The sequence below is a fragment of the Camellia sinensis genome, chromosome 4, assembly GCF_055761805.1.
Source record: "Camellia sinensis isolate YWXY chromosome 4, ASM5576180v1, whole genome shotgun sequence".
In the NCBI taxonomy this organism is placed as follows: Eukaryota; Viridiplantae; Streptophyta; class Magnoliopsida; order Ericales; family Theaceae; genus Camellia; species Camellia sinensis.
The window spans coordinates 46,393,220-46,465,308 of NC_138964.1; the positions used below are offsets into that span (position 1 = coordinate 46,393,220).

At 39.8% G+C, this 72,089-nt stretch overlaps 1 pseudogene; it reads right to left on the reverse strand.

The window, feature by feature from the left end:
- Positions 1-6,609: 6,609 nt before the first annotated feature.
- LOC114321871 (DNA replication licensing factor MCM2-like) lies at positions 6,610-54,557 on the reverse strand (annotated as a pseudogene).
- Between the last annotated feature and the right edge of the window lie 17,532 nt (positions 54,558-72,089).

A 72,089-nucleotide genomic window follows, 5' to 3' on the forward strand; every position in this document is an offset into this window, starting at 1 on the left:
AGCGATCGTCAAGCATCTGTCGAACGTGAAAACAACCAGTACTTTTGCAGAAGTTTATAGACTGCTCGAGCAGCAGAAGTTACACTCAAGCGACCACTCATATTTTGCATGTCCTCTCGAGTGAAGGAAGTTGCGCTCGAGCGGGACCCCTATTTCCAGCAAATTTTATTAAGTGTTTTCGAGTACATTTTAGCATCCTCATTGCATCCTAGGCGTTCCTAGGCTAAGAATAAGACATAATAATGAAGATAAAGGTTATAAACACACTAGAACGAAATGAGATAAGTCATGTACGATCCAAACGTGTATTTCAATATATGCATTTGTTATGTTTATGTAGATCGCGCGCCATAAGCTATTGATCCATTGGTTGGCTAGCGAACTGGATGACAATCAGTGAGTAATAACTTAGTAAAGCTATGTGTGATATGAAATACTTTCTGAACATTATGATATGATATGAATTGTTTTTGAATGATACAAAGGGCTATTTTATGATTACATAAATGATGATCCAATTCTTTGAATTGTCTTTGTAGTATCCTTAGCGGAGGCCCTTGCCCAGGGGAATAATACTGTGGCTTATGGTCATGAGGCCTCGCCCAGGAGAATAATACCGCGGCCAGGCCCTTGCCCGGGCGAATAATACTTTGGCCTATGTATGAGATATGTTACTTGGTACCGGAGGTTCCATTATGGAACTTGATATGCTTAACCAACATGATATGTTACGCTAAAAGAACTACCACACATAATTTGAATGTGAATATGAATATGAATATGACACTGTTTCTGATACAAATACGAACATGACTATGTTTCCGATATGATTAGAGACTTGAAATCTGTTTCGGACATCGTTTACTAAAACCTTTACCTTGTTATTATTCACTGGGCTTTCACTCACTATTTATATTATGTATGTAGGTGAGCAGGCACATGACCAAGCCTAAGTTGTTGCTTGGAATTTTGAGTCAGCCAGCCATGGTGCCTCCCAGGGAGGTTCCCTTTTTAAGATGTCAAGTTTTGTAACTTTGCTACATAAGTTTTTTTTTTTTTTTTTTTTTTTTTGCTTAGCTGTACAGTGGGCTAAGCCCCTTTTTCACTTTACCTATGTAAATGGGTGACGTAAGACGAAGGTATTTATGACATCACATGTATATGTAAGTTGTTTTGAAAATTTCTGTCTCATATATGTCAACATAGCTCTATGGACTATGAACATTTTGTGTATTTGCTTTCACAACCCCTAATCATATGTTACTCTGTTAAAAGAGCTTTGGTAATCTAAGATTACTGGCTAGTTACGACGCTAAACCTATAAGGACAAGTTTAGGTCGTGACATATAGTTTCTCTCTTGCCAGTGCATGTTACTGTAGACACCCCATTTTTGACCGACCTTAAGACTCAGACGTCATCGATTGAGCGCTCGGTGATGGTGCATGTTATGCTTGTCCTCAGGTTTCGGAGTTCTCAGCTGAGAGCCTTGCCTCCGGGCTTTGGAACTTTTTGTGCTTTGACTCGGTTTGCGGACCAGGTCTTGTTTTCTCTTCCCGAAGGGAGGGAGAGGTCTTGTAGACCATCGCTTAGTGGTCGTAGACTACTTTTCGTGGTCGTAGGCCACTATTCCCGTTTGGAGACTAGTTTTCAATTTTTGGGGCCGTCGGCCGTGCGCCTCAGCTCGGGAGCGCTTAACATTCTCTGTTTGCCCTGGTTTTTGGAACACACCTTGTTTCCTTTGCTTAGAGGGACACTGTGGCCCAAGAGATCACTTTTGTGGTCGCACGCCACTTTCGGTGCTCAACAGCCAATTTTCGAGGCACCCGACCGCGCGCTTTGCCCCCCGAACTCTCGTTTTGCATCCGTGTTGGTTCATTTTTAGCATGAACCTTCTTTTTCTTGTTTGAGAGGCGGTACAAGGGTGGGAGACCACCATTTCTCCTTGGAGACCACTTCTCTCTCCGCCAGTCGGTTTTCTGCTCAGGAAACTGGTTTTCTTGGTCTTTGGGCCACATTTACTGGTCTCCCACCATACCACTGACTTGCTTTCAGTGTGGAGACCACCTTTTGTGCCTTCCGACCACCTTGTTTTTTGGGAGACCGCTTGCCCTGGTCGGCTGACCAGGAAAAGTGGTCGGCCGACCACCTCTTCTAGTCGGCCAGCTTTCTCTTATTTTGTCTGTCTGAGTGCATGCCAGTTGTTCCAGCTGAATAGCACAGACTGGATCCTCCATACACGTGTATGGAGGATTTGTAACCAAGTTTTTAGTTTCTTGGAGAAGCTTTGGCTTTGAACCTCTATAAGAGAAGCCCTCCCTCTCCTTTGCACAGGTTCTGAAATTGCTTAAGGCAAAAATACATACCTCCCTCTATATCTCTCTATATTTTGGCTCAAAGTGTATTGTTCTTGCCTATTGCACCACACCTCATAACCATACACTTCTACCATTGATCTAAGGTTCTTGGAGGACATTTCCAGAGGGTAAGGAGTTGGTTTTTGGTCCCAAAACCTGCTGGTTTTTGCTGAGCTTCAAGGGTAACTCATTTTCCCTTTTTTAAGCTCTATTCTTGATCATCCACTTAGCCATACTTGCATGCATATTTAGGCTTTGTTGTCAAAGGAAAAAAACTTTATATTTAAGTTCTTTTCATGTTTGTTTAAGGCTCTTTTGGTGTTGAGGGTCATCTACCCTCTTGTATGCTTTATTTAGCCTTGTTTTGTGCCATACCATGAGACCTTTACGTTGATCTTTGCTTGGCCTTTTAGCCACTAAAATCCAGTGGATTTTTAGTGGTTAGCATATGGTTTTGAGGGCCTAAATTAGAGAGGGGTGACCCTCTCTCTTGTTGTCTTGTTTACTAGCATTTTCGGCCTACCAAAGGAGCATATGTTTATACCATTTGGAGGCCTAGTTCAGGCACTTTTTTGTGACTTCTAGGGCCTTCCTAGGCTCTGACCATGGCTGGTTTGGTTCCCTTTTACTTGCTTTTTACATGTGTAGAGTAATCCCTTTCATGGCTTATCAAAGGAGCACCTCATTCTTGCATGTATTGGTCATGTTTCAGTGGATTTTTGGCCATCATTTGGCATTCCATGACTCTTTTTTTGGCTGGTTTAGTAGCCTCTCATATGCTTCATATGCTTGTAGTGTAAATCGTATTCACTAGCTTATAATGCATGTTGTTTTGGCCCTCTATGCTAGCATATTTTGGCCATGCTCCAAACTGATTTTGTTCATATTTTGAGCTGCCTTAACTCTGTTTTGAGGCCTCTTGGTCGAATGATACTTGCCATGCATGCTTGTAGTGTAATAGCCTTGACTAGTTTTGAATTTTGGGGTCTCTTGCATGCTTAACTTGAGGTATTTGCATGTTTTGGTATCGTGGGGAATATTATTTCAGAGCTTATAAGGGTGCTACACTTCCATATTTTTCATGCTTTAAGTGCTCTTTAGAGTTGTATCATTATACCCTATTTATGAGCCTTTGCATTGAGCTCCATTCTTATGCCTTCAAGCCCCCATCTTAGCTCATTTTGCCACTGTTTTGGGCCTGCTTAAGGTCTGTTTGGAGTTGGTTTTGTCATTTGAGCATCGCCTTGCATGCCTCTAGTGTAATGTGCTTCACTAGCTTCGGTACTTGAGCCTTTCAACATGCATTGTGTAAGTTGTTTGCATGATTCAAAGCCATTTTGTATGTCATTTCAGAGCTGGAACATGTGTCATCGTATGCCATATTTCATCATTGCAATGCTTTTGTAGAGTTGCATTTTGTGCCCTTGGGCTTAGGTCCTTGCATTGTGTATGCTAGCATGAGTTTTGGAGTCTCGTTTTCATCATGTTTGGCCACTAATTTGGGTGTAACTGAGGTCCATCCATTTTGGTTTAAGTCCATCTTGCATTGAGTACGCCATAATGTCCTTAACATTGCGCATGCCATGTAGTTCGTCGCATTGTGTATGCTAGTCGCATTGTGTCATATTGTTGCATGCCTTTAGCATTAATAGGTTGTTTATGTTGCTTTGCATCGAGTATGCATGCTGTTGGCATTGTTGGTTTGACCATGTTGTTGCATGCTTGTTCCTTGCATTACATGTTTGCATACTTATGTCGCATTCCATCATGTTTACATGCATTGCATTGTAGTTAATCATAGTGCATTGCATAGTGTATGCCATGTTCTTTTTTGCATAATCGCATTGTGCATGCCATTGTTTGTTGCATTGTGTTCGGAATAGGAGTTAGTCCAAACATGGGAAACGAGGGACGTTTCGTACTCAAAGCGACGAAATGCGCCTCGATTCCCGGTCGCCGACACTCTTGACTACACATGATGGAGTTTAGGCATTTATATGTTCATATGTGCATTCATTCTATATTATGTTGTGCAATTCGATTCTTCGGCCATCATGCATCGAGATGCGTGATTGGTGGCCCGATGATCGAGGACCACACTCCCTTGAGCTCATGCAATGAGGGAGAGAGTGGTCGTGCACACATGTGTTGCAAATACTTTGTCGTGTTTCTCTCTTTCCCTTTGTTGCAGAAAATCAGAAACCAGGAGAGGAAACTGGTCGGCCGACCAGATTTTGTGGCTGGCTGACCACTTTTTCTAGTTTTTCACCACAAAAGTGGTTGGCAGGTGGTCTCCAAGCCCAATAGCTGGTTGGCACCCCTCCCATAGATTCCCAGGGTGGAGTTTTATCTCTCTAGAGCTTTGTGCAACTTTCTGAGATCAATTGCAAACAAAGACAAGCCGAGGCACCACGATGGATTTCCCGACAAGGCGACTCGAGCTCGCATGCATCCTTTATCATTCAAGGCAGAGCTGAGGCAGTCCACATTCATATAGTTTGCATGCTAATTTAATTGCTTACTTATTTAGTTTGTTAATTAATTAGAGTTGTGTAATAATTAGCTGTAATTGATTATTCATTTTGGTCGTGTAATAACTAGCTTAATTAGATTAGCTTAGATTAGCTAGTTGGTTTTGTATTATTTATTTGGACCCTCCGTCGAAAGGGCCAACTGTTGTAATAAGTGTGCGTGTGTGTGATGCATGTCTTCCAATCCCACGTCTTTCTCCCTTTTATTTACCAGCTTACGATGGTTAGTTTTAGGGCACGTTTCAATTAGCATCCTTATGCTCGTATGTTTGCATCCATTCATCTGTCTTGCACGCACCGGGTTCGGCGCATCATACTAATTGCATTATATTTCAATTCTTGTTTGAATACATGTTATCTAAAGCATTTCATATGCCATCTTAGAATAGCCGAGCCTACATTAGTTGCATTTTGCATGTGTTGCATTAGCCATCATAACATGAACTAGGGTCATGCATTGATTACTAACTAGTTTCTGTTTTGGCTTGGAGTACTCGGTAAGTATTTATGCTTTAGCATCATTGCATGCGTGTGAGTGACTGCCATGATAGCATACTTACCATAAGACTAACTGCTTATGTGATATACCTGCTTGAATGCCTATGGGTGATGGTTGGATTACCTGAATTAGGACAATTCATTAAATGCGAGTTTTAAGCCCACTTGAGAGTGGCAAAATCATGTTTTCTAAGCCCACCCGAGGGTGGCAAATCCATGTCTTGGCCTACTTGTGAGTAGCACCTTCAAACCATTTTCAAACAAACAAACACGAAATGTTTTTGTTCCAACTTAGGCGATCCAATCTATACTTGTATACTGTGCACATCACATAGAGATTCTAAGCTAATAAATCGGAATAAAAACGCATGTGTTTTCAAAAACAAGATATCATGTTAGTAAAGGCCGATCTTTGATCGGGCGAGCGGGGGTGCTTATTGCATGACCTTTCCCTTTCGTACCTAAGTTCCTGAGCCGAGGCAACTTTGGTGATGATGGATACGTAGCCTTAGGCACGAGTCAAGGTTTCCTAAATTCCCCCAAAATAAAATATTTAGGTGGCGACTCTGTATCTAGCAAAGCAGTCCATGTTTGGCACTTCTTTCTAAAAATCAAAATTTCAAAACGATTTGCCGAATTTGAACTCTTTGGTAATTTATCAACCTTGCATTGCACTTTGCGAGATTAGATTCAGAACCGTGACATTGAGTTCAAACTATAGTGAGCCCATTGAACAAAACGGGATTTTTCCCGGGACGTTCGAGCGCGTCTACAATTACATTTAGTTAACAGAGGACCCAACACACTAGAAGAATAAGGACAACTAAAAAATAAATGGTCATGATCCTCATCTTAATGGTTACACATAACACACTGAGCAGCACTCATAATTCCATACACAACCAACTTCTCAAGAGTATTCAATCTACCTAAGAACTCTAAACAAGTCCATGGCTGTAACATGCATATAATACTGATAAATAAATAAATAAATACACGTCTAGAGCTTGATATTTAAGCCTTAGCCTAACAAAGAGAGTAATTTTTTCACACAATAAGCAAAAACTTGAGCATATTCGAGCAACAAAGTGCAATAAACACCTATGCAACACTATTATTTGAAGCCTTATCACAAACAATGCTATAACTTCAAAGACAAGAGTTTCTCAATGATTACTACCAAGTGTTAGATCATCGGCTCCTTATTAGTAGCATTCACCCTCTTTCACCTACGAACGCTCAGGTTTGGTAACTGCATTCGAACCTCTATACCAATCTTGAAGGCCAACTTAGAGGCGTTGTCTCCTATTGGTGCACGAAACTGTTCAAGTATAAAAACTAACATCTTCCCATCCTTATCAACAATGCGATGGGCCTGTATGTTGTGTGTCAGGCCATGACCACGTCTGTCATGTGATGTTGTAAGGACATATAATATTAATTGAGTTAGTAAGTAAACAAATGCGAGTTAAACCTTAAAAACAACTTTGCAAACTTACCAACGCTGTTAGATGCAGTCACCTCTGCTCAGGTTGCACATTATGAGGTGGTAAGGGTTGGGTACCGACTTCTTGACTTGGGGGGATCCATCCCTTCCTCTAAGATGGGAGTTAATGGCCTTGAATGAGACCATAAATGGAGCCCTGGTGGCACCTCTTGTTCCTGAAATAACATAATCAAATAGTAAAAAATATATTTTAAAAAAGATATGATGTTTAAGATGTGTGAAAAAGATATATAAATAGTAAAAAACATGTTCACATACAAATATAAAATAATGTATACAATACCTCGCAGTCAAAGGAACCCAATCACTACAATAAGTTGGGTCTTGAATGATGAAATTTTTTTGTCTCCAAAGAGCTAATTTCATCACTATAGATATTTGTGAGGAAATATTTTCCTCACCGGTTTTGTCATTGAATGTTTGTCACTAAAAACCACCGTGATGAAATTTTTTTTTGTCACCAATGAAATTACTTCAGTGACGAAATTTTTTGTCACCAATAAAACAAAATTCTGTCGCAAAAATCCTCATTTTCGTCACCAAATAGTTATTTAGTACCATATTTATAACTTTAGTTAACGAATAAATTTGTCACACATGTTGATCATTGATGAAGGAATAATTTCGTCAAAGTAAGATGTAAAGTTGACCATACATGGGTGACGAAATATATTTCGTCGCAAATATATATATATATATATACATGACGAAATTATTAGTCACCAAACAACAAAATCAATGCAAACTTTCATATATAAGCTGCAATAAATTTTGTCACAAAAAATGTTTATTAGTGACGAATAATCAATTTGTCATAATAACAAATACAAATGATGAAACAAATTCGTCACTAAACTTGTATCATATTTTATATTTTAATTTAAATTATTATTTTACAAATATCCCTGCTCATATTCCAATAGCCTTTTAATTCTACTAAGAAACCCACTAGCTATTATACACCACTCCACAAAAAATATCACTAAACAATTTATATTATAAATCAAAATATATTCATCAAACAAGTTTAATAATAATCCATTAAGTATAACAAAAAAAAAAAAAAAAAACCATCAAAGCAAATCCCAAAATGAACTAACGTAGAGTCCACAAAAAAAATAACACTCGATCTTGATTTGCAACTACAACTAAGTATCAGTTTAGGAAAAAAAAAATTCAACACTTGGTCTTGATTTGCAAGTATGCTTTCAAATGTCATCAAAAATCAATCTGCAAAAAAAAAATAAATAAGAAAAACATTAACATATTATTAATTACATTGTATAGACCTCTCTATCCATGTTAATACAAATTGTGTACACAATGAGTCTAACTTAACAACCAGAAGTTCCTTTGTACATGACAAGCTCCTATTAATTACATCACTAACTTAGAGCAACTCCAACACTGCCTAGCAAAATAACACAAAAAAGCAAACACATAGTTTTGTCTCTACTTTGGTTAGTGTGTATTTTAACAAGGGTCATGCTAAGTAAGAAGTAACTAATGAATCTATTTTCATTAAATACATTTTGAAACTTGTTAAATCTTAGTTAATAATTAGTGAAACTATTGTGTCTTACCTTGTTTACACTCTATTTTACTAGGAAGATAAAAAGATGTGTATTATTGCTAAGCCTGTATTGGCTGTCTTGGTTTTATCCAAAAAATTGATTGACACTATCTTTTTTGTTTACCTGATTTAATCTCTATCTCCCCCCCCCCCCCGGAGATTGGAGTGGGTGTTGGTGTAGAAATGTGTACTTTTATTCCTTAAATGCTCCTTTGAAATAAAATATGGCTTTTATGACTTTGAAATTTAAAGAAAGTGGGGAAGCTCCAATGCTACGTGTGGAGTAATTGATTAATAGTCAAATTTGATATTTTCTATGACCAAAGTGCAAAGATGACTTATAATTGCAGCATTTGCAACTAGTGGGATATTCTTATGTTTTCCAAGGATAAAAGTGCCTAATAGATGTAGGTTTAGGTAATGAGAAAAGACATGGAATAATATGTTTTACTTTATACTATGTCCTAAACAGAATGGACTTGTTGCGTCATGAGATTCATCTTAGTGCCACAAATAATTAGGACAATGTTTCATTGCATTGAGTTGTACTATTATTGTTTATTGAGACAACTGACTTGTTATCTCAATGTTCTTCTCACAGCTCATGGTCTGTTATGCCCCACATTTCTATCTATAAGTATAGGGAAAGTAAATATTCTTGTTGTCTAAAGTCACTTTTTGTGGCGCTTAGTGTTTAGTGTATACGTTATTAATTTTTTTTGCAACACTATTCACATACTATCCCAGGTAAAGACTGGGAGAACCGAATACCCTAATGAATCTATTTTCATTAAATACATTTTGAAACTTGTTATATCTTAATTATTAGTGAAACTGTTGTGCTTTAACTAGTATATACTAACCAACATGAGAAAAATAAAAACATAAAACAAGTGAAACTTACCAAAATGGCAATCTACGAGTTCATAGGATACCACCTCTTCTAAATTGTCCTTTGAAACCTTGCTTCTTAAGAAACTCCATGATGCTTGATGTCATCTCCAAAATGCTCCTCAAGCGACTCATTCATCTTTCCTATAAACAAGTAATGCACCCTTGGCACAATTTTTTATCTTTAATAACTTGCATTAATCGAAAAAGTATAATTATTCAAAAAGTAAACAAGGTGAATGCAAATTTATAGTACCTTGCTTTGTAGCTCCTCCACTTTCATATCAATATGAGTTAAATTTGAAGTAGAGCCAGACACAATTTCTTCAAAGTACAGTGCATCCTTCACAAGCCCTCTAAGGAAAAAAAAATTAAGAATAACCAAAATAAAAATAATCCAAAATTTATGTCAATGCATTATCTCCAAAATTAACTATAGGAGAATTTCCAAGGTTTGGATAACCTTCAGATTTAATTTCGACCATCACAACTCCCAAGAATCAGGAAAAGAAATCTTTTACCACCAAATAGTTAGTAGTTGAACAAAGTATCCAAATTCTTCAAGTAACCTAAGATAACAATTGCCTCTAAATTTATGTTGGAAGCTAGGTAGAGTGCCTAATTTGGTTATACTTGAATCTCTTGGCACAAATGTCATGTGAGGAAACTGCAAACAAAGTACAAAAATTTTACATTTTTTTAAGAAGAAAAAGCCCTATAGCACAAACCCTCAAAGTGGGATTTAACACGAGTGTGACCACTGAGGAACTCGAAGCTTTGGAAAAATACATAAGATTAATGTGGCCCCTGCACAATGACTGTTTCTTTATAACAATATGGATTTAACAGCATTCATTGCTAACAGTCTCAGTAACAATATTGACCCCTGCATAAGGATTGTTTTACATTGGGAACAGTATTGTTTCTTAGAATCTATTATACAAAATCAGAGAACAAAATAAACGTAGCAAGTAAGCATCACATGTTGGAAAATGACACTATTCACAATGAATTAGTTTGGTAAATATGCACAAGAGACGCAACATGGTTTATGAGGAAAAATATTCAAGTGCTAGATCTACTAGTACTTTTTGCAAAGCTTTCTAAACACCAAATTTTTGTGTTGAAATGAACGAATCAAGTAGGACACAAATTGCCATGTCCACATCTACTTGAGTAACATGCTGTCTGAGGTGCATTCTTGCATGTGCTTCAGACATCTGAATCATTGATTTGATGTGCCTCACTACAATGGGAACTTCTTGTCCATGCTACAAATGCATAAAATCAAGGCATGCATCATGAGATAACATGTATGAAATCACCAATAGATTGAACCGTTAGGAAGAACAAGAAAGAGAATCTAATCGAAGATTCTCTCCATAGTTCAGTATAAACTTGCGAGAGCTTGTTAAGGTCAGTATCATGCAAACTTGGGAATACATTTAACTTGGCCAAAGCTAAGTACTTTTTTAGCAAATCTTGAGGGAGTATCCGAGGAGATAAACATAGATCAAGACATTGAAATTCAAGCATTTTCAAAGGAACAAGACTAGATAAGATAGCTCTAGTATGGACCTCACAATCAGTTGGCATGGAAGATGTTTCAATTTCGTCCTGTGAATTGCTTATGGACTTCTCATGCATGTTAACACCTTTGGGTTGAGACATGAAATTGTTAGAAATGGTTTTGGAAAAATCAGTTTTTTCCTCAACTTTGGTCTAATTTTTAGGTAGGTGTAGACCGCCCGAACTCGCTCCGCGCGCGAGGGTGCGAATTGGGTTCTAACTACTACAGTTCGGACTCCTGTCATGGTTCTGAATCTAATTTCACAAAGTGCAATGTAAGACTGATAAATCACCAAAGAGTCCAAATCTGACAAATTGTTTTGGAAAATCGATTTTAATCAAAAAGTGCCAAAAATGGACTACTTTGCCAGATTTCAGAGGCGCCACCTAAATATTTTGTTTTTGGAAAATTTAGGAAACCCTGACTCATGCCTAAGGCCACGTGTCCGTCATCACAAAAGTTGCTTAGGCTCAAGAACTTGGGTACGAGAGGGAAAGGTCTTGAAATGAGCACCCCCGCTCGCCCGATCAAAGATCGGCCTTTACTAACATGATACGTTGTTTTTGAAAACACATGTGTTCTTATTCCGATTATTTAATCTAGAATTACTATGTGATGCATACAACATACAAGTATAAACTAAATCACTCAATTTGGAACAAAACATCTCATGTTTGTTTTTCGAAAATGGTTTGAAGTTACTACCCTAAAGTAGGCTAAAGCGGTAAAATGGCCTCGCGGACGAGGGAGGCATGCATGCTCGGTCACGTCCTCCCGAAAATCCACTGCCTTGCCTCAAAATGCCTCTGTTTGCACACCTTTAGACCTCTGAAAATTATGCCAACTTCCAGATTGCTTCTGACTGATCTCAGGAACCTATTGAGGGATGATCGGCCATGATTGGTGGTAATCGGCCAAAGTTGATGGCCATCGGCCAATTCTGATAGCTGATCGGTAGCCTTGGTGGCCGGTCGGCAGCTTTGATGGCCAGTCGGCCATTGTTTCCTACAATTTCTCCTTTTGCTGCAACAGAGCACAAACAGGGGCATGGCAGTGTATTTGCAAGGGAATGTGTGTGCAACCACACTCCTTATCATGTCTCAAGCCCAAATGAGTGTAGTGCTCAGCTCTCAAGCCACCAATCACGCATCTCGATGCATGATGGCCAAAGAGTCAAGTTTGCACAATGTTGATGAATGCATAAACAAGACTCGATGAACTGCCACCTTATCATGCATGATCAAAGGTGTCGGCGACCTAAGAAAATAAGGCACGTTTCATCACTTTGAGTATGAAACGTCCCTTGTTCCTCGTGTTTGGATTAACATCCGATCCAAACACATGCAATGCAACACACATGCAAACAACGTGCTTATCTATCAATGCAAAAGTGGCATGCACAAGGCTCTATCGTGTAAGCAATGCATGCAAAACATGTTAAGGAGCTAAGGCATCAAAGCTAGTGAAGTATATTACACATGAGGCATGCACTATCAATCTTGAATGGTCAAACCACACATGGACAGCCCTAAGATACTTCAAAACAGTGGCCAAAACTCAACAAAACTTAGGCACAAAAAGCAAGGAAGGCATACTCAACTCATGGCCCGCAAGCAAAGCATAAAGGCATAACTATTAAACACAATTAAAGAGTGATAAATATGAGAGTATGACATGGTTACATGCTCTGAAATCATATGCAAAAAGATGATGTATCATGCAAATAGCCCAAGCAAAGCATGTTAAGAGGCTTGAAACACAAAGCTAGTCACTACAACTATGTAAGGCAAGGCATATATGCTCAAGACCACTCAAAGCAGACCTAAAGCATGCTAAAATAGTGGCAAAAATGTACTGGGGCAAAGCTAACACATGCTAGAATGATGAACTAAAGCATGAAGCATGTTAGGCCAAAGAGCATGATTGCACTACAAGTACCAAAAGCAAGCAACCAATGACCAAATCAATCAAAAACAGAGTTATGGCAAGTCCAAAAAGTCACAAAAACATGCTTGGACTCAGCTTAAAAGAAGTAGAAAAGCATGCTCAAGTATGAAGGCAACAAGGCAAGGAAGCAAGACAAGAAGAGAGGGGACCACCCCATCTCATTTTGGACCTCAAAAACACCTTTCCACCACTTAAATTCCTCTGAGTTTCAGTGGTAGAAAGGCCATGCAAAGGCCACTACAAAAGCTTCAAGGAATGGCTCCAAAGCTTAACAAATAAGGCATACAAGAGGGTGAAACACCCCCAACTCCCACAAGGCCTCAAACAATCATTTTAAACACTTAAAAATAAAGCTTTTTGTAGTTGAAAGCCAAGCCTAAAACAGCATGCAAAGGTGACTAAGATGACATACAAAGATAGGCTTAAAAGGGGAATACACTCACCCTTGAAGAATAACAGCAAAACAAGCCTTCCGCTGAGCCAAAACTAGCCTTTTGAGTCCAAACAAGACCCTCAAGTACCTCAGCAACAAAGTGATGGTGCTTTACTAGGTGTTTGTGTGCAATAGTATGAGAAAACACACTTTAAGGCTTAATATAGCCCAAATATAGAGAGAGAGAGAGAGAGAGAGAGAGAGAGAGAGGGAGAATTCTAGTGAGAGAAGGATATTTTCTTCCTCTTAATTTTCTGAACCTCTAGAAGGGGAGAGGAGCCTCCCTTTATATAGAATTACAAGCCTCAAGCTTGTTTGACAAGCCAGAAGCTTGTTACAATCCCTCCATACACGTGTATGGAGGATGCCTTCTGTGCCCAACAACTGGCACCAAAAATATCTGCAAAAGCAAAAGAAAAGGCCTCGGCCAAAAAACATAGCCGACCGGCCACCACTGATGGCCGATGGGTAAAAGGCATGGCCGATGGGCACGGGGCCTGGCCGATGGGTTATAGGGCTGGCCAGCAGGCTACCCTCTTCCCTCAGAAACAAAGCCACAAGCTCTTAGTCCATAACCAAGCACAAAACAGACAAATTGAAAGGCTCCCAGGCAAGGCGCACAATCGAGAACTTCAGGCACTCAAAATGAAAACGAGCATGGATGATCATCGAGTGTTCAAACGATGACGTCCAAGTCTTGAGGACGATCAAAAATAGGGTGTCTACAGTTGCCCCTCTTTGACAGAACTCGAAGGTCATGAGATGACGAGAATGAATGTCAAAGCCCATTTTTGACAAGGCCGAAGACTTAGACAAACATACAAAATAACAATACAGAGATGCGCCCGCGGGCTGGGGCAAAATGCAAATGACATGTACAATGCAAAACATAACTTATGATTTTGCAAAGAGGGCTGTAAAGAAATAACATGCAAATGTTATGCAAAGAAATACTACAGCAAACTCATACATAAGCAAGTAAGTGAACACGCCACGCGTGGGAATTACAGACCAAACTACATTTCATGCAGAAAGGATGTAAGAAAATTATGCAATCTTCACTGTGCTCACACAGAAAAGACTAGAAACAACTATCGGGAACACCCAAAGTCTCAAACGAAACAACTCAAACGCGTATCACATGCAAGAGAGGGAAGGGAAACACCTCTTAGCGTATCACACCCGAGAGAGGGAAAAAAAGCACCTCTCAGCGTATCACATGCAAGAGAGGGAAAAGAAACATCTCTCAGCGTATCACACGCAAGAGAGGGAAGGGAAACACCTCTCAGGGTATCACACGCGAGAGATGGAAGGGAAACACCTCTCAGTGTATCACACGCAAGAGAGGGAAGGGAAATGCCTCTTAGCATATCACACGCAAGAGAGGGAAGAGAAACACCTCTCAGCGTATCACACGCAAGAGAGGAAAGGCAAACACCTCTCAGTGTATCACACGCGAGAGAGGGAAGAGAAGCATCTCTCAGCGTATCACACGCCAGAGAGGGAAGAGAAACACGTCTCAGCGTATCACACACGAGAGAGGAAAAGGCAACGCCTCTCAGCGTATCACACGCGAGAGAGGCCAAGGAAAACACCTAAGAGTGGTATAAATATCAAAAGATGTTCCAATGTTTTTAACCAAAGCAAAGAGGTATAAGCGTCGGGCACACAGTCCAAACGCTTCTAACAGGGTGTTAGTGTAAACACCGGGCGCACCAGGGTGTTTCTAACCAACGGGGTAAGGGAGAGGAATGGTGTTACCCGAAATTCCTCTGAATGAATCGTACATACAATATCGTGCATGTATAAGAAAGAAACCTTATGGGTACGATGCAATACAATGCATGTCTCATGCGAGACGAATGATTGTAACATGATGCCAAGGCATGCTCAATGCCCAATATGCAAGAAATGAAACCGAAGCATGTTCCATACAAGATAATCAACGATGCATATTCAATGCAAGAGTGAAAAAGGTACATGGCAAAAGCCAACCTTGCATACATGACAAAATGCACTAACACAGCACATTCAAAGGTGATTCATCGATCTTGTGGTATACAAAAGGATACGGAAAAGGATACACTTTGTTCGTACTGAGTGCCACGCACTGGAAACACGGTTCGGAGCTTCCATGAAGACTGCTTGAGCTCAAAGGTGTATTTTCTTGAACTTTCTTGAAAGATGAGGGTACAAATCAATAGAAATACCCCCAAAAAAGAGCATGGGAGGTCCATCGGCCACAAGAGGGAGCCATCGGCTACCAGATAAGTTAATCGGCCAATAATGTGGCCGGCCGGCCAACAATTTGGCCGATTGGCCAAACATGGCAGATTCAGGGCAGTTTGGTCCATTTGCCTCGGGTCTTTAAGTATGGGGTTTGAAACCCCATTTCTTCACTTTCTCAAGGCCAAAAAACATTTCTCCTCTCATTCCAGACCATTTCCCCCTTCCGATCCGTGCTTTCTACGTGTTTCCAAACCTCCCACAAACATTCGAATCGCAAAACCCTTATTGTTCTCAACATTTTGGACCATTGAAAAGTGGTTTCGGTGCCTCTTCCTTGATTTCCTCATTTGGAGTTTGTTTCCCTCGAATCACCCTTGATTTCTGTGCCCTCTTCCGAGCTTTGACCTTTTTTTTCCATTTTTCACCCCTTAGAGTTGACTTTTTGTTGACTTTTGGCATTCTCACCTATTTTCTACATCTTCGACTATTTTCTCATTCTTCTTGAGATGGGGGATGACATTCCACATGATGGGGGTCCTCTGGGGATGCAGATGGATCCCGAGTTTGACCTTTTGTCGCTCGGTATTCAACCCTTTGATCCAGCGTCTTATGACCCTGACGTACACGTGTTGCCCCCCGACGGCATCCGCCAGTTCAGGAGATTCGCGCGAGGTGCACCAGAAGACCTCCTGCTACGCGGGCCAGAGTTACACGTATCCTATGGTGCTGCTGAGGTATACTCTTCCTCTTTATTTTCTGCAATGTAGATCGTATGTCTTGGATAGCCAATATTGCTCTTCATCTGATTAGTCCAAACACACTTGTACATCACATGCCTAGTTCATTCTGAGCACATTCATACATGATACTTCTGTTAACTTGAACATATGTACACACTGCATTTCTATCAATTCTGAACACATACATAGACTGTATTCCTAACACTGCTTTGCATCTATTTATCTTGGACACAAAGAGATTCTCATGCCTTCCGAGGCTATGGGAACACCATCGCACGAGACTGGTACATGGAGCTACCTGATGATGTTTGCCACATCGTCGATGAGGCTGGTTTTGGTGTATTCTGCATGGGACTCTCGCGTCTCACTGCGAGTTGGCCTCTTCTAGGCGCCTTAGTGGAGAGATGGTGGGACACTACCGATTCTTTCCACCTTTCTATAGGGGAGATGACAATGACTCCCTTCGACTTCTCTATGCTCACCGACATAGGACTAGGGGGTGATCTGATCCCTTACGACACTGATATGGGTGAGTGAGATGCTGCTCAAATCTTTTTGCTAGGGACTCGCCCACCTTTCTTCCGACCAGGGATGGTGCGATATTCATGGTTCGCCGACCACTTCAGGGGGGAGACGTCGACGACCCGCGAGGAGGTCGAGCACTACGCCCGAGGGTTCCTCATGTTCTTGCTTGGCACTACTCTATTCCTCGACTGGGCGAACACCGTTGGCCTCTACCTCTTGAGTGCACTAGTAGACTTGTCTCGCATCTGGCGCTATGACTGGGGCGGCGCAAGCTTGGCCACATTGTATGGATACATGAGTTCTTCATCTCGCTGGAGCAGGCACCTACTAGGAGGCTACTGGAGAGCCTGGGAGGTACATCTTTCCCTTCTGCTTTATAGTCCTACTTTACATTATCTGTACACCGCACACACTGCATAACACGCAATTTACTTTACACCAGTTGTACACTGCACACACTACACAAGACACTGCACATCATTCTCTGATTTCTATTTTATCTGTATATTGCTTTACTGATAAACATACTCATTATTACCCTTTCACATTCTGTAGTTGTGGGTATATGCCTACTTCCCGAGGCTTGCCCCAGAGCCGGAGGTAGAGACGCCTCACATGGTTCTGTATTCACATAGGTACGATGTGAGGTGCGAGCGGAGGCCGCGAGAGTCTTTCTCATTCTTCCGCCGATATTTTGACACTGTAGCCATAGCGGAGGTATTTCAAACCTTACAGTTCATCTGAGCTTTGCTTTATATTGCACTTTCAATAGCAGATAACAACCTGTATATCTATCATTTGCAGATAACAACCTGTATATCTATCATTTACAGATCACCTGGCAGCCCTGGGTAGTGCTGCCTGATGCAGTTAGAGACCAGTTTATGGGCGCTCAAGAGATTTCCCGATTTCGGATTTTGCTTGAGGGTCCGGTCTGTCGAGCGTGGTACTTGGATGAACGCTTCCTACGATAGAGCCTTGGTTTACTCGAGCCGGTGGTTCCGATGCCGCCTCCTTCGCACATGAGGTTTACAGAGAGGTACACCCCGCAGGAGATGACCGATTTCACGATAGATTGGGATGCTGACTTCTTCAGACTTGACGGCAACTACACCGTCTTCATCCAGACATATCTCATGCAACCTTTGGCCAGTGTTCACCGAGGTGAGAGAGAGAGACCTGTAGCCACATCAGGAGGAGTGAGAGGATCTAGAGCGACCCAGGCCCATGGTAGGAGGGGTTCCCGGAGGGGACAGAGGGTGGAGTGGCCAGACCTGCCCACTACTATGACATGTCGAGGACGGGCTGGAGAGACTTATCAGATTCCCATCGCTCCTCCCCCAGCTGATCACGAGCTCATCGGAGTTTGAGGCCCGACCCCGATATATGCTATACTTTACATTCTGTACATTCATTTCATTTCAGTTGATATTCTGCAGATTACTAATTACCTCAACACTTTTCCAGGCTTCCATAGAGTACACCGAGCAAGCTCTGGAGCTGGCGGCTTCTGTGATGGGAATGATGCAGACGAGCATGGACCTGCTCAGTATTAACGGTATTCCAGTAAGTTCTCTCAACCTCTGGTCCAAAACCATCTATAATCTGCTACATATTGGTCTGAGGCATCACATTATCAATACTACATTTGATACACCGCACTCATATACCACTCACGGCACCGATACACTGTATCCCATTACTAGCCACGGCCTTCATACACTACAATCATTCACCGCTCACGGCGTTCATATACTGCTCACAGCATTCATACACTGATGCATATACTGCTTTTGATACCATACTCAGCTTCGCATAGCATAATTGATGCATTTTCCAAATTGTCCTTTTCAGGTCCCATTCCAGATACCAGCCATAGCGGGCGCCTCAGTGGGACCTTTAGTGCCTCCCCGAGTAGCAGGGGGAGCGGGACAAGGGACTCCGATGCACAGCCGAAGTAGAGCTAGGCGTGCTCACACTAGCAGTAGTTCGCAGGAGCCTATCCCAGATGATGATGAGTTTGACGAGGAGGCAGTGAGTCCACAGTCAGGGTCGTCTCAGGATGGAGATGAGGTTGGAGATGGCTCGGGTTTAGACTCAGGTAGCAGAGCTGACGGCGGTAGTTCTGGGCTTTCGTTAAGGAAGAGGACGAGGAGGACTTCCCACTCTTAAGGCGACTGGAGCCGATTTAGATGTTTTGTTTTTGCTTTATTTCTCTTTTTGCTAGTAGTTTTTGCACATTGTACAGCCTTAGGCAGTTTTCTTTTCTTTAAAACTTGTACTCTTGCAAAAAAGAAACCATGATGGAATGAAAACAGCTTTTTGATTGAAAAAGTGTTACATTTTACATTCTAAGCATTGCATTGCATCGCACAACATGTAAATGGGATTGAACTTTGTTTGAAAACTACACACTCGAATTGCATTGTCTTAATCAGGTAGCGAACCAACTGACAACTGAAAGAACAAAACAACTCGATAAACAAAACCAAGGCTTGACATGCTAACCAAATGTGAATACAACTCGATAAGCAAGACAAGAACTTAACAATCAGCGCAAAATACAACTTGATAAACAAAATTGCAATTACTCGATAAACAAATTGAAATAACACAAGCACGACTTCACAAAATTGTCACAAAAATGCATTCAAAGTGGAACAAGAAACAAGTTCTCAACACTTCCAACACATGGACAGCTCAGAGAACAAAGGAAGGGCCATTGGCCAAGGTGGGAGGCCACCATAAAGAGCTATCGGCCACAAGAACTAGCCGATTGGCTATAAAGACGGTCAGTCAGCCATCATATTTGGCCGGTCGGCCATTAATGCAAAAGTGCCCAGATTGTTGCCACTTGTCTTCCACTCAACACCTTATCTTCTACAAAAGCCAGCTTTGTAGTTTCTCTATTTCAACTCTGTTTTTGCCCCAAATGGAAGCATTTCTTGCCCAAAACCTCACAAATTGGATTGCAAACTTGGATAGCTTGGAAAAGTTAAATTTCCAGGATTTTAGAATAAATGCACTATTTATGCTGAGCCGCACCCCGCTGCGTTTTCCGCTCCTCTATGCCGCGGCTAGGTGTTGGAATCCGGTAACTCATGTTTTTAGCTTTGGCAGACAAGAGATGTGTCCCACTTTTGAAGATTTCCAAGCCTTGATGGAATCTCGACGAGATAAAGAGATCTTACCCCAATTCCATTTTGGCCACATCCAAGCCTTAGGACGGATGTGTGGGCTTACTTTTCTTGATGCTCGGTCTTTGATTCGTGACGGAGAATTAGACATCCCCAGCTTGATTTATCGATTTTCTAATGCCGGTGACCGCGGCGACCATCTTTGGCAGAGTTTTCGGCGACACGCCCTTTGTCTGTGCTGGTTATCTCATTTCTTGCTTGCCCAAGGCTTCGGTGGGTCTAGCGTCCATTTGATTGAGGTTGCCCAAGGTTTAAAAAAGGGCAAGAGCTGCATTGCCATGACACTAGCTGAGACACTGATGGATTTGGATGCCTTCCATCGCCGGGAGACAACTAGATTTGCGGGGAGTCCACTACTGTTGAAGGTAATGTTTCCCGCCCTTCTCATATGTGTATTCCTCACATCACTCGACCCTCAGGCTCTGTTTTTCTCTCAAGACCCTTTCTCACTTTTCTCTCCACGTACTTCTCTCTATTCTTTAATTTCTCATTTTTTTATCCCTCCCCAGATATGGTTGATGGACAAGTTGAGGGTTGTGGACTCATGCCCAGCATATTCAGCACGCGGCTATTTCTTCCGGCAACGCCTAGTTGATGTCCCAAACGAGGGATGGTGGTGCGAATGGATGTGCAGTTTGTCCGTTGTCAACATTGCTTGGCGCTGCCCCTAGTTTAATCTGCTGGCGATGAGTTACAGCATGTCTCGCCAGCCGAGCATTCAGCTAATTGGCCTAACACACTATGTCTTTTACTTCCCATTCCGATTCTGGCACCAATTTGGGCATGATCAGACTTGTCCAAAAGATGGGATAAAGTACCCTACTGTATTTCTAGTCCGAGGCGCACATCTGGCTCGGTATGCCATAGCATGGAGGATGAGAGAGCTTCTGCCAGCCGCTCCTACTTTCAGTTGTACCCTCTCTGATGAGTGCATAGCTTGGCTCGATGGAGAGGCGCAGGTTGGGCCTACTTTGGCATCGAGGCTTCAACCAGCTCTGGGAGGGGACGCAGGAACACCTGACTATGTCCCGAATTTATTTGCTTTTATCAGTACTTTCAAGTTTTTTTTATGAATGTAATAAAAAGCAACTTCAATTTGTATTCAAGAGCAGGAGAACATTGTACTGAAATCAATGTAATTGAAGGTTGTGGGTACTGAAAATTTTTCGTTTGGTCTAAAAATTGTCTAAGTTGTAAAAAGATTAATTTGAGCAAAATCAACTTTTATTAAAACTTTTCAAAACCATTTTCGATATGGATCACAACTGGACACGCCCGAGATCTATCACTGAGATGTACAATCCCGAATCAACTGGAAAGTTGCCCCTAGTCTAAATAGCACTGCACTAGAGATCACAACCGAGCTCTTGAATGCAGAATAGACAAAGATGACCAACATGATCACACGGACAAAGTTGACTTGGAAGTGTTTATGGCTGGACTTCAAAATGAAGTTGCCTACGTATCCCAAAGATAGGAATCAAGCCTTACGTAGTTCGGTTCTGGTTTACTCGTGTATTAACACTTTCCTTTTGCGGTCTAACTTTTGCCAAGGTCGCCCTTTCTGAGTTTTCAACCTTGCGAGCTCAGTTTTTATTATTTCAAATTTTTTGTGCTCTAACTTTTACCTAGGTCGCCCTTTCGGGTTTTCGGCCTAGCGAGCCACTCAGGGATAGTATTTCTTCAACTTGTCCATGTTGATCGGCTAGGAGAACTCTAGGCCATCTAAATCCATTAGAGTGACAGCTCCACCCGACCAGATTGACTGACGTAGGGACCAGTCCAATTCGGTTTGAGCTTGCCCCTAAAGTCGTAGATGGGAGCTCGGTTGTCTTTAAGCACCAAATCCCCCTCTTTCAAATTCCTGGACTTAACCTTCTTGTTGAAAGCCCTGGCAATTCTTTGTTGATAACCCTGGACGTGATACAGTGCTTTTAGCTTTCTTTCATGAAAGAGCATGAGTTCTTCGAACCTACTTTGCTGCCAATCTGCCTTAACTATCTGGCACTCAGCCATAACCCGTAATGACGGAACCTCAACTTCGATAGGCAGAACAACCTCCTTCCCATAGACCAAGGAATACGGAGTTGCCCCAGTAGAAGTTCGAATTGAAGTCCGGTAGCCCCAAAGAGCGAATGGCAGCTTATCTGGCCACTCCCTGTAGGTTTCCACCATCTTCTACAGAATAGGCTTGATGTTCTTGTTGGTGGCCTCAACAGCTCCGTTGGTTTGCAGCCAGTATGTAGATGACTTATGAAAAGTCACGTTGTATTTATCCAACAAGTCGATCACTTCCTTCTTGAAGTGGGTACCATTATCCGAAATAATCTCATTTGGGACCCCATAGTGATAGATGATGTTGTTCCTGATGAACTTTGCGACGTGCAAAGCCTTCAACACCGCGTAAGATTGGGCGTCAACCCACTTCGTGAAGTAGTCTATTGCTACCAGAATGTACTCATGCCCGTTGGACCCCTTCGGAGTGACAACCCTAATTACATCAATTCCTCAAACTAAACACGGCCATGGCGAAGTCATGTTGTACAGCTTCGATGGCGAAATATTCATGCGGTTAGCATGGATCTGACATTTATGATATCGCCAGACAAAGCCAATACAATCCTCCTCCATGGTTGACCAGTAATAACCCTATCTAAGGATCTTCCGGGCTAGCATCACCCCACTCATGTGTGCTCTGCACTCTCCGCTATGGATGGCCTCCATCAGGCGCTTGGACTCCTCAGTATCAACACACAACTTATGTATCCCGAGATGACCCCGCTTGTACAGTTTACCCCCGTAGACGATGAACTGAGCAGTTATTCTTCGAACTGCCCTTTTATCTTTGGCATTTGCCCCTGGTGGATATGCCTCATTTTCCAAGAAGTTCCAAATGTCGTAATACCAACGGTTTTGATCTTGTACCTCATCTATGGCAGCAATCAACTCGTAGGCCGGCACGAATTTCTGTCCAATGATGATCGGACGCATCCAGACTCCTAAAGGGATGTCTATCATAGAAGATAAAGTTGCTAATGAATCGGCGAACTTGTTGTTCTCTCTTAACAGATGGGCGAAATTCAGTTTCTCAAACCAAGGAATCAGAACATCCAAGGTCTGGTGATAGATTCTCATTTTTTCTTCTTTAACTTTCCACTCTCCTTTAGCTTGAGATACAACAAGGTTCGAGTCCCCGATGACATCCAACCGTTTTGCCCCTAGTTCTAGGGCGGCTTCTAATCCAGCAATACATGCCTCATACTCTGCCTCATTGTTCGATACTTTGAATCGGAGTTTGAAAGCTATGGGTATACGGGAATTGTCAGGTGCTATCAGCAACACCCATATCCCATACCCGTATTGGTTTGACGCTCCGTCAAAGTACATCGTCCAAGTCTCTTCTTCGACATGCAGAATGGCCTCGTTTGGGAACAGATATTCTACTGCTTCATCCCCTTCAACTGGGTGGTCGACTAGGAATTCTGCTACCGCTCTCCCTTCACTAACTTGCGCGTCATGTACTTCAGATCAAATTCGAAAAGCAGAAGCAACCAACGAGCTAGCCTACCCGTAAGTGCTAGTTTCTAGAAGAGATATTTGATGGGATCTAATCTCAAAACCAGTATTACAGAGTAAGCTAACAGGTAGTGCCTCAACTTCCTAGTAGCCCATACCAAGGCCAGACAAGCCTTCTCTAGCGAAGTGTAGCGGGTCTCGTAATCCAGCATTTTCTTGCTCAAGTAGTAGATAGCCTTCTCCACTTTGTCCTCAGACTCCTATGCAAGCATGCAGCCCATTGTCGTTTCGGTCACTGACAGGCACAAAATCAACAGTTTCCTCGGCTCAAGTGGTGACAACACATGTGGGTTCTGTAGATATTGCTTGATCTGCTAGAAAGCAACTTGGCATCGATCGTCCCATTAGAACTTCTTTCTTTTCTTCAGGAGACCAAACAGTGGTTCACAAGTCAAGGTTAATTTTGTAATAAACCGTTTTATGAATTTCACTATACCCAGAAAGCCTCGCACCTCCTTTTTAGTCCTCGGTGGTGGCATTTCTAAGATGGCCTTGGTTTTAAAAGGATCGACCTCGATACCCCTTTGTGTGATCAAGAACCCTAGCATTTTTCCTGCTGTAACACCGAATGTACATTTCTAAGGATTCAGCCACAACCGATACTCCCTGATCCGTTGGAAGAATTTCTGTAAGGCAGTGTAGTGGCCCTCTCTTTCCTTGGACTTGACAATCATGTCGTCCATGCACACCTCAACCTCTTTATGGATCATATCGTGCAAAATCATGGTCGCAGCCTGTTGATATGTAACCCCAGCATTCTTCAGCCCAAATGGCATCACCCTATAACAATAGGTTTCCCACGAGGTAGTGAAAGCAGTCTTCTCCCTGTCTTCGGGTGCCATCAAAATCTGATTGTAGCCTGAAAACCCATCCATGAATGAGAGCAACGCATGCCCAGCAGTGCAGTCCACTAATTCGTCGATATGCCGCAGAGGAAAGTCATCCTTTGGACTGGCTTTGTTCAAATCACTGAAGTCCACACTTACCCGAATTCTGCCGCCTTTCTTCGGCACCGGAACTGTATTGGCCAACCAAGTTGGATACTCAGATACTAACAGGAACCCTGCGTCGATCTGCTTGGTGACCTCTTCTTTGATTTTCAGAGCCTAGTCCTGGTGGATCCTTCGGAGCTCCTGTTCAACAGGTCAGGCCTCTGGATCAGGAGGGATCTGGTGCTGTACAATCTCAGGATCGATTTCAGGTATGTCTTCGTAGGACCATGCGAGAACATCTTTGAAATCTTTCAATAAAGCGACTAAGCACTCGCGTTCCTTAGAAGACAACGTGGATCCGATTTGGACCAACCGCAGATCTTTTTCAGTACCAACGTTAATTGAGGTGATTTCATTAACCAAAGGTTTTACAAACCTCTCCTGCTCTTGATCAATCAAATGCTTTAAAACCAGAGAAATTTCTTTCTCGTCATTTTCATCAAAATTTTGAAAATCCTAATTAATGCAATAAATTAAAGGCACAGAAAAGTACTCGGAAGCCACAGCCGTACAATTCTCATTAATAACATCCAGTCCGTCTAATCCTTCGATTACAACAGACTCAAAGGAAAAAGAAAAAGATGTCCTGGACAAGACAGTGGCATCTGGGTTATCACTCCCAAGAATACTGGGCTCAGACTCAAAAGAGCTGGAGTCTGATTCTGACTCCACAGACTCTGTGGAATCAAATTCCGGCTCACTACCTGATCCGGAACTACTCGATAAAAAGCCCTCCTCGTATTGCCAAACGAGGGAGGGTGCAATGGATGCATCGAGAATGCCTGAAAATGGGCCCACAGCCGCTTTATCCCCGATCATGGAAATTGATAAGTTATCCCCCAAGCACTCTGGTACGATCTGAGGATCTGAGAGGAGACAAGTCAGCGCTACCCCCATTTCAATTTCTGTGCTCTCAGAATCTTCCTCCTTGCACTGCTCAGCCTCAGCTGGTGGGTCTGTCTACTCTGCAGTAACTTCATCTCCGGACAACTAAAGATCAAAAAGATTTCAAAATCGGGCAAGCGCCACCTCTCTACATTCAACCATGGCTCCGAAAAGTCGCAAAACGGGAAATCTTCTCCCTCCCGGACAAAGCGTTCGTTCATGGTCCCCTGGATAGGTCGGTGCACCAACTCATAGTGCTTCCTGACTTACCTTGCCCTGGCTCTCCCGGGCATCTCTCTTCCTTTCCTTGCCCAATCCTCTATGGTAGGCAGATAACCTAGTCCAAAGGTATATGGGTTATGCGACACTTCGGCCAACGCTGCGACAGCCTTCCGGCCACTTTGCCCTAATCCCATCCCGAGGATGTGTTGAAGCTTGTTCATAAGGTAGACAGACTATGTACTGACGTATAGCCCCTCATCAATAGCTAGTATATCTTGTACAACCCAGGCCTCAACTAGGGTGAATCCTGACAAAAATACATCCTCCGCGCCATGCTCAATTTCCAGAACTGGTGTAGAAACCTCTGGCAGTGGATGTATTGAAGAATTCCCAAAAATGATTGCCATCCCCTTCCCGTGGGGGTACTTCAGCATTTGGTGTAAGGTGGAAGAGACGACCTTCACTTGGTGCAGCCACAACTGCCCAAGGAGTAGATTGAAGGGTGCGGGAACATCCAAGACATGAAACTCAATGTCCTGTTGCCTTGGGCCAACCTGAGTCTTAATCCGTACGGTCTCTATCACCTCTTGGTTGGTATTATCATAAGCCGTATCACCAGGACTGTAGGCACAAAGTTCGCGGGCTTCAACCCGATAGCATACGCCGTTCTCGACGGACATACATTGATTGTAGACCCCGTGTCCACCAGGACCACCGATATCCATTTCTCCCTACACTCCATAGAGATGTAGAGTGGTTTGTTATGATCTGAGCCCTCGGGCAGTAATTCTTTGTCGGTGAAGGTCAAGGTCGGGGAAGCTCCTCCTAGGAAAACCAGTCCTACCAACTGCTCCAGAGTTGTATCGATTGAAAGCTTGGCCCTATCTATGGCTATAAGGACGGCCTGTCTGTGAACCCTCAAGGCCATAAGCAGTCCTCAGATGGAGATGTCTACTTGGATTTTCTTAAGCTGTTTCAGTACAGCCTCCTCCTTCAGCAATTTTTCCTTTTGCCTCTTCGCTTCTTTGTCCTTCCCAAGTGTAGGGGCTTGAAATACCGTCCACTCCTGGTCATATGATCAACCTCTTCGATGTACCAGGTGTCATCTGGTTGGTTATGCCCCCAGTCTTCGTCTGTGTGGGCAAGGCATAAGTCGTCGTCTTCCCACCACATCCTATCAGCAACCGACAGACAACTGTCCGGCTCCGTTGTAACTGTTTCTATGCTCACAGCACACTCTGTCCCTGTAGGGACTTTGGCCTTCCTAGCCCTCTCAAGATCTTTGATCTTTTCTTGCTCGAGCTGCTTCAATGCAGCCTCCTGTTTAGTGTTTATTGTACTCAAACTACCCGGATCTCGAGCAAAATTCTTCGCACCGGTGCTCTCCAGGGATCCCTCCTGATTCTCGGCCATTCCTGCCACTACTGATATCCCGGCTTCTGATTGCTCATGTTCTGGCTGAGGCGCCTCAACAACATTTGGCTCGTCGCTGAGCTACCTAGTATTCTTTGCTGATTTCACATCCCCTGAGTCCTACTCGTTGAAGAACTGCAGATTGGCAATATCCTCTTCCAGCTCTGCTAGGTCATCTAACCCTTGACTTGGTCCATCTTTCCAAACCACATTGATCTCTGCCCCAACCGATAACTCTACCATCGGCTTAGCCTGGTCTGTTGATGTGATATAACCACTCGGGTTGTACGTAAAGCTCCCAGACCCCTCAGGCTCTGAATCAACATTCCCGTCTGCCTTGAAAGTCATCCCAGTTCTGTGTTCGACAGTCACCACCACCGGTTCGGGTTGGGTTTGGGAGATGCTCAACATGCACAAGTCCATGCTGTTTGGGATGAACACCTTAGGCTTGGGTAGGTGGAAGGGTGTGATGTCTATGCTTGGGTTATATGGAATGGTCGTGGTTTAGATCAGGTTGATGTGCTTGGGTAGTAGAGCTTGGTTATGTGGTGGGAGTAGGTTGGTGGTGACGTTTGGTTTGTCTGGAAGCGCAATCACCTTATTGTCAATGAGATCCTAGATCTCATGACGCAATCTAAAGCACTGGTCGGTGTTGTGACCATACTGTTAGTGAAAGGCACAATATTTGGCTGGGTTATGGGTTGGTGGGAGGTTGTTTGGTAGTGGGCGCGGTTCTAGAGGCTTTAGATACCCCTTTCTAATTAAAACCCCGAGGGCTTTGGACAAAGGCATATACAGCGGGGTAAAAGTCCTCTGGCCCCGCGGTGGGTATTTGGCTGTTTGTGAGCTAGTACCGGACGCACCGGTGAAGGGTGCAGCTGTAGCTATTTTTGGAGTGGTAGTGGTAGCCATGCCCATATCAGAAGTTCTGGCAACTGCAGTACTACTCGTGCCTGCATTCGAACTGCGTGTAAATGCCTTATTGGGCTGTTCCCTGTCTTGGTCGATCAGACCCTGCTTCATAGCATCCTCAATCTGTACCCTAATCTCGTGTAAGTCTGTAAAGGTCGGAAGAGGTAAGACAATCATTCTTTGCATCAGCTTGGGTTGGAGGTTGTGTACAACTATCTTTATCTGATCCTTATCAAGTGGCTTGAGTTATCATCATGGAAGCCTTAGCCCTCCATCGAGTGACAAAGTCAGAAAAGCCTTCCTTCGACTTTTGCCTGGTCGTTTCAAGATCACGGGTTGTGACCTCAATCTGGGTGTTGTATGAATATTGTGTGACAAAGGCCTCAGCCATTTCCTTCTAGCTCATTTTCACTGAGTCCTCCAGCTTGGCATACCAAATGGCCGCAATACCCGACAGGGCCCGACCGAAGAGTGATAGTTTCTGGAGTCTCGTCAAGCCCATCAGGTGCAAAATATCTGAGAATAACCTCAGATGAACCATAGGGTCGCCCGAACCGTCAAAACGGTCTATGTAGGGCATTTTGAACCTGTCCGGCAAGGTCACCGCCGAGTCAGTGTAACCATCCTCTATATCTGGAATGGAGTTCACACCTTGAGCCTTCTTGAATAGCTTTTCAAGTTTACTGACCTTCAGCGCGGTTGGATCCACCTCAAATTCAAACGGTGTATCCATTGGATTAATTGGTGCTTTAGACAGCTTAGGTAGGATTGCTGGTGGAACTGGCCCCGTTGGAACGTCCGTATTCTCCTGGACGTGAGCAGTTTTCCCGAGTGTTAGAACCCTAAGCGAGGGTGGGGGTGGATGCGAAACAGATGCTCTGGCTTGTTGTGATGGCTGCTGTTGTTGGAACCTAGCAATCAGTTCTGCCTGTTGAGTTACCACTTCTGCCTGACGTGTAGTAACCTCGACCTGGCGGGCAGCATCTTGTTGCATGGCTTGCATGGTCTCTTGGAGCTAACGTATCATGTCCTCCATATCTGTCATAAGGTGCTAATCTAACTGAACAGGTGTATCTCTCTCTGCAATAGAAACGGAAACCTCAGTCCGACTACTCACTGGTGGGGTGGACAATGATCGCTGAACCAACGACTGTTGTACTAATATTCCCTGCCTAACTACCCTCTGCCTTGTAACCGAGGGTAATGAAAAGAACACTGCTTGTCTGCCAACTAGATCCTCAGATCGATGAAGCCTTCTACCTCTAACCCAGAGTGCTTTGGGGGAAACTGCCTCCTCGGAAGCAATGATGCTATACTACCTGGCAAAAAGATAAATAAAGCAAAAACAAGGAAACCACAATCAAAAAAACGGACAGCATTTCGACTTAAATAGACACAACACACAGTTGATATTATATGTTGAAAGAACTGTTCTCAAACACTAATCGCTGCCACCAAATCACTGCCTCAAATCTGATACCCCCAAATACTAATGTCCTCAGACTGATACTCAGACTCGTAAACTGATACATGCTGTAGACATCCCATTTTTGACCGACCTTGAGACTCAGACGTCACCAGTTGAGCGCTCGGTGATATTGCATATTGTGCTCGTTCAGAAGTTTCAGAGTCTCGGCTGCGAGCCTTGCCTCCGGACTTCCGAACTCTTTTGTGCTTTGCCTCGGTTTGCGAACCAGGCTCCGTTTTCTCTGTTTTCTCTTCCCGAAGGGAGGGAGAGGTCTCGTAGATCATCTCTCAGTGGCGTGTAAGTCCAATAGATCATCTCTCGTAGATCATCTCTAAGTCCAATTATCAAACCGGCTTCGCGTAGCGTGTAAGTCCAATTTTCAAACCGGCTTCGCGTAGCGTATAAGTCCAATCTTCAAACCGGCTTCGCGTAGCGTATAAGTCCAATTATCAAACCGGCTTCGCGTAGCGTATAAGTCCAATCTTCAAACCGGCTTCGCGTAGCGTATAAGTCCAATTATCAAACCGGCTTCGCGTAGCGTATAAGTCCAATTATCAAACCGGCTTCGCGTAGCGTGTAAGTCCACTTTTCAAACCGGCTTCGCGTAGCGTATAAGTCCAATTATCAAACCGGCTTCGCGTAGCGTGTAAGTCCAATTTTCAAACCGGCTTCGCGTAGCGTATAAATCCAATCTTCAAACCGGCTTCGCGTAGCGTATAAGTCCAATTATCAAACCGGCTTCGCGTAGCGTATAAGTCCAATCTTCAAACCGGCTTCGCGTAGCGTATAAGTCCAATTATCAAACCGGCTTCGCGTAGCGTATAAGTCCAATCTTCAAACCGACTTCGCGTAGCGTATAAGTCCAATTTTCAAACCGGCTTCGCGTAGCGTATAAGTCTAATTATCAAAATCTTCCTGCATATCATTTTGCATCTTGCCCCATGCCTGCGGGCATGCCTACGGGCACATCTTTGTTATCTTGCATGTTTGTCTAAGTCTTCGGTCTTGTCAAAAATGGGTCGTCTCTGGGCTTTGACATTCACTCCCGTCACTTATGACTTTCGAGTTCTATCAAAGAGGGGCAACTGTAGACACCCCATTTTTGACCAACCTTGAGACTCAGACGTCACCAGTTGAGCGCTCGGTGATATTGCATATTGTGCTCGTTCAGAAGTTTCAGAGTCTCGGCTGCGAGCCTTGCCTCCGGACTTCCGGACTCTTTTGTGCTTTGCCTCGAATTGCGAATCAGGCTTCGTTTTCTCTGTTTTCTCTGTTTTCTCTTCCCGAAGGGAGGGAGAGGTCTCGTAGATCATCTCTCAGTGGCCGTAGGCCATTTTGTCCATTTGGAGTCCAGTTTTCGGTTTTTCAGAGCCGTTGGCCGTGTGCCTCGGTTCGGGACCGCTTAACCATCTCCGTTTGCTCTGGTTTTTAGCATACTTCTTATTTGCTCTCTTTTGAGGGACACTGTGGTCCGAGAGACCGACTTTGTGGTCGAACACCACTTCCGGTGCCTAACAGTCAATTTTCGGGGCCTTAGGCTGCGCGTTTCGGCCCCCGAACCTTCATTTTGCATCGGTTTGGGCTCATTTTTGGTGGAGACCTTATTTTCACTGTTAGAAAGCTTGTAGGAGGGTGGGAGGCCAGAAATTTTTCTGAAAAGCCAACTTCTTTTTGGTCAAAAGTGGTTCAGCATGAATCCGGGAAGGAGAAAAATCTGCGCGGCTTCACCGAAACGGGCGTAACTCTTTGCACAAGAGGAATTAAGATATGAGGCCACCACCATTGGAAATCTTACTTCCGGGGCTTCATTTTGCACTCAAGAATCTCCTAAGTCCAAGTCCGGGGGGGAGGAGATGTGGTTGGTTGAAGTCCGGTTGGACCGAATCTGCGCGGCTTCACGGAAAAGGGCATAACTTTTTCTACAGGAGGAATTTTAATGCAAGGTTTACGCCATTGGAAAGATAACTTCTGGGGCTTCATCCAAGGGGGTGGCCGGCCACTTTTTCCCTTTTGACCTGGCCGGCCGGCCACTTACCTGGTGGATGACTTTTTTTTCCCCTTTTAAACTGGCCGGCCATTTTTGCCCCTGTGAGTGCATTCCAGCCATGTATTTTTTTTTACACTTCACCCATGTCCGAGGGTTTGGCACTTTTGGAGGGAAACTTGACTCATTTTTCCCTCCATTTTTCCCCCCCTTTTTCCCCCTCTTTGGCTTATATATCAGCAGCTTTAGCTGCTGGTTTAGGGTTGCAAAAAATCCCCTCTAAGCTCCATTGTTGTATCTCTCTTTCTCCCTCTCTTCCAAGCTCTAATCCTTTAAGTCCTATCCCATTTTCACACCACTACCTAGCATCACCACCACTACTCCATTTCCAGCAGCTTGGGGAGCTTTTCAGCAGCTAGGAGGCATCACTTCTCATGCCAAGAAACAACCAAGGGTTGGTCTCCAAGGGTAAGTGTCAATTCCCTCTTTTTGAGCTTAATTTTGCAATATTTTTTTAGCTATTTTGCTTGCTGTTTTGAGCTCCGACCAAAATTGAAAGTACCCTTTATTTGAGCTCTATTTCATGTTTCATTAAGGGAATTTTGGCATTTGAGGTCCCCATCTTGCACTTCCTTCTTTATCTCTTCTTTAGGCCCTAATCTTGCATGTTATTTTTGGCCTATATGTGATCTGTTTTAGGGCATGTTATAAACTGTAAGTGAGCTTATTTTGAGCCCTTATTCAACATTGAAGAAGGGCTCATTACTGTTTGGGACCTCCATGTGCCACTTGTCATTATACCCCTCTTTGGTCCCCATTTTTGCATGATTTATTAGCCTATTGTTTCTCTATTTTTGGACCTTGGTACGAACTGAAAGTGACCATATTTTGACCCCCTTGTCATGTTTCATTAAGGGTCTTTGGCTTTTTGATGAATGCTTTGTATACTTTCTGTTTTGACCTCTTTTGGGCCCTACCTTGCATGGCATTTTGAGCATACTTGTATATTGTTTTGGGGGTTGCCATAAACTGTAAGTAGTCATATTTTTTGTCCCTCTTCAGTGTTTTAGAAGAGTCTTTTTCTGTTTGGGCTTTACATCTACCACTTGCTTCATTGCCTCCCTTGCGGAGCCATTTTTGTATGATAATTTAGTCCCATTTGTGCTTACTGTTTGGCCATGCTTTGAACTGTAAAAATGCTTATTTTGGGGCTGCCTTGCTTCTGTCTTTTCATTCCATGTACCAATTATGCATGCTTTGTATAGCTGTAAGCCATTTCATGTACCTGGTTTTGCATTTCGGGAGAAATTCCGTGCATCGGGTGTCATTTCGCCTTGATTCGGGGCTGTTTTGCATCTCATTTTGCCTCTGATTTTTGCATGCTTGCATACCATATTCTATGTCTTTGCCATGTCTCATTAGAGTGGCATTTCGGTGCCTGAGGGTCGGTCCTCGGTTTGCGTGCCCGCGTGCACGCATTTCGAGTTGTCTTGTTTTCATCTAATGGCCTCCTATGTGAGTGTGACTGAGGTCCACTTGTGTTGGTGTAAGTCCATATTGCATTGTGTATGTCATTCCATTTCATAGCATTGTGTATGCTAGGTTGTATATTAGTGCATTGTGTATGCCATGTTACCTCGTGCATCGTGTATGCCATTTCATAACATTGTGTATGTTAGGTTGTATCTTAGTTTGCATTCATGCATGTCATGCACATTGCATTGTGCTTGGAATAGGAGTTAGCCCGAGCACGGGAAACGAGGTACGTTCCGTACTCCGAGTGACGGAACGTGTCTCAATTCCCTAGTCACCGACACTCCGGATCATCCATGATGGAGTTAGGTCTTGTTGTGTTTTCATGTGCATTCATTTCATATTAAATTGTGCAATTCGACTCCTCGGCCATCATGCATCGAGATGCGTGATTGGTGGCACGAGGATCGAGACATACATACATTTGTGAAAATACATTGCTATGCCCCTTTCCTGCTCTCTGTTGCAGCAAATCAAGAATCAGCGGTCTTCCGAAGCTTGGCACGTATTTCAAAAAATAGGTGCAAACAGAGGCTAATTGGGGCATCGTCATGGATTTCCGCACGAAGGCAACCCGAGCATACATCATTCATCAGAATCAAGGCAGCCCCTGGCTTGCACGCCAGTTTTACAGCTTTCTTAGTTAATTTGTAAATTAATTAGGAATTTATACATTATTTGGACTGTATTATTTGGACTGTAATATTCTTTTATTCGGGACTGTATATTTATTCGGACCCTCTGTGCGAGGGCACAACTGTAATAAGTGTGCGTGTGTGTGTTGTATGTCTTCCAACCCCACGTCTTTCTCCCTTTTATTTATCTGCTTATGATGGTTAGATTAGGGCATATTTTAATTAGCATACAGTATGATAGCATGTTTGCATTCATTCATCTGTCTTGCATGCACCGGGCTCGGCGCATCATACTAACTGCATTGTATTTTCAATTCCAAATTGAATACATGTTAGCTGTAGCATTTCATATGCCATGTTTAGAATAGCCGAGCCTGCTATAGTTGCATTTTGCATGTGTTGCATTAGGCATTTCTGTATAATTAGGATCATGCATGATTTCTAACCTAGCTTCTGTTTTGGCTTGGAGTACTCGGTGAGTTTTATGCTTTAGCATCCTTGCATGCGTGTGAGTGACTGCCATGAATAGCATGCTTACCATGAGGCTATGTGCTTATGTGATATAAACTGCCTGAATGCCTGTGGGTGAAGGTTGGGTTATTTGGATTGGAACAATTCATCAAATGTTTGTTTTAAGCCCACTAGATAGTGGCAAAACCATTGTTTTCTAAGCCCACCCGAGGGTGGCAAATCCACGTCTTAGCCTACTTGCGGGTAGCACCATCAAACCATTTTCAAACAAACAAACATGAAATGTTTTGTTCCAATTCAGGCGACTCAGTCTATACTTGTATGCTGTGCGCATCACATAGTAACCTAGGCTAATAACCGAAATAAGAACGCATAATGTTTTCAAAAATAGATATCATGGTTAGTAGAGGCCGATCTTTGATCGGGCGAGTGGGGGTGCTCATGAAGTAACCTTCCCCAATCGTACCCAAGTTCCCGAGCCGAGGCAACTTTGGTGATGACGGACACGTGGCCTTTGGCACCGAGTCAGGGTTTCCTAAATTTCCCCAAAAATAAAATATTTAGGTGGCGACTCTGTATCTGGCAAAGCAGTCCATGATTGGCACTTCTTTCAAAAATTTGTTTTCTCAAAACGATTTGCCAGATTTGGACTCTTTGATTCAGATTAAGAACCGTGACAATTTTAGAGTCCTGAGCTATAGTGGGCCCAATATCGAACGGAACGGCGGGGGACTCGTTCCTTCCCCGGGGCGTTCGGGGGATGTCTACACATGCATTCCTGTAGAGACACACTCTAAAAGCACATAGCAAACAAGTGAGAGCCAAAACACCCCTATGGAGGGGTAGGGTTTCCCTGTCCTATCTTGTCAGGAGCTAGGGTTTCATTATGCACGTAGCAGTTTCAAACAACCTACAATCGGGTAAGCAATCTGTCCTAGTTTGGAATGGTCTTTACGGCTTTCGATATGCAACTAGGTCGAATGGTCAAAAAAGGTGTCTCGGCAAAAACCAAGGTTTGTGTTCCCATCGTGGCAAAGCCCGTAACCGGTCAGCCTTATGGCACGTTTTTCCACGCAAGCCTCCGGCAAACCGTTTAGAAATAGTAGATGGCAAACACTGTGACTTAAGCGTACCAATGCAAATGCAATGCAAAGAAACACATAAGTGTAGACAAAACAATATATCATGAGTTCGAGTCAAGTTCTCTAAATCCCCAGCAAAGTCACCAGAAACTGTAGATTGCCCGAACTCACTCCGCGCACGAGGGCGCGAATTGGTTTCTAGCTACTACAGTTCAGACTCTTGTCACAGTTCTGAATCTAACCTCACAAAGTGCAATGTAAGACTGATAAATCGCCAAAGAGTCCAAATCTGGCAAATCGTTTTGGAAAATCGATTTTAACCAAAAAGCGCCAAACATGGACTACTTTGCCAGATTTCAGAGTCGCCACCTAAATATTTTGTTTTTGGAAAATTTAGGAAACCCTGACTCATGCCTAAGGCCACATGTCCATCATCACCAAAGTTGCTTCTGTTCGGAAACTTGGGTACGAGAGGGGAAGGTCCTGAAATGAGCACCTTCGCTTACCCAATCAAAGATCGGCCTTTACTAACATGATACGTTGTTTCTGAAAACACATGTGTTCTTATTCTGGTTATTTAATCTAGAATTACTATGTGATGCGCACAGCATACAAGTATAGACTAAATCACTCAATTTGGAACAAAACATCTCATGTTTATTTTTCGAAAATGGTTTGAAGTTGCTACCCTCAAGTAGGCTAAAGCGCAGATTTGCCACCCTCAAGTGGGCTTTAAAACATGATTTGCCACTCTCAAGTGGGCTTAAAACGCACATTTTGAAGAATTGTTCTAATTTAAGCAATGATGCCTTCATCCACAGGCATTCATGCAGTTAAACACTTAAGCAAATAGCCTCATGGCAAACATGCTGTCATGGCAATCACTTACATGCATGCAAGGATGCTAAAGCATAAGCACTCACAGTGCACTCCAAGCCAAAACAGAAGTTAGTTAGTAATCAATGTATAATCCTAACTATGTCAACAATGCCCAATGCAACACATGCAAAATGCAACTAAGTAGGCTGGCTATCCAAGATGGCATATGAATGCAACACTTGATAACATGCTTTGAAACACGTATTCAAGAAAGTGTATTGAAATACAATGTAGTTTGTATGATGCGCCGAGCCCGGTGCATGCGAGACAAATGAATGATGCACGCATGCGAAGCATAAGTATGTTAATTGAAACATGCCCTAAAACTAACCACTGAAAGCGGATAAATAAAAGGGAGAAAGACGTGGGGTTGGAAGACATTCATACACACACGCACACTTATTACAACATTTGCCCTCTCGATGGAGGGTCTGAATAATTAAGCTAAGCTAACTGGCTAAGCTAATCAAACCAACTAATTAACTAACTTAGCTAATTAATTATTACAAACCAAATTGAATTGAATAACCAGGTAATCTAAGCTAATTAAATATTACAACGCAGATTAAACTAATTAATTACAACACGTGTAATTAACTACAACTAGCTAGTAAAGTGGTAAAATGGCCTCGCAGACGAGGGAGGCATGCATGCTAGGTTGCGTCCTCCTGGAAATCCACTGCCTTGCCTCAAGATGCCTCTGTTTGCACACCTTTAGACCTCTAAAAATTGTGCCAACTTCCAGATTGCTTCTGACTGATCTCAGGAACCTACTGAGGGATGATTGGCCATGATTGGTGGTAATCGGCCAAAGTTGATGGCCATCGGCCAATTCTGATAGCCAATCGGCAGCCTTGGTTGCCGGTCGGCAGCTTTGATGGCCGGTCGGCCACTGCTTCCTACAATTTCTCCTTTTGCTGTAACAGAGCATAAACAGGGACATGACAGTGTATTTGCAAGGGAATGTGTGTGCAACCACACTCCTTATCATGTCTTAAGCCCAAAGGAGTGTAGTGCTCAGCTCTCAAGCCACCAATCACACATCTCGATGCATGATGGCCAAAGAGTCAAGTTTGCGCAATGTTGATGAATGCATAAACAAGACTCAATGAACCTCCACCTTATCATGCATGATCAAAGGTGTCGGTGACCTAAGGAAATGAGGCACGCTTCATCACTTTGAGTATGAAACGTCCCTCATTCCTCGTGTTTGGATTAACGTCCGATCCAAACACATGTAATGCAACACACATGCAAACAACGTGCTTATCTATCAATGCAAAAGTGGCATGCACAAGGCTCTATCATGTAAGCAATGCATGCAAGACATGTTAAGGAGCTAAGGCATCAAAGCTAGTGAAGTATATTACACATGAGGCATGCACTATCAATCTTGAATGGTCAAACCACACATGGACAACCCTAAGATACTTCAAAATAATGGCCAAAACTCAACAAAACTTAGACACAAAAAACAAGGAATGCATACTCAACTCATAGCTCGCAAGCAAAGCATAAAGGCACAACTCTTAAACACAATTAAAGAGTGATAAACATGAGAGTATGACAAGGTTATATTCTATGAAATCATATTCCAAATGATGATGTATCATGCAAATAGCCCAAGCAAAGCATGTTAAGAGGCTTGAAACACAAAGCTAGTCAAGGGATTTTACACTACAACTATGCAAGGCAAGGCATATATGATCAAGACCACTCAAATTAGACCTAAAGCATGATAAAACAGTGGCAAAAATGTACTGGGGCAAATCTAACACATGCTAGAATAATGAACTAAGGCATGAAGCATGTTAGACCAAAGAGCATGATTGCACTACAAGTACCAAAAGCAAGTAACCAATGACCAAATCAACCAAAAACAGAGTTATGGCAAGTCCAAAAAGTCACAAAAACATGCTTGGACTTAGCTTAAAAGAAGTAGAAAAGCATGCTCAAGTATGAAGCCAACAAGGCAGGAAACAAGACAAGAAGAGGGGTGACCACCCCATCTCATTTTGGACCTTAAAAACACCTTTCCACCACTGAAATTCCTCTGAGTTTCAATGGTAGAAAGGCCATGCAAAGGCCACTACAAAAGCTTCAAGGAATGGCTCCAAAGCTTAACAAATAAGGCATACAAGGGGGTGAAACACCCCCAACTCCCACAAGGCCTCAAATAATCATTTTAAACACTTAAAAATAAAGCTTTTTGTAGTTGAAAGCCAAGCCTAAAACAGCATGCAAAGGTGACTAAGATGACATACAAAGATAAGCTTAAAAGGGGAATACACTCACCCTTGAAGAACAACAGCAAAATAAGCCTTCCGCTGAGTCAAAACCAGCCTTTTGAGTCCCAACAATACCCTTAAGTACCTCAGCAACAAAGTGATGGTGCTTTACTAGGTGTTTGTGTGCAATAGTATAAGAAAACACACTTTAAGGCTCAATATAGCACAAATATAGAGAGAGGGAGAATTCTAGTGAGAGAAGGATATTTTTTTTCCTCTAAATTTTCTGAACCTCTGGAAGGGGAGAGGAGCCTCCCCTTATATAGAATTACAAGCCTCAAGCTTGTTTGACAAGCTAGAAGCTTGTTACAATCCCTCCATACATGTGTATGGAGGATGCCTTCTGTGCCCAATAGCTGGCACCAAAAATATCTGCAAAAGCAAAAGAAAAGGCCTCAGCCAAAAAACATGGCCGACCGGCCATTAAAAAGGTCGACCGACCATCAGTGAGGCCGACCGGATGGCCAATGGATAAAAGGCATGGCCGATGGGCACGGGGCCTGGCCGATAGGTTGTAGGGCTAGCCAGCAAGCTACCCTCTTCCCTCAGAAACAAAGCCACAAGCTCTTGGTCCATAACCAAGCACAAAACAGACAAATTGAGAGGCTCCCAGGCAAGGCGCACAGCCGAGAACTTCAGGACTCAAAACGAACACGAGCATGGATGATCACAGTAGGTCCTATGCACCAAATTTGGCAGGTCTAAGTAGTAACGCGTTCTATGCTGTTTTGTGATTCACGTAGTATATTTGGTTACTCAAAACCATTATCGGGTAAATAGAAAATTGAAGCCAAAGTGAGCTCCATGGAAATAGAGTTTTTTGTAAAAATTTCCTAAAGGTTTAAATTAAAGGCTTATCCCACGTTGGTTTGGTGGAAAAACTTTTATGGGCTTATAAGGCTTGAGTTTGCAACTTGCGGAGGGCTCTAAGGGGCACCCCAAGTTTGTAAAAGGAAGAGATTATGGGCAAAGTGGGCTAGACCCATTAGACCCAAAAATAAACACTCACGCGTAAGCCGCCACCGCCATTCGTCCGGTCGGGCGAGCTAGGCTTGGGTGCGGGTGCGTGGTGTGAGGTTGGGTTGGGCTTGTCCGGCCCAATGCTTATCTTTTTGGGCCAAAAACATTTGAATTTAATTTTATTTTTTGGTAAAATAAAATATGACCAGTTTTAAATTTCAAATTTTGATTAGAAAAATTCAAATTTTGCTTGCACCTCTTCAAACCTTCTGTAGAGATTCATATCTGTCTGAACAGGTTCAAGTTCAAACCCATATCTATTTAAATTCAAATCAAACAGGTTCATACGTATTGAGTTCAAAACTGAACAGATTTTCTATCTGTTCAACACTGTCCGAACAGGTACCATACCTGTTGGATTCAAATTTGAACAACCACATTTTCTCTTATAAATAAATAAACCCTCATTTGGATTTTTCATTTAGAAAATTCATTCTTTCCTCTGCTATCACTCTCTGCATTTTGCTACATTAATTTTTCCTGTGAGAAAGAGTGTAAACACAAAGTGTGTTCGTTGTGTGAATAGTTTATAGTGCTACTACTATTCACTGTTGATCTTTTTATCCTGAGACATAGACATCCACAATCTAAATGCACTATGGAGAGGACGAATCTGTCTTAAGGACACAGTGTTAAACATTGGACTTGATCAAAAATTTGTTTGAGAAAATAATAAGATAAGTTCCTTGATTACTTTTCTGGTTAATTATTTTTCCTGTTCCAGATTTTGATTTTGTTTTTGTAACAAAATAAAAATCTATTTTTATTTATTTATTTTTATACACTATTTTGATATTTGTAATCAAACAGTCTCTCTCTCTCTCTCTCTCTCTAAAATTCATATTTCGAATACAGTAAAGATTGTCCAACAAAAATGACTACCAACTACAAACTTTACAAGCATCTCATTCTTGACTGGGTCCACCACATCCTGGAACAAACAATATTTCCTTTCCTATTAGACGTGTCTCATGGAGTTGCAGAATAAATTTATTGGATAAGAAAAATAACCTTAACAACACAAAGGATATCAAAACGTGAAATGATTGGATCTGTCAATTCAACATTTTGTGAGAAAGTCTTTGAGGAATCATATCTGGAGGGGGAAAAAAAAGAGAAAAAAGAAGAAAGAAAGGAATTTCCATTAGATCCATGAGTAAGAATTTAAAAAAGAAAAAATAAAAGACAACAAAACCAAAGACAGAAAATATAGCAAAGGGCAACATTGCAAGGTTGGTAGAACAAGATCCCATGTCTAATCAAGCAAATATTTAATAAAGTACAAAGAAGTGGGATCAATTTATGAATGGCAGGAATGAAATTGGGAAGAGATATAGCTGCCATCTAATCTCTCTCTCTCTCTCTCTCTCTCTCTCTCCATGCAATGAGTTGGCATTTACAAGCATGATCTTCATTAAACAAGCCTAAATACTAAGCCACAGAGGATATTGCCAAGCTTATAATAACTCTTGCCTCATCAAAATAAATTTATTATCTTGCGTATTTTTCATACCTTCCACCAACAGGATTTGCAGCAGCAATAACAAAGCACCGAGCCTGGAGAGAAGTGACAATCCCAGCCTTTGATATGCTAATACTCTGCTGCCCTATTGCTTCATGGATACTTACCCTGATCAAAAGTTAACATTTCCAAAATCAACTAAAAATGTTTTAGAAGACTAAATACATGGGCATAGGCATATGCATTTACTTACATGTCCTGTTCATTTATCTTGTCAAACTCATCAATAAGGCATATCCCTTTATCGGCAAGTACAAGGGCTCCTCCATCAAGCATCCACTCTCGTGTGACTGGGTCCTTGTGTACTGCCGCTGTTAGCCCTACAGCAGAAGCTCCTTTTCCAGTTGTATAAACAGCCCTATGGGTAGTCTTTTCAACATACCTTAGAAGAAAATATCAAACAAACGAAAGCCTGGGAAGTGAACACCATTAAAGAATTAAGACACTTTAGATATGAACTGGGGTATCTCTTACTTGAGAAACTGAGATTTTGCTATCCCTGGGTCACCTAGCTGGAGCACATTTATGTCCCCTCGCAACCAATGTTTCCCAACGTTTTTCTCTTAACCTCCAAACATTGCAAGAGCTATTACAGTTTTTATGTCGTCGTGGCCATAGATTTGATGAAGCAATTGACTTGATAATCTGAGATACACTTACAAAAACTATTCACTGAAAAATTATATCTGAAGTTTTATAGATCTAATCATTTAGAAAAAAAATTACTCAAAATGGATATCATTGCAATACAACAATGACATGGTCTCAGAAGATATTCACTAAGATACTTTTTCTCCAATATTTGGATCCTTAGCCAACTTCTCAATTTCTTCTTTGTCCTCCTCTGTAAGGCTGTAAGCTGAAAATAGGTCTTGCTTCTTCGTGACGTAGTTTGCCTCGACTATTGTGGAAAATACTGGAAATCCATTCTTTGTGTTTAATGACAAGTCACAATTGTTCGTGTAAATTCCAGTGACCTCCTAAAAATAATAGACGGAGTAAGGGACCAAATCAAGAAGAAAAAAAATCACAGATCCAAAGAAATTGGAGAAACAATCAATATTACTCTATATATCAAATGAAGTCATTTTTAGTCAAATTTGAGTAACAAAAGCATTACAAGGAAAATGCAGAATGCAGATTAATTAAAAATCTGCATCTATGGGATGTGTTCTACACTTAAATGGAACACATTGTAATTAAAAATTTACATCTATTGACGAAAATAAATTTGTCACCTATTATTTTTATTTCTTTATTATACGTGACAAAATTTATAATTCCTCATAGATTATTCTTATTTAGTAATGAAATTTGTTTTCTTCACTAATTTTCATCACCACATATATATATATATATATATATATATTCACAATAAAAAGATTTACAAGAGAAATTCCGGAGAAAAAAAAAAAAAAAAAACAACAATAACAACAACAACAACAACTAATGCACTAATACACTAACAAACAATTCCCCAAATCACGTAACAAACACTAAAGATAAAAACATCAACAAAGCACATATCTAACAGGGTTGTTAATCTTCATAATTGATATCCAACAACAACAACAACTAACAATCATAAACCACCTAAACAGATATATATTCAGAGAGCAAGAAAGATTCAAACTTGCTTGTGATAGATATAGACATAAGTAAGACCACACTTTTACCACAATAGTGACAGTCAAAGTGAAAGTTCCAACACCCACACAGGATAAAATATGTCTTCTTCTTCAAAGAACATAATGAAACCAGAGCAAAATTCAACTTTATTTCTCTCTCTCTCGTTTCTCTTCCTCAAATCTTCATCATTTTCTTTCATTTTCATTTCATTGTACTCACAAGATCAATGTCTTTCACTTTCTTAACTCAAATAAAGTAAACCTAAATATATTTACGAAATTTCTGTTCACATAAAATAGCAAAATTTTTTATTCTAGATTTTTTTTTTTCAAATATTTGTTCAATATGAGGAAATGAAGCACAAATCACCAGAATCAAATCCCTATTTATAAATCTAATCCCTGAGCAGAGCATTAATGGCTAACAATTAACTAGCAACAAAAACCCAAAAAATACATATAAACTTGAAATCCCAAATGATAAATCAAACCTTTTAAATCGCTCAATAAAGAAAACAATTCCAAATTTACCAAATCAACAATAAAACCAGATTATAAGCTAAAAATTTTGTAAATATTGAAAACCCATAAAATCAGAAATGTTTGAAAACAACACTAGTTGTACCCATTTGTTTTACTCAGACTGCATTGCCAAACATGTTGTAGTGAAATTTCAAGAGAATATATCGATGGTGAAGTGTCCAGAATTGAATTGTAAAGGGGTTTTGTAGGCCCGAGTCCTGTTGTCTCATTATATCCAAATTAGTGTTTGATCGGTGGGAAAATGTGTTGTGTGAATAGATTATTCTTGCTTCTCAGAAATTTTAGTGTCCTTTTAAGGACTGTTCAGTTGTGTTGGTTGATGATGGTGGTGAGGTTGTGACTGTCTGAGTGCCCTAATTGTAACTCAATTAAATCGATGCAATACAAGAAAAAAAAATAGAGATAAAAGTACTTGGGTTTGATGTAGAGAGTGAATCCCTGTTTATACAAGAAAGGCGTAGGCGTTGAACGTGGAGTAGCGAGGGCAAAGAGCAATGGAGAGATATTACGGGCGTCTGGTTTGATAGAGAGAGAGAGAGAGAGAAAGAAAGAGAAAGAGAGAGGGTTGATTAATAGAAAAGAGGCAAAATAGAAAATAGGCAAAACAAAAATTAAAACCCTATTTTGAGAGAGAGATGGTAAACATAAAAGGGGTAAAAAAAAAAAATTAATACCCTATTTTTTTTCATTGCCGCTTAATACATCAAAATTTTCCTACGAAAAGATCTCAAAAATATTAAAAATTATTGGTGACAAAAATATATTCTTCACAAATAATTTTATGATTAGTGACAAATTTTTTTCTCACCAAAAATCCCAAAATTTTGGCGCCACCCAAAAAAATTAACGGGAAAATTTTTGGTAACGAAACTTAATTTTTTCTCACCTAAAAGGAAGTATTTATTGACGAAAATAAATTTCGTCACCTATTTTTTTTTATTAATTTTTTCGTCAACTATTTATTAATTAATTTTTTTTTTTTATATTATATGTGATAAAATTTATAAATTCCTCACGAATCATTCTTATTTAGTGATAAATTATTTTTTCTTCATTAGTTACCATAGGTTACTTTTTGCTATAGTTTGAAATTACCCCGCATAGTATTATTAAAATTAAGAACTTTAACCCATGGGTGAGTGGCAACCTGGTAAGGGCCTGGGGTTTAAGCCCCTAGGTCCTGGGTTCAACTCCCCTCTGGGCCAATCTCTTGGGCATAGCACAGTTGGTTAGGAGGTTGACCTCAAGGATGCCTTATCAGCTCCTTGGTGTGGGTTTAATTCTCCCCCGCTGTGCGAGTCCTGACTTAAGCGGAGTTTGCCTTGGGAGGTCGGGACAAGCTTCCAGGTTATAGTCTCTTACTCGGAACGGACAACAGGACACCCTGGTGATCTCCTCAAGGGGCGCTGCCTTGGACCTGCGGGAGAGTGGGAGGATTTTCCTGTAACAAAAAAATTAAGAACTTTGTTATCATTAGTAATTTAATTGTACACAATACTCACCTGAGTGTGAGTCTCATATAATGTGAATCATACCCCTTTATGAATATTATGTAAAAATTTTAATTATTTTTTAAAGGAAAATGCTAAAAACAAGTTTAAAAATTGTTATTAGTGTTAAAAAAAAATGTGTAAAAAATATGAATGTGTATTAAATTGCGTAAAAATATTTTGAGATATGTGAAAAATATAGTGAAATTATAATTTTTTTGACATATTACAATGTTTATTGACAACTCTTAAAACTATCATTTGAAAGCGGGAGAGGTTACAATGTCCACTTGCACATTGTAGGAAAAGTTGCAATTTTTGTGAAAGAAGTTACACATTTTATGAGATAAAAATTACAATTTTGGGATAAAAATTATGAATTTTAAAGTTATAATGTGTATCTAAAAATCATGTATAACTAAAGATATATTTTTTTATGAGAGAAGTTACATATTTTGTGAGAAGCAAAAAATTATATTTTTTGTGAAGAAAAAAAGTTATATTTTTGTGATAAAACTTATATATTTTATGAGGAAAATTATAGGTTGCGTTTAGTTTGGTTTTGGAATTATGATTCTTTTTTTTGGAGTTGTGATTTGAGTGTGTAATTGTGAGTTAAGTTTTGAAAATGAAAATTTTGTTTGGTTATGAGTTTTGAAAAGTGTTTTTGATAAGAGTTTTTAAATTTTGAAAAGAGTTTTGAGTTTTGAAAATAGTTTTGAGTTGTATTTTGAGTTTTGAGTTTTTGAATTTTAAGTTGTATTTTGAATTTTTTGGATTTATTTTTTTAAAATAAATGTTTAAGAAAATTTTATTTTTTTATTTTAAATATATAATTTTTATTTAAATATTTTATTTTATTTTGTAAATATTTTAATTTTTAATTTTAATATTTTAAACTCAAAACACAATTCCACACTCAAATCGTAACCAAATACATAACTCAAAACTTAATTCAAAAATTATTTTCAAAAATCATAACTAAACACATAACTCGAAACTCCACACTGCTTTCAAAATTCTACACTCAAATCATAACAAACACATAACAAAAAAATTAAAATATTTAAAAATAAATTTATAAAATAAAATAAAATATTTAAAATGAAAAAATAATTTTTTTAATATTAAAAAAAATACAACACATAAATGTATGAAATATAGTGCACATTAAAATAAATAAATAAATATTTAAAATATAAAATATTTACCCTAAAAAAATTAAATTAAATTTTTTAAAAAATATTTAAAAAATAAATCCAAAAAATTTTAGAATACAACTCAAAACTTAAAATATAATTCAAAACTCTTTTCAAAACTTATAACCAAATAAATTTTCTTTTTTCAAAACTCAATTCAAAACTCATAACTCAAAACAAGACTTCACGCTTAAATCATGATTCTAAAAATAATTTTAAAAAATAAAATAAAAAAAATATTTTTTTGAATATTTTTTTTAAATAAAATTTTGAAAAGAGTTTGATTTTGAGTTTTAAGTTGTATGTTTAGTTATGAATTTTAAAATTAATTTTTAAATTAAATTTTGAATTATATATTTAGTTATAAATTTCCAAAAGGCAAACTAAACACAGTCAAACTTTTTCCATAAGGTTCTTCACTTGCGCATCATAACATTCTCCTTTTATTAAAATGGACTTGAACTAAAAAGCATCAAATTACGAATTTTACAGATTCTTTATTCAATCCTAATAAGATTCTCCTTTTACCATTGTTCAAATTAATAAGATCTTGACACGTATACTCACAAGGGAAATAGGACGTGCACGTTGCTAATTGGATAGCCGGATTAAAATATTACACATTTCAGGCTTTGGCAAAGTACATAAATAAAAGAGCAATTTGAAATTTGTTTAAAATATAAATTACTTTATATAATTTAAAAAATTATAAATATTTTTTGTTAAAAATTTTTATTTAATAGAATTAATTAAAAAAATAAAATTCATAATTGCTCTCCTATATAATAATAAAATTACCCAAATTGTTAATTGAAACATATTTTTAACATAATAAAAAACTCTTAATTGATTTTATGATTTATTAATAAAAGGGCGATTTATTATGAAATTAAAAACCTTAGGGAGTGGGAAGCAATTTTCAAAACTACAGAGGGTAATTTGTATTTTAATCAACCCTCAAGGAGTGTATTTATAGTTTAAGCCTTAATAAAATGAATTGCATTATGTTTAGTTTCAGTTTTCAGAATTCACTTTTCAAAAAATTATAATTTTTCTTTTTTCGTTTTTTTTTCATTGAATTTTTTTCATATTTTAAGCAAATTGTTAAAAAGATTTTAGACTCACCTAACATAAATACACTTAAAAGGTATAGTATTTGTGAATTTTTTCTAAATACCAAAAAAATAAAAAAATACAAAAATTCAGCACATTTTTTATTTTTTTGTGTATTTATTAATTTTTTAAAATATTTTTTCAAAAATATTTTATTATTTAGATACATCTAAATAAGGTGCATTTAAAAAAGTAAAAAAAATTACTTAAATTTTTTAAAATATTCACTAAAAACAAAAAATAAAATACAATATATTTTTTTTAGTAAATTATACTTTATCCCTTTAAATTTAAATATATTTTTTTATTATTTTAGCTCTTTACATGTATATTTTTTTTATTTTGATTATAAATGTTTACAATTTTTTTCAAATTAACTTTCATTCAATTTTGGATGAAAAAAGTCACATGAATGTGGCGCCACATGGCTTAAAATATATAAATTACACTTTACTCTTTTTAAGTTTTACAATTTCTTATTTTGATTCTTAAAATTATTTTTTTCTAACTTTAACCTTTAATATTTATAATTTTTTTTCTTCTAATTTTCGAACCCCCAAACCCAAATTCCAACCCCTTCTCTTTCTCATCTTCAAATTCACTCACAAATTTTCACTGTTCCTTTACCATCCCCATCTACCTCAACCTTGACTACTTCTCTTTATTTCCATTGCGCTTCTCTATCTCTTTTCTTCAATTTCTCACCTATGTATCACGACTATCATTCATATACACCCAAACATCTTTCTGTATGGTTGAGTTTTTGTAACATCTTGAATTCTGCAAGTTCACTCAAGCGATGGAGTTACCGCTCGAGTAGTGAATCAAGGCTCCCTATATTCTTTTTGCAAGTCGTGTGTTAAGGGAAACCGCTCGAGCAGTTAATTGATTGCTCGAGCGTAGAAGTGTGGCCACTAGTACTTTTCATTCCAAACCTGCAGTTTTTTGGAAGCTCGCATTTACCACTCAAGCAGTGGAAAGACCATTGGAGCGGTCTGTTCAGAGCGACCAACTTAAAAATAACTTTTTCTCATTTCTTTCTTACGTTTTCATATCCTCTCTCTCTCTCTCTCTCTCTCTCTCTCTCTCACACACACACACACACACACACACACACACACACCTATTTCTGAAAACCCTAGCCTCAAACACTTGATTTCCTCTAGTTTTACCAAAGATCTCTTCAAAACCTTGCATTAGAAGTGAAGAACTCGTGAGGATCAAAGCTTTCACCGATTGAATTGTGTTTTTATCAAGTTTTCCTGTTGGGTCTTCAACTCCTAGTTTCCATTTTCAAAGTAGGGGTACTTTTAATTTAGTATATCTATAATTTGAGGTATAGATGTGGTATTTTCTTGGTTATGGTGATGTATGAAATGATTTTTTCATATAAAATAGGTTTGATAAACCAAAAGGGGGGCTTATACCTAATTTTTGGAAAAGATTATGAATATTTCTAGTTGATTCTTGATGTTGATGATGAATATTTGTTCTTTAAGTGTAAAAAAAGGAAAAGCCCCAATTTCTCAAAAACCCTAGCCTTTAAATTTGATTTAATATTGGTGTTTGGTTCAATTGACTCTTAAATAATCTTGAGGTTAGGTGAATGATTATGGCAAAGGTGTTGAGACATGAGATTTTTTTGAACTTTCTTGGATACATGTATTGAGATAGATGAATGTTAAAATTGTGGAGTTGGGATGTAACGCCACGAAATAATCCGACATAGATTAAATACATCAACCCATGTTTACTAAGATAACAATAACATTACTCCAATCTTTACACCATTAATCAACGAGATTTATACAAAAGTTTCACATGCGAATTATACATTTAATGATGTAGAAATACATGAATCTATAGCATGTAGAGTATCATATCCCAAAAATAATAAAATGCCCTCATGGGCTTACAATTTCCAAGGTTTAAACCCGATTACACAAAAATGTCCTCTTGGACCCATACATGAATAGCCCTTGGCTAGAAAAATAAATCACAACAAAACAGAGTTATTTACTCTTCACAAACTATGTCCACGCCCTCAACTCGGCGGAATTACTACATCTTTTCCTGCACTAAAATCCCATAGGGGTGAGCATAAAACTCAGTAGAGGATCCTTAATAAAGTATATGCAGTTATGCAAAACTTCCAATAATGAATGCAAATGCCAAGTGTAACGACCCCATCACGTATAATGATTAGCACATAATTAATCAAGGAGATTTGATTCATATATGATTCTATTGAGAATTTATTTGGAGTCAGAATTAAAAGTTTAAGTGGCTCAAGAAGGAAAGTTTGATGGGAAAATTGATGAGTGGATTTAGTTTAATTTCAAGTATCGGACCATGTAGGAGTTTAATTAAATATTCGATTTAGTTTAGTAAAATTGAGATTCAATTAAATTGGGTCCGAATTGGAATTTATTTAGTTAATTAAATTATGAGGATTGAGAATTGTGATTATTACGAATTAAATTTATTTATGGGGTGTTCAATTTGAATATGTAATTTATCGGCAAAGATTTTGAAGTTTAATCCAAAATTGAAGACCTTAATGATTTAAGGAACCAAAATTGATGATGAGAATAAGTTTAATTTGATATTTAGAGCCTTTTAGAAGTTTGATTAAAAATCTGATTTGGATTGATAAATTTAAGTATATTTAATTAGGTGCAAGATCTTGGAGTGAACATGTGTGTGTAATGTGGTGATATTCCTTGAGACAATAAATGTTTACGTAGTCAACCATTTGTTTTGCCTTGGCTAAGAAAGGGAGTGAAGAGAATATGAGTTCAAGAGAGGGAGAAAGAGCCGAGAGAGAGAGAGAGAGGGGAAGCCACTGTCTTGTGTGCTGCTGCTAGAGTTAAGGAAGAAATTGGGAACAAAGAGGAAAGTAAAGAGTAGCAAAGAGAAGACTCAAGAAATTCAACCATAAAAAATAAAAAGGGTAAGGATTTCAAGCTTGATTGTTTTTTTTTAGATTCATTTTTCTAGCAACTAAAATCAAGAAGTGAATGGGATTAATTCCATGAAAAGAGAAGGAAACTAGGAAGAAGAATAAAGGAAAATAGAATTAAGTTTATGATCAATGAAATTGATTTAGAAATTCATCATTTGAGAATAATTTTAATTATCTTTGATGAATTTGAGCTCTAATTTTACATGCATCATTATTTTCCAAAGGTTTGACACTTTAACTTCATATAATTAGAAAGAAATTACCAACAAAATTAAGGTAAGTTCATGTTTATGGAAATTAGTTATTTTGAATTTGATTTTTATAACCTTGCATGAAATTAAATTCCATTGTTACATGCATGAAGGAATTCTATGAATATTTGAGTCCATATTTTCATGTATCTTGGATTTTGAAGAAATTGAGCCATTCAAATTCATGTTTTGAAAAGAAAAGAAAATGTTTTATGAAAATCAAGATTATGGAAATTTGGAATTAATCCTAAAAGTTAGATGAAGTTTTGGTTTATAATTAGATTTTTCTTTAATCCATGCATGTAGTGTAATTTAAGATTTTATTTAATCTAAACAAATTTGGGTATATATATGTATTAAATTAGTTAGTTTTATTTGAATTTTGTATATTCAATGTTTGCTAGGAAATTAGCCAAAAAATGAAGAATTGGAGTTAAGATCAAGTTTATGAAGTTACACTAGAAATTAATTATTTTGGATTAATTTGGAAAGTTATTGTTAAATTAAGCTCCATAAATTACATGCAAATAAGGATTTATTGAAGATTTAATCTATGCAAAGGAGTTAGGTTCAAATTATGGAACTTAATTACTTTGGGTTTGAATTTAGTTATCTTAATATGAAATTAAGTTCAATTGTTCATGCATCATGAATTTGTAAGAGTTTTGGAAGATCAATTTATGTTTTAAAATTTGTGGGTTTGAAATTGGGTTTGATATGGAGAAAATAAATTAAATCCAAATTTGAACAATTTGAGCATGATTTTGAATAAATGATTTCCAATTGAGAGTGTTTACTAAATTATACAATGGTTCTCCATTTTTGTGTACCAAAAATACATGCTTTGAGGCTTTGAATATCAAATTTGAACTTAAATTGCAATTCTGGGAATTCCAGAATTTACGCTGCCCGCTCGAGCGAGGAAAGTCTCGCTCGAGCGTGAAAATCGAGCTCCTCAGAAGTTTTTCAAATTTTACAGTCCGCTCAAGCGACCAAAGTGGCGCTCAAGCGGAGACCCATTTTCAGCATATTTTGGAAAATTGCATTTAGTTCACATTTTTATTTTCGTCTCTTTCCAAAGCATTCTAGACATGATTTATGACTCAATAAAGATTAATAAGCTACCAATCAACATAAATTAGTTAGTTAAAGCATGAATCATTGATCTAATGGTAATTGTTTAAGAAGCCAAGTAAAAGATCAATCTATTTGGAAAAGAAAGACTTAGTAATGAAAGAATATGTGAAATAAGAACCCGGTTTATTTAAATGAGAAAGAATAAGCGTAGTAGAACTTCGGACTATTTAGACGGAAAAAGACTAGAAAAGTCAAGTTTAATCAATGGAGTAATATTGTATTTCAATGTGTATATATTATGTGTTTGTGTAGGTCACGCGCCATTGTCTGCCTGATTTATCTGATATGTCCAATCCGTCTTATTTGCTTCTGCGGCTATCTGTGAGTAATAACTTAGTAAAGTTATGTTCAACTGTATTTACTTTTCTGTGTGACAAAATGAGATCTGTTTCCTGAAATGATATGTTCTGTACAATGAATGATTGTCCAATTTCTGTTATGTATTCGTGACATCCTTAGCATCATGTGATATCTGTTGGCTGTTACCCGGTATCGAAAGTTCCTTTATGGAACTTAAATCTATCAGCACTCTGTTACCCGTACCGGAGGCTCCGTCATGGGGGCTCAGCGTATCTCTGCTCTGTTACCTGGATCCGAAGGTTCCTTTATGGAACTGGTCATTCGTGACCCTCACGTGTCTGCATCTGTTCTGTATCTGCTCTGTTAATGCTAATGGATATATCACGTAAACTTAAGCATACCTTATGATTTCTGTATATGATCTGGGCAAATTATGAATTTGATACAAATCTGAATTATAATTTCTGAATCTGTACGGACTCATTCATTAAAACCCCTTTACTCTGTTATTATTCACTGGGCTCTAGCTCACTGTATTATTTATGTATGTAGGTGACCAGGCGCGTGACCAGGCTTAGAAGCATCTACCTAGAATCTTTTTTTGTCAGCCAACCTATGTGCTTCTCGTGGAGGTTCCGGTTATGTCAATTGATTACCGCTATGCGATTTAAAGTTTAAGTTCTGTTTTCTTGTTTGGTTAAACAAGTCTTGTGTATTTTGAAAAAAGGACTAAGTCATTTTTGTCTGATCTGTATATATATTATGACGTAGGAATGATGTGTATATATGTATATAAAAAGTTTAAAATTTTTTTGTCTCATATAAGTCTGCACAACTCAATGGACATCATCCGCTAGTCCCTAATATTATGCTAAATTGTCTCAGAGGCCTTTGGTAATCCCAGGATTACTGGCCGGTTACGATGCTAAACCTATAGGGGCGAGTTTGGGTCGTGACACCATGCAATGCCAATTAAAGAGAAATTTATTACGTGCTCTTCTTGAAAATTACCATGTTTCAATAACAGTTTGAAATCTTAACAATTCTGAAACTTCCCATTTTTTTTAACAATAGGGGCGGTAAATACGACTCAGGTGATCCCTAGGTTGGTGTCTACAAGTAGGCTCAACTAGCACTACCAAAAACCCCCCACTTTACCGATTGCTAACTGAAAGGGAAGTGATACCTCCTCCGCGCGTGTTTTCGGTCTTTCACCCCAGACACTCAGGCTAACTTATCAATCTCATCTACACCTCCTATTCGGACTTACCAATGTATTTACCCCATAACATTTCAATAGTTCTCATTCAAAATATCCTTTTCTCAATGTAAGCGTTTCCAAATTTAATTCAAGATGCATAATAGTAACAATAAATTGAATGAGTATGTAATGCAATAATTAATACCTCATAACATTTCTCTATTTTCCCTCCCTCCAATGTTATTTCACAAAATAACCATATGCTCAACCAAAGCTATCAACACATAGCAATATTTTCTCATCATGCACAATTCTTAACAATTTAGTCTTTTCAAGACTATACGTAATTTTTCGAACGTCGATTTCCAAGATTTACATTTCTCATAATCATGGTATTCAACAATTTGTCATCTCCCAACTATTCATGTTCATGCATTTAACAATAATTTTAATATAAATTCTCAATCCTCATATATCAAGAAGATCGCCATTTTTGCAAACCATATAATGAAATCTACACGCATTCATTCCTTTAACACAAGAAAAAGAAAGAAATCCATAGGTTTTCCCACATGTTCCAAAACCCTCAAATTTCTAGGGTTCTTCATCAAAAACAAAACATCTCCACATTTTCTTGATGAAATCTCACCAAAATCTTCTTTCTTAAATTAATAAAAATGAAACCCTCATGGATTAACAAGAAAAAAGTTGAGATTTAAACCCACTTTTGAAATCTCTACATTTTGAACCACAAGATCAAAAGCAATATAATAACTTCAAGAAAACTCTTAAAACACATCATCTTTGCAAAACATGTATATATAACTCAAAGGAGTCCCTACCTCAAGTTTTGGAGAAGATGAGAGAAAAAGCCCTAGAAATCAAAGTTGTAGAAAGTCAATCTCCACCATACAAAGTGAGGTTCTTGCTTTGCTCTCCAAGATTTGTGAGAGATGATAGATCAAAACCCTATGGATTGTAAGAAATCAAGGTTCTTGGGTGTTTGGTGGAGGTTTTTAGAGAGAAAGAGGAGCAAAATGCATTTTTAGAGTGAGAAGAAAATGTTAAAAAGTGATATTCATTCAGTCCAAAAGAGGAAAAAAACAGAGATTTTGGACTACCCACGCCTCACATGTGCAGCACGTGCCCTCACACGTGTGGAGCCTACCTCCTGCACGTGCAGCCCTCAACGCACGTGCGGCCTTCCCATGCCGTACCACTTCCAGCACCTACATATATTGTAGTGTGTTGCCCCAAACAACCTCTAAATTCTGCAAGTGCGGCCTCACCTCCCGTACGTGCGGCTCCTCTTCCGCACGTGCGGCCCATGGCCCCGCGAGTGCGGCTATGGTTCCACAGCCCAGAATTTTCTCAGCTCAGTTCTAGGCACTTCGGACCTGACCTCGCACTCTCCGGAACAAGTGAAAATCAACACCGAACAAACAAAAGTAGGAATTTATTTAAGGAAAAACTTTGGGACACCACAAAGCTAAAGTTAAACAAAGGAGAACGGAGCGAATAATACTCCGGTCATCACATGGGAATTGGAGAAATTTCTTTTGTTGTTGACATTGTTAAATCTTGCTTATAAATTGAATAAACCTTAGGTAAATTGGATTTGAAAAACTTATGCATCATGTGCATTATGATTTTGTTATGCGATCCTACAATTTTGTAAATATTTGGAAATGTTGGAAGGAGGCAAATAACGCATGAGTCCGGGTAGTTGAGTCGGGTTTTGAAAATGATGGTGTGTTGTACTAGTACATACGTGGGGAGTCAATGTGTCCAATTGCTTTGTCTTGAACTTATCACTAGACGAATGTGGAAGGGAAAGGTTTTTGGTGCCCATTGGCCCACCGTTATTAGAGTCGAAAAATTTAAGAATATTTTCTATACAAAAATCTATATATGTATATTTGGTTCCATGGCTCTTGGGATGTCATAGCGTATTTATCACTCCAACATGTGGATGAGTTCTTAAATGGAAATTGTGTATTGAGCATTATAAATTTTAAAGGAGAAAATATGGATTTTAAGGTAGCATGTGCATAGCATGATCATATACATTTCGATTATATATATCTTATTAATAGTATTCTTGTTGGGCATTATCTCACCCCAAACTAACAATATTTCAAGAACTGATGGTGTGACTCTAATCAAATGACTTGGCGGTAGAAGTGTTTTGAATGGAACATGAACGCTCAATGGGTTTTACTTGTTGAAACTCCGAAACTATTTTGTGATTTGAGACTGAATGTCCATCTTTGTGTACTTAAGGACAATCCTTGAAAATGTGTACGCCACTAGGGCATTATAATTTTGAATTCGCTTGCTCCTTGAACTGTTATTATTTTTAAGTGTAAATGAAACAATGATGCAATTCACTAGGGATAATTCAATGGGAGAGAGATCATTTTGAATAAAAGACTATGTTCTTTATGGTATTCCCTATAATAGTTGAAATTATTAAATGGTTTCAATTACAAAAATGGACGATAAATTTATGGGCGTCTCAGTTTTTATAATTTTTTTAAAAATCAGTTTGATGAAAAAATGAAAAAAAAAAAAATCATAAACACTAATTATTTTTGCATAGTTTCTCTTTTTTGGGTGGAAATATTTTTAAAAATTTCAAAAATATATATTTTGATATTTATTTTTGTCAAACTTGTTTTAATTATTCAAAAAAAATAGAAAAAAAATTATGAAAACTTAACAAGATTTTAGACAATACTTTAACAAAATTATGAAAACTTGACAAGATTTTATGCAACATGGTTACCAAAGTGGCATTTTTTCATTCAAAATTAGACAATACTTTGTTTTGGGAGTAAATTTAGAAAATTACAAATATTAAGGGTTAAAGCGAAAAATAATATTTCAAGCGCCAAAGTGAAAAAATTATGAAATTTAAGTGGACAAAATGTAATCAAAATTAGGCAAAAGTTATTTTGAAAGTCAATAGTTAGGACAAATTTTAAATGTTAAGGACCAAAGTGAAAAAAGAATAATTTAAGTATCAAAATAAAAGAAAAATGAAATTTTAAAATGGACAAAATTAAAATCTCAAACTGAGATACAAAATTGAGATGTTAACAGAAATAGAAAGAAAGTGTTTTTGTGGTTTCAATGGATGTGTTTAAAATTCTGGCTGAGGATAGTCTATTTCTATAAAAGTTAAAAAAATATTATAAGCTGTAATATTATTTTTTTTATTGTTTTTGTGTGGGTGAAAATCTGACCACACTGCCCGCCTAGTAATCAGCTGGAGAGCACCGGCAGAATAGATGGCTTCAGCAAACCTGTAACAGAAAGAAAAAGGCTCCGGCGGTGGTTCTTCCACCCTGGGGCACTCCGACGATCAAGTCAGTATATCTCTCAAAGATAATCAAGTGCTAAACTTATTGCTCAAAACATAAATTGCGTACCTTAGACCCACGGGGGTGCCTCTCTTTTATAGTTTACTCAATCCTTGTCCCATTAGAAGCCTGTCTTCTATGGACTCCAATTCAATACTGACTTTGGATTCTTCAAGAGATAAAGATAAACTCTCAAAGAGCTTTATCCATATCTTGACTAAATTTCCTCTTTACTCTAGGACTCTTGTCCCTTATCCGTTTATCTCGGATTCCGATATCTTCGGAGATAACCTCGGCCTTGCCGAGATCACCTCGGCATAACTACCACGACACGTGGAACCTCGGCTGACACGTCGGCGTCACCATGCCACGTGTTGGTACTCAGAAAATATATCCCCACAACTGCCCCCTAGGTTCTATTACCTCAGCATTCTGAGGTGATGGAACCTATATCGATATCTCTTTCTGTACATTGGCTTACAAACTCTTCAGCCGAGATCATTTATTTTAAGCCGACATGTTCTCTTCGGAGAACAAGAATTCCAGTGAACTTCTTTATATGTGTGAGCTGTCACGCATTATTTACTCAACCGTTTCTCTCACGCGTCATTACTTTATTGGTCTGTGTTTGTGACGCACCCATAAACCACGTTTTTTCTGCGCACGCCGCCTGACGTATGCGTTGCTCCAGGCGCATTGATTACCTTTTTGCCGCCGTTTTCATTTTTGACAAAAATCTTTCCCCCTTTTTTGTCTCTTCACTTTTGCATCTGAGTTCTCTTGTTTTTTCTCTCTCTAAGCCCTGTCTCTTGAATCCGCCATTGTTCAAGCTCCAGGTTCTGTAACTTCATTCGTCTATCTAGTGAGGCTCTCACTACCCTGTCGCTTCTGTAACCGTCGTCTGTCTTCGGCAAACTTCATTTCGGCTTCAATTTCTCTGGTAAGCCACTATTCTTTTTGTATTCAGTTCACTGATGTTCTTCTATCTTCTTGCTGCCATTACTGTTCTGTTTAAACTGTTAATTCCGTGAATCATATTTATTGTTCACTACTTCTTGCATTTTTTCCACTGTTCTTGGCCATGTAGTTCTTGTTTTCTTTGTTTTTGAGAACCCCACCTCTGTTCTTCATTCTGAAACTGCGTTCTGGTTTCTTGTTTCCTGTGTTGTTTTCCAGATCTCTGCCTTCAATTTTTGCTTTCAATCTTTGCCTTCATAGGTTTAGTTTTGGGATTTGTCTATAGAACCTATCAATTCTTAGGAAAAAACTGAAACAATCCTCACCAGCACATACCTAGGGTTTCGCTGAGGTCCCGATAACCCCTTAAGAGCATTTTCTGAATTTCAACCCTTCTAATAGAAGCTGATATCATGGGTATGTGGAGACATAGGGTAGATACCCCGACCAAACTTGAGTACTTTAGGCAGGAATTCTCCATCCCTGCCGATGTCCACCTGAGACTGGCTGGGAATGATGACTCTATCATGCCTACAGAAAATACCATGCCCCTTCCCATTGTAGTTTTTACTGAGTGCGGACTCCGGCTCCCACTCAACATTTTTTTTCGCGAGATCCTTCATTATTATAAGTTGAACCCTATGCAACTGGCAATCAACTCTTATTGAGTGATTTTTGGTATCATCGCCTTAGCTAGGCAAGAAAACGTTAGGATCACCCATGCCGACATCCAATACTGTTATACCATGTGCGCCCTTAACCTGAAGGAAAAAGGTTACGTCTATTACCTCAAGTTGAGGTCCACTGAATTCAAAATCGTAGCCGACCTTCTAGACTCCAACAAGGGGGCTGGAGATGATTATGTTATTGCTTCAGAAAATTAGGAGTTTGGCGCAGACGAAGACGCCCATCTCTACCCTCTTCCCCGATCAGTCAAAGAGGGCAAGGGTAAGAGCCCAGTATTAATACTTAGCTGTTTCTGTTCAAGTCTTCAATATTTTATCCGTTTCTAATGTCTGTTTCTTCTTGCAGAAGTTCGCAAGCCAGCGAAAAACTTCCACCAAACTTACGTTCCCAGTAAGGACCTGAAAAAACTCCTGGACTTGCCAGTTCACAAAAGAAAAGCACCCCTTCTTCTCAACTTTATTCCCACATACAAATCGATTTTGCCCGACGTCCCCAAAAGAAAGAAGAAAAGTCTTTCTCCTCCTACTGCCACAACTCAAACCGCCTCTACATCGTGAACAGATCAAGAGTCAACATCTGACCCAACCAATCAACCATCCACTTCGGCCCCATACTTGGTCCCAATACAAGAACGAAAACGTCGGCGAAGACTTGTCAAAACTGCTGAGATGGGTCACCCAAAGCCCGTTGCTCAAGATCTCCTTGCCGATCTCCCTGTTGACGTCGAGGCTCAGCTGACGCAAACCATGCCCCCACCAAAACCGAAACGAACCAAGAAAGCCCAGCCAAAGGCTAAAGTCACTGAAGTTGAGGCTGAGGATACCCTTACAATTTCACAATTGGCGGGGAGTGAGAAGACAGCTTCCGTTAAAAAAAGGTCTGCTGAGACACAGCCATCAGAGTCCACGCAATCAAAGAAGCCGAGGTCATCGTCTACGACGACCTCGGGGTCCAGAATACCAAAAGTCCCCTGGACGCCTGAAATTACTTTAGAAGATAAGCCTGTTCTTGCCAGCGATAGTGCCGACGACATTAATGTCGGCGTAGCACTCTGTACTGCCCTACTTCTCCCTAGTGATCTTGAGCGGAATGCCAAGATGAGTGAGTACGAGAACTATGCCTTTATGCTCCAACGTTCTATCCAAGTAAGTGTCTTTACATGGAAACTTGTCTTCTCTTTTACTTTGCAAAATCTTGTAATAATCTTTGCCCTGTGCTCTTCCAGGCCATTCAACATGCCCATTCTCTCTCTATGCAAGCTTTTGAAAACAGGGCAAAGTTGGCCGAGATAAAGAGGAAGGTTTCTGCCTTTAAAAATGAGAACAAAACTCTTCAATCAAAAATGAACAAACTGGAAGACCAAGCTAAGGCTGCCACCAAAGCCCAAACCCTAGCTGAAGAAAAGGCCGAGTCTGCTGAGGCCATCAAGAAGGTTGCCAAGGCCGAGAAGAGAGAAGCCAAGGACAAAAAGGCCCAAGCCAAAAAGGAACTTCAGGAGGCCTTGGCTACTAAAGATGCTGAAATCAAGGCGGCCGATGGAAAAGCCTATGCCCAAGGAATAGCCGATGTTGCAGAGGAATACAAATTACAAGTTAGGCAGGCATGCAACAGGGGCTTTTCCCTTGGTTGGATGTCCTTGGCCAAAAAGCTTAATATGCCTGAAGATTCACCTCTGTGCAAGGCCGAAGCTATTCCTCTCCCATTCCCTCCTTCTCCTCCACCTCTAAGTCAAGCTGAAGAAGAATCTGAATCTGAGTCTGAAGATGAGGAGGAAGGTGAGGATGAGGCTCTAGTAAGGAAATCTAAGGAGGCTGTTGGGCGTAAGTCTCCTTCTCTGAATGAGCAGGTCTTGGACCTGACTCAAGATGATGATGGTGATGCAGTTGCCAAGGAAACTACTCCTAAACAGGCCTCATCTGACGTTCCTCCAGCCGAAAAAAGTCTTGATGAAACCCTTGCGCAGATTGACGCCGAAATCGAGGTAGAAAAGATTGCCGAAGTAGCTCTTCAGGAATCAGCCGAGGTAGTTCTCCAAGAACCTGCCGAGGTCCAGTCTCAAATTGCTCCTGAAGTAGAAGAATCATAACTTTGATGTTTGTCTTTTCTTGTCTTTTGTACTTTTTTGTTTCTTGGACAGTAGAAGCTTCTCTGTACGGCCGGTGTGCCCTCTGTTTGTGTTGGATATTTTAACATAACTGTGTTTTTTTGAATGCCTGCACTTTTTTTCAATTCTATACTTAGAATTTTTTGTATGCCTTTCATACTTTACCTCCTTTGTGCAATCTTCTCGGGGTTACATACCTCGGGTATAATAGCTACAAAACTTTTACTTCGACAAGATACTGACCTGCAAACTTTTCATAAATTCTAACAAGTGTTTAAACGGTGATCTCAATCTAGCCTACTTGTAAATTGCTACAAATTTCAACAAGGATTAACATATACTGTAACAGGGATCAACAAGGATTAACATAACAAACGTTAATCAATAATCTATTTTGTAAATTGCTACGAATTTCAACAAAACAACATACTTAGCCTTTTCCTCAACCTGTAAATTGCTGCAAATTTCAACAGATGATCATATGTCGGCTTAACGTTATCTTGTAAATTGCCACAATTTTTAACAAGTGTTAAGCATCTTCTTTGGTTTAACCAACCTGTAGATTGCTACAAGTGTTTAAGCAATAACCTCGGCTTTGTAAATTGCTACGAATTTAAACAAGCGAAGAGAAACAGTAATATTGGCTTAACTTCAACTTGTAAATTGCTACAAATTTCAACAAGTGAAGATAAGGAACCATCTCAGCTTAACTTCAACTTGTAAATTGCTACAAATTTCAACAAGTAAAGATAAGGAACCATCTCAGCTTAACTTCAACTTGTAAATTGCTACAAATTTCAACAAATGAAGATAAGGAACCATCTTAGCTTAACTTCAACTTGTAAATTGCTACAAATTTCAACAAGTGAAGATAAGGAACCATCTCAGCTTAACTTCAACTTGTAAATTGCTACAAATTTCAACAAGTGAATTAAGTGTTTCTGTCTTCGCTCTGCCCCCAATGTAAACCTGAGTTCTACTTGGGTTCTCATTGTTCATGTCTCCAAAAAGACCAATATTAGTTTTATCAATCATATGTGTTTAAAGAAAAGGGAAAAGATTTTATTGATGACCTCGGCCAAAAATAATGTACATCTAATGATAGAAGAATTTCAAATTACAAGTGTTCCAAGGTCTTGGCAATGCTTTGCCTTCGTTATCTTCAAGCCGATAAGCTCCATTGCCTAATACCGAAGTAATTCTGTAGGGTCCTTCCCAGTTGGGCCAAGCTTGCCCTCTCTGGGATCCTTCTTGTTGCCGACGACTTTTCTCAGGACTAGGTCGCCGACTTGAAAATCTCTTGGATTGACCTTTTTGTTGTAAGCTCTGGCGAGCTGTTGCTGGTATACTGTGAGCTGAATTGTAGTTTTCTCTCTTCGTTCTTCTAAAAGATCCAGATCTCGGGCTAAAAGTATGTCATTTGTCCCGTTCTCAACTCCCTGGGTTCGGATCCCTGGGCTGCCGACTTCCAGTGGAATGACTACTTCTGTACCATAAGCCATGGCAAAGGGGGTTTCCCCTGTTAATCTTCTCGGCGTAGTCCGATATGCCCAAAGCACGTTGGGCAATTCGTCTACCCACTTTCCTTTTGCTGCCTGCAGCCTCTTCTTTATTCCATCCAAAATTACTTTGTTGGATGCTTCTGCTTGCCCATTACTTTGGGAAAAACTTGGTATTGAAAAGTAATTCTTGATCTTGAATTTCGCACAAAAGTTCTTGATGAGTTTGCTGTCAAACTGTGTTCCGTTGTCGGCAACTATTGCTCTTGGAATGCCAAATCTGGTGATGATGTTTCTCCATATAAAGTTCTTGACGTCCACATCTCGGATTTTGGCAAGAGGTTCTGCCTCTATCCACTTTGTAAAGTAATCTATTGCTACCAGCAAGTATTTTCTTTACCCAGTTGCCTGGGGAAGTTGCCCAACAAGATCCATGCCCCATTGGGCGAACGGCCAAGGGCTGGATACTGGGTTTAAGTCAACAGCTGGCTGATGTATCAAAGGTGCAAATCTTTGGCACTGTTCACACTTCTTCACGTAGGCTTCAGCATCCTTTTGCATGTAGGGCCACCAATACCCCTGGGTAATGGCCCTGTGGGCTAATGATCTACCCCCAGCATGGCTTCCACAAATTCCTTCATGAATTTCATATAGGAAATCTTCAACCTGTAAAGGGTGTACGCACCTTAAAAAGGGTCCAGTAAAGGACCTTCTGTAGAGGTGTCCATCTGCTGTCAGACTGAATCTTGCCGATTTCAATCTGACTTTGTGTGCCTCCTTACGATCTTCAGGCAGCTTTCCTTCTTTTAGGAATGCAACAATTGCATCCATCCAGCTTGGCCCCATGTCCACACACATTGCTTCCTGCTTTGTGTTCTGTGGTTCAATGCTCGGGCCCGATATATAGTCGATCATAATTGTCCTTGTTTTTCCAGTCTGTATTGAACTTGCCAGGTTAGCCAACGCGTCGGCGTGGGTGTTGTCATCTCGGCTAACTTGGAGTAATCGGCAGTTCTGAAACAGGACTGCTAATCTGATGACCTCTTTTGCATATGCCGACATCCTTTCGTCTCTGGCTGCAAATTCTCCTGTTGATTGGTTAACAATAAACTGTGAATCACAAAAAACGATTACCTTATCTGCTTCTGCTGCTGCTGCCAGTTTTAGCCTTACAATTAATGCTTCGTATTCCGCTTCATTGTTTGAGGCCTTGAACCCCAAACGGATGGACTGTTCTATTATTTCTCTATCTGGAGATATCAGCAGTACTCCTGCCCCCGCTCCTTGTCGGTTCGAACTTTCATCGACAAACAGTCTGAATGAGTCGCCGATGTAGATACTGCAGGGTCTGAGTTTTTCCTTCCTTTGCTCTTTTGCCTTAGGCTGGGATTCTCCTTTCTTGCTGGGACAACGCTCATCCTGGCTTAACGGAGCCCGATGTTCGATGGTTTCAGGCGTGAATTCTGCCACGAAGTCGGCCAAAACTTGGCCCTTTATTGCTGTTTTGGGCCTGAACTCCAGGTCATACTGGCCCAAGGCAACTGTCCATCTTGCGATTTTTCCTGTTAAGTCTCCTTGTTGCAACAGGGACTTCAATGGGTGCTCTGTGAGTACCACGATCTTGTGCGCCTGAAAGTAATGATTCAATTTTTTTGAGGCCATTACTAAAGCCAGCATCAATTTCTCTAGTGGAAGATACCTTGTTTCTGCGTTGGCCAAGGTTTTACTTACATAATAAACAGCCTTTTGTTCTCCTTGTTCTTCTCGGATTAGCACTGCACTTACTGCGTGTTCTGACACAGCTAAGTACAAAAACAGCTCTTCCCCAGGTTCAGGTGTCGAGAGGACCGGAGCCGTGGTCAAATATTTCTTTAGGTCGGCCAAAGCGGCTTCACATTCCTCAGTCCATAGGAAGTCCGTGGTCTTCTTCACCAGGTTGAAGAAGGGTTTACATTTGTCTGAGCTTCGGCTTATGAACCTGTTTAGGGTTGCGGCCCTTCCAGTAAGCATTTGCACCTGTTTTGCCGACGTTGGGCTCTGTATGTATAGGATGGCCTTGATCTGATCTGGGCTGGCCTCTATGCCCTTCCTTGTTACCAGGTACCCCAGAAATTTACCAGATCTAACTCCTAACGCGCACTTTGATACGTTGAGTCGGAGCCGATATGTTTTGAGGATATTGAATACCTCTTTTAGGTCGGTAAGATGACTCTTAGGCTCCTTGGTCTTCACAACCATGTTATCGATGTAGACTTCTACTGTTTGGCCAATCAGGTGTTTGAACATTTTGGTTACCAGCCTCTGGTAGGTTGCTCCTGCGTTTTTCAACCCAAAAGGCATCACTCTGTAACAGTACAGGCCTTTTGGGGTGATAAACACTGTCTTCTCTTCGTCTGGGGGGTACATGGCTATCTGGTGGTATCCTCTGTAAGCGTCCAGGAAGCTCATCCTTCCATGTCCAGATGTAGCGTCTACCAACTGGTCAATCTTGGGTAAAGAAAAGCAGTCTTTGGGACAAGCTTTATTCAGGCTTGTAAAATCTACGCAAACCCACCATTTACCGTTCTTCTTCTTTACCACTACTGTGTTGGATAGCCATGTCGGGTATTGAACTTCTCGGATGGCCCTGGCTTCCAGAAGTCTGTCCACTTCTTCTTCTACTGCTTCGACGTGCATCAACGTCGGTCTTCTGGCTCGTTGAATCATAGGTTTTGCCGACCTGTCGACATTCAGTCTATGGCAAGTGATCTCGGGGTCAATGCCAGGCATTTCGTAAGGTGTCCAGGCGAACACCTCAATGTTGGCTCTTAAAAAAGTCTCCAACTCTTTTTTCTCTTCTTCGGCTAAGCCCGAGCCGAGAAGAAAGAAGCGTTCTTCGTCCCCATCCTGGACGAGGATTTTCTTTAGCGCCTCGTCGCTCTTCTTGGCTAGTTCTTTGCCGACGTCTTCTAGTACTTCCACCTCCTCATCTTCAATTTTAGCCTCTTTTGGCTCTCGAACGCTGCAGGTAGACTTCATTGCTGCCATGGAGCAACTTTTTGCCTGTAGTTGATCTCCTCTGACTTCTTCAATCCTATGCTCTGTTGGGAATCGCAGTAGTTTATACAATGTCGAGGGAACTGCCCCCATTGCATGCAACCATGGTCTTCCCAATATGATGTTATATGGTGAAGGGGTGTCAATTATCATGAATTCTGTCCTGATCTTCTTAGTGCCAGCTTGTACTTCCAAGCTTGTTGCGCCCAGTGGCCACGTCGGCGTTCCATTAAAGCCGACCATCGGGCCGTTCGATTGCTCCATGTCGTCTGGGTGAAGGCCTAGCTCCTTGTAACATCTAACGTACATGATGTCACAAGAGCTGCCTTGATCTATTAGGATGCGTTTCACTTGGCACTCCCCAACCTAGAGGGATACTACCAAGGCATCATTATGTGGATGCTGGACCATCTCTAGGTCAGCTTCAGTGAAGGCTATCATTGGCCCTCGGCACTCTTCAGGCGGAGGTCTTTTATGTCCGACCTGGTTCACGTGCTACAGGTGTTTTACTCTTTGGGTTTCTCCCCGAATATTGCTTTCGTTCACTTTTGAGTGAATTACATTAATCACCCTAGGTCCCCCTCCGTGTGGTTGCTGTGTTGGGGGAGGCGGGGCCGCTGGTGCTTGAGGCAATCTTGTCTGCTCTTCTCTTGTCCTAGCTTCGTCGATGAGGTCCCTCAGATGGCCTTGCCTTACTAAGTCCTCTAAGTATGCTTTTAGGGCTCTGCAGCCCTGAGTTGGGTGCCCTTCTTCATTGTGGTAAGCACAACGCTTACCAACGTTCCTTCCCATGTATTCTCCTGGGGTCTTTGCTGGTGCTCTGAAATAAGGTTGATTTCAGATTTGATCTAGGACTTTATGTACTGGGATTCGGAACACAGTCGTCACTGCCTGTTTACCCCTCAATTCTATCTCTGATTTGTTAAATCCGTTGTCACCTCGGCTTCACTTCGGCTCGCCGTTTCTTTTTTCCTACTTTACCTCCTTATTCCCCGATGTGTCCTCCTCGGCTCTGGCATATTTCTCAATTCTCGCCATGAGCTCTTCCATGCTTTTTGGCAAAGTTTTTGCCAAAGACTTCCGTAGTGGACAATTGTCTTTTAGGCCGTTCTTGAATGACACGACCGCTACTTCTTGATTACATTCTGGTATTCGATTGAACACCTCATAGTACCTTTTCGCATAGGCCCTAAGGCCTTCGTCTTTGCCGATCTTCAGAGCCATCAATGCGTCCACCCTCAATGGCTGCAGTTTGTTCGTCACAAACCTGGCCACAAACATCTCGGCCAGGCCTTCCCAAGTCTTTACGCTTCCCTTCGGTAGTTTATGGAACCAATCTGATGCAATTTCCCCAAAGGACGAAGGGAACACTTTGCAGAGCAACGGCTCATTCCCACTATATAATGCCATCGAATTTAGGTATAGCCCGACGTGGAAGTTGGGATCTGACTTACCATCATATATTTGGAACCTCGGCATACTGAATCGCTTTGGTGCTTGAAATTTGTCCTGTTCCACCGAGAATGGTGTCTTTGGCTTAACCGGGGAAGTTACCTCGGCTTCAGCATTCTGTTGTTTCCTCTTCAGGTAATCTCTCAAGTCTTCTTTACTCCTCCTTGGAGCTCGGCTATCTTTGGACTTCAATCTTTTTGGCATACTACTTTCAGCCTCGTGGTGGGCTCGTTTTGACCTCTCTCCATGTGTTGTGTCAAAGCAGAGCGCTTGCCCTTGAGCATGTCAATGTTCTTTGGGCTCTTGGTCCTTCGTCTGATATGTCCTTCGGGACTCTTCTCGTCTTGGCTCCTCTCGTTCGACTTCTCTGGAAGGTCGATGAGAGTGCCTTCCACTAGGGATGGCAATTTGAAACCGGCCCGACGGGGACCCGATCCCCCGATCCCGATTTGAATGGTTTTTCCCCGAAAAATACTCCCGACGGGGAGGGGATGGTATTTAAAAATTAATCCCCGATTAATTTCGGGCCGGGGACGGTAATTAATGCCCAATCCCCGGCCCCGACCAGTTTGTCCCCGACTTAGTATATATATATATATAAAATATACTTTATATATTATGTTTCCGTCTCTCTTTCTCTCTCTTTCATTTGCACACTCTCTTCCCTCTCTTCTCTCTCTCCGGTTCTCATCCTCTCACTACCTCTCATCTCTCTCTCTCCCTCTCACTCACTCACTCACTCACAGTCTCTCTCTCTCTCACTCTCGTACTCTCCTCCCCTTCAGCGCCATCGTCTCTGTGGCCTCACACCGCCGTCCTCCTCCGTTGTTCGTCTCAGCCACCGTCGTTCATCGCCTTCGTCCATCGCAGCCGTCGTCGTCTACCATCGCCGATTGCAGCAACCATCGCCGATCGCAGCCACAGTGGTCCACCTTCGGTGCAGTCACCATCGCCGACTCAGATCTGTTTGATGACACACAAATCTCAGATCTGTCTCTATTTGTCTTTATTTTATTTTTTTTGGTAGTTGATGCACGTTGATGATGTTCTTGATTGATGAATGCACACTCAGATTTGTTGATTGATGATTTTTTTTTATGATTTTCTTGATGATTTTGTTGATGTTAAAAGTTGTTGATGATGTTGAAACAGATTTGGGCGAGGAATTTTCGGGGTCAGGGAAACCCGATCCCCGTTAGGGGGCGGGGATGGGGACGGTGACAGAGTCCCCGTCGGGGATCGGGGCCGGGGCCGGGGAATTTTTTACCATCGGGGATCGGGGACGGGGAGGGTGATCCCTGGCCCCGCCCCGCCCCGTTGCCATTCCTACCTTCCACTCCTGGTGTGCTGAGGGACTTCGGGGATGGCTCTTCTTCCCCTCTTCTGTGTATTAGTTGCGGGCATCGGCGTATCCTGTAGCGGGTATGGTGGCTGCATGACATTATTTTGCATCATGAAGTTGACGACCAACTATAGGTCTGCCAATTTGTTTGCCAAGTCTTTTACTTGCTCATCTCTCCGTAGGCACCTATCCCTCCATACCTGAAGGTTATCTTCGTTATAATACTTGCTTTGGTCTGTTCTCTTCGAAGTATCGCCCTCCTGGCCGACGTCTTTTTCATCGTGGCCTTGGTCATGAGTTTGTGCATCGTGGTTGTCTCCTTCAACGTCAAGGTCAATTGGTCTGCCACTCTCAGCAGGAGTGTCGCCCCCAATGTTTTCCTTTTGTCCGTTACTGGCCATCTATTCTTCTAAGATTCCCACAGACGGCGCCAAATTGTGTGGGTGAAAATCTGACCACACTGCCCGCCTAGTAATCAGCTGGAGAGCACCGGCAGAATAGATGGTTCAGCAAACCTGTAACAGAAAGAAAAAGGCTCCGGCGGTGGTTCTTTCACCCGGGGGCACTCCGACGATCAAGTCAGTATTTCTCTCAAAAATAATCAAGTGCTAAACTTATTGCTCAAAATATAAATTGCGTACCTTAGACCCACGGGGGTGCCTCTCTTTTATAGTTTACTCAATACTTGTCCCACTAGAAGCCTGTCTCCTATGGACTCCAATTCAATACTGACTTTGGATTCTTCAAGAGATAAAGATAAACTCCCAAAGAGCTTTATCCATATCTTGACTAAATTTCCTCTTTACTCTAAGACTTTTGTCCCTTATCCGTTTATCTCGGATTCTGATATCTTCGGAGATAACCTCGGCCTTGCCGAGATCACCTCGGCATAACTACCACGACACGTGGCACCTCGGCTGACACGTCGGCGTCACCATGCCACGTGTTGGTACTCAGAAAATATATCCCCACAGTTTTTATATAAAAAGTTACCAAGTTAACTAAACTAAGTAAGACTGATTTGAGTTGGACTACAATCTAAAAGTTGATTTTAATTTGTTTGACCCAAACTTAAATCAATTATTTTATAGAACTGAACCAACGCAATTCGAATAAATCGATTTTTTTTTTTTCTCGATGTTTTGTTTTCCCAGAAAATTAAACCATGTTTTCTCTTCAACTCCACAAAGTTCCATTACATTCAGGAATTTTCCATAAAATTTCTACCCCATTATGCTAGTTATTTGATTTTGATGGTTATTATAATATTTTAATATTAAAAATATCAGTAAAGTACACTTTCTTTCCTTTTATGTTTGGCCATTTTACATTTTGAACCTTAAAATTTATTTTTAAAAAATTTACTTAGAATTCTTATCCCAAAAAGTATGTATCGAAAAGTCTCATGAATTTTTTTGTTGACAATTAAATCCCATTAAAACGTACACCATAAGATCATTTCACTATATTTTACAGAAATTATTGGGTGATACTAAGTTTGGTTTCCAAATGTGAGTATATTTCATTTGAAAAATTTTAATGTGAGATTGTTTACATCATTATAATGTGTGTTAAACTTTTATCAAATGTGTCATTATTAAAATGTGACATTGAGACATCATTATAATGTGTACACTATTGTCTTATTAAATTTTTATCAAATGCGTCATTTGGGAGATTTAATGTGAGACCATTCACATTAATATTCTAATGTATGCACTTGTTTTTTAAATTTTTACCAAATGTGTTATTCTTAAAATTTGACAATGAGAATGACAACTACGATTTTCTAATTTGGAATATCATATTCACATACACGTTTTAAGTTTTTAAATGTGGGTATGTTCTAGTTGGAAGATTTTAATATTAGATAGGAGTTTTTGGTTTAAAAGATTATCTATGAGACTCTGGGTCATAAGTTGGGTATATAGGATTTATTAATCAATGCTTTATTTTTATATTTTTTTAACTTTCGCCCTTCATGTTTCAATTTTTTTGTAGTTTAATCTTAAAGTTTATTTATGTCTAAGATTAGATAGAAAATAACACATTCACAAAAACGCATCATAAAAATATTTAATTGTTCACAACTCATATATTTGACACAAACCCAAACCCCAATATAATATTTTTTTGAAAAATTCTTTACACCACAATTTTATCTTTTTACATCTATTTTCTCATTACACCATTAAGAAATAATTGAAATTCTCATTACACTCTTTATAATATCAAAATGAACCCTAAATTAAACCCTTTTTAAAACCCTACAGATTTTTCTTATTACACCTATTTCTTTTGAATTATTTCGGTGTTATGTTACCAAACAAACTATATTTTTCCATCCATTTGTCGCCACACGTTTACAGATTCAATTTCCTTAATATATTTTTTCCCCTAAATTTATGGCGGGTCTGTTCAATTATACATTGCTAAACAATTTAGATTATTTCGATATTATATTGCCGAACAAATTATATTTGTCTAGCTATATTTTGCTGCACGTTTACAGATTCACTTTCCTTAAAACATCAAATATCTATAAAAATATGAAGTGTACAAACATCCATAAAAACATTCACAAAAAATTTCAATACACATATGTTCAAATTTGTAAATACAAACATCTATAAAAACACATTGAGATGTTATCACAATCCATCTATGTTGATAGTTTTGGTAGTTAAGACATCAGTGATGACAAGTGTACGAAATTGATCAATACAGATTTTATATGCTTTCTCCCATTCATTAGCATATGAGTGATGAAAACGAACAATACTTACTTTCAGAGGTACTGGATGATTAGAAAGAAGATAAATCTAACAAACCATTAAGAATGCATTACTAACCTTACTGCAAAGAATATAAGCATAATCCTTTAAAGCAAAAAATAAATAAATAAAATTGTTAGAAAAATGAAACTGAAAATATTTAGCAGTGAGTTACCGAATGTGTACTTTTTGTTTGACAGTAGGTTATTGAACAAGTACTTTTTGTTCGACAGTGGATTACTAGATATGCATTTGTTGTTCGGCAGTGTGATTCTGAACTATTTGATTTTGTTCGGTTCTAGTACACCAAACAAAAGTCGAACAACCATCTTCAAAAACGAAACAAAAACATAAAAAAAAACAAAGAAAAAAACTTACCATTTTACTTTTTTGCTGGTCCTTTATCACCATTTCTTCGTCCATTACTTTATTTTATGATCAAAATATTATAATTCTTTCTTTTGAAAGTATATGTGTGGTAGAGAAGAATAAATGAGAGAAGAATAAAAGCAGTATAATGGGTATAAAGAGATAACAAAATCTTTTAAATTTTTATCTTTTATCCTTAAAAATAATTTCACACATGAGTAAAATTGAAAAAAAAAAAATATATATATATATATATATATATCTTAAATGGAGGGTGTAAAGAGGTAAATGTATTGTGTAAGTAGAATTTCCCTTTTTTCTTTTTTTCCTTTTTTCCTTTTTTTTTTGTATGTAGACGTAATATTTTTTATCTAATTTTGAATATAAGTTAATTTTAGGAATAAATTGGACAAAAAATTAAAATATGAAAGATCAAAGTTTAAAAAAAAAAAAAAAAATCAAACACCAAAATGAAAAAATTGTCAAATATAAAAAGGGCAAAGTATAACTTACCCTTAAAAATATCAATATATTTCATGTATTTAATGTTTGAACATTTGTACTAAAAAAGTTGTAAGAAATCATGCTCGTGAATAATGGATGTTGGCACCAAAGTCATGGTATGATGGACATATCTTTAATGTAAGGAAACAAACATGTCTTCAAGCTGGAAAAAACAATGCATAGTTCTTGAGTTGAAATCGTACAGTAAAACAATTTGATGAAGAGATGTAATTGTCAAAAAGTAGTAACTATGTGAAAAAGTAATTTATCGATCTTGTTTTTACCTTCAACGGATTGAACTCATTGCCAACATATTCAATAATATAAAAAGAACCATTACTAATTATTTGGCATAAATTAAATAAGTATATTTATTTAAATAAGTATATTTATTTGGGCCACATTATCTTTTTATTTTTTTATAAAAATTAAAAAATATATTTATTTAGATGATTCCAAACTTCTTGTGCTCTTGTTCTATCTTTGAAAAATCAAACACTTAAAAAAAATTTGAATAAAGTAAGAAGGGTGTTTATTTCGTGGAACTGTTGAGCTTTGGGCTCAACCATTTTTGCAAAATTAGTCTGAGCCACACGATGAGCAGTCAATTTGTTGTATCCTGAAGAAGATAAATCAAAAGTTAAATTTTGCTACATGGATTTGCAGGCTTTTCTAAGTGCAGTTTGTTTGAATTCCCTGTTAGAAATTTTGGTTTTATAGACTCATTTTAGGCAATCTTTGATCTCAAATTTACGTGGGACCCACACTTCTTTTGAGGTGAGTTCAAGTGGTGATGTGTTCCTTACCGCATGGCAAGTCACACGGTGAAAATGGGTCATTAAATTCATTTACAAGTGAATGGAAAGTTGACGTCATTTTTGGTTTCGTGAAATGAGAAGTTGAACAGTCAAATCCTAGTTATCTTGTTTTGGGTGTCCCACAGAGAAACAATAAGAGAGCTGATATGAATATATAAGTTTTAGGTTGACATATTTGGGATGGGCCCCAAGGGACACCCCAAGTTTTGCAAGGAGGAGAGTTATGGACAAAGTGGGTTTGACCTAAATCTACCACACACGCGCGCCGTCATCCATCCAAGCATGGGTGCGTGGTGTGGGTTGGGTCCTAGCTTTAGTTTTTTGGACAAAATCCGTTTGAATTTTTTCAAATCATTACGAATTAATTCAAACTTTTGCAGAGCAGTGCCTCTTCGGTCGGCTCTCTTCATTTTCTGGTAGTTCTAGGTTTCACACCTGTTCAAAGGGTTTTCTACCCTTTCAAACAGGCACCTGTTG